The following is a 56475-nucleotide window of genomic DNA, read 5'->3' as shown; positions in this document are numbered from 1 at the left end:
ATGACCAGTATGCTCATGATGATCAGAGGTCTGTGTCTGGAGATGATGATGATGTTTTCAGTCGGTTTGCAAAGAAATGTCAGAAGTCTGACAAGGTTTGGCGGCCATTTTCAAAATCAGTATGCTAAAATGTGCATGAAGGAAAACTGTGCAAACAATTAATGTTCTAACACAATTTCTAAGGATATTGTACATTTGTAATTGAAAGTCTAAATTGGCAAGTAGATTTTCAGATTTAGCAAGTAAAAAAAAGGACCTACATGCTAAAATTTGAAAGTGGTCAAAACAGTTAAATTTTAGCCCTGATTCCACCAAATTTGAGCATGAATGGCCGGAAAAAAGTACTCTTCATAGTTCAAATATGTACAAATAACAGCTTTTTGTGCCTAGGGCAGTCAAGTTATATATTTATTCCATTACTTTTACTCAGTTCAGAGTTGAGTGATCCATTTAAATGTAATACTAGGTGAAAGGTATGCAATATGTGTTTTGTTTAAGAGCTGTTCTCTATTCTCTACACATGGCTACTTTGCAATAATTTGGTACTGTAATGTAGTTAATGCATTGTTATTTGATAACCTATATGAAAAATTTATAGTTTAGTGACAAAACAATACATGTTTTTATGTATAGCCCCACCATTGGGGTCTGCATTATATATTAATATTTTCAAGGATTTTAAATTGTATTTGTAAGGACAAGCGACTTGACAGTCGGCCATTGCAAATTTATGATTAAGTAATTGAAATATGTCAGAACTTACAGAATAACATCTAAAACAAACAGTTTTGTATTTTAGAAAATCAAAAGAATTGTAAAGAAGAGAAGTTGAAGAAGAAAGCTTTAGACAAGGTGAAACTTCAAACAAAGACAAAGATATATGAGGATATTATAACAGAGAGGAGAAAGGTTGGGTAATTTTTGCATTAAAATGAATAAAGTTTTAGAAAGTATTGATGCAGTGCTGTAAAATGTCCCATGTTTGTAGTGCTGACCGATGACCACATCAACTTTTTAGCTCGACTATCTGAAAACAGAACTATTGGACTCGCCTTCACGTTTGCATCTGCATCCTGGTTTGGTTAAGTTCTGTATTAGGCTGGTATTACAGTTATCACTGGTCAGAATGGATTGAAATTATATACTGTATTAAACTGACTTGCACAGGTTCCAGGCTACTTTGCAATAATTTGGTACTGTAATGTAGTTAATGCACATTTACTTTATACAGCAGTTAATGCATTGTTATTTGATAACCTATATGAACAATTTATAGTTTAGTGACGAAACAATACATGTTTTTATGTATAGCCCCACCATTGGGGTCTGCATTATATATTAATATTTTCAAGGATTTTAAGTTGTATTTGTAAGGACAAGCGACTTGACAGTCGGCCATTGCAAATTTATGATTAAGTAATTGAAATATGTCAGAACTTACAGAATAACATCTAAAACAAACAGTTTTGTATTTTAGAAAATCAAAAGAATTGTAAAGAAGAGAAGTTGAAGAAGAAAGCTTTAGACAAGGTGAAACTTCAAACAAAGACAAAGATGTATGAGGATATTATTACAGAGAGGAGAAAGGTTGCCAATACTACAACTAGTGAGCAGCAAGTTTCACTATCCATTAGTGAAACCCCCAATTTGTGTATGGAGCAGCAGTGTAACACAAGTGGAGTAGACCTAGATTCTGAGGCCAGAGTGAATATAGTGGACAATTCTCCAAGACCTATGGAAACCAGTTTCTGGGCTGAATATGGAGAAAGTGTTAATAACCAGCCAACATATAATTATTATTCTTATGTCCAAGATCTTGGGGAAACTAGCATGCAGTGCGAAAGTAGCTATCAGCCCCTGCTTTCGTACCAGTAACTTGTAGAAAAAAACAGAGACCTGGAGGCGGAAAACTATAACCTAATTTAAGGCAACAGGTTAAAGAGCTGAAAGAACAGCTGGATTTGAAAAGAAATCAGCAGAGTCCCCTCCCAGGTAATGTTAGCCAATAAATTTTTTGGTTTATAAATGTTCAACATATTTCCGAATATTTCTTTTTTAAGGTATGGCCATTTTCTGAAAAATAATTTCTGTGGAATTATTAAGCTACCATGGCTTCAAACACTTAATCTTCTGAAAAGGTTCATGTTTTTCCCGGTATCGGTTCTATAGTAGTCGGGATCAGTAATATTGTAAATTCATTAAATTTCGTGGTTTTGGTCAAGACTGCAGTTTTTAGGGGATATGAATTTGTCGATTTTAACTTTTGAACTCAAAATGAATGAGAATTTACTTGTTCGATGAGATTAAATTACATGGCTTGACTCAACCACAAAATCCACGAAAATGAATCCCCCACGAATATTGATGATTTCACAGTATTTAATATAATTGATAACAAGGGATATGGTTTCTTTTATGATCCATTTCAAAATATTTATGTTTTGAATAGTAAAAACTATGTTAACCACAGTTCTAAGAAGCAGTTTTATCTTTCACAGGCAGTCTTCCATTTGAATAGCAAAAATTAGTTGTCTGATTACAGTATTCATACATGAAAAAAGTATACATCTGAAAAACTTCTTGACTCCTCAAATATTTTTTTTTAGATTTAGAAGTTACGCCAAGAAAGATTGAATTTTTCAAAAGTCTGACACGATCATTAGAGGTAAGTTGATTATTTTTAGTTATATAATTTAACTCAACTAAGTCAAAACACAACTGAAAGCCAGACTCGACAAATTATCAAGAATGCCAGTCTGAGTGTCCACTATGTTTTGGTAAATTTTGCATTAAAATGAATAAAGTTTTAGAAAGTATTGATGCAGTGCTGTAAAATTTCCCATGTTTGTAGTGCTGACCGATGACCACATCGACTTTTTAGCTCGACTATCTGAAAACAGAACTATTGGACTCGCCTTCACGTTTGCATCTGCATCCTGATTTGGTTAAGTTCTGTATTAGGCTGGTATTACAGTTATCACTGGTCAGAATGGATTGAAATTATATACTGTATTAAACTGACTTGCACAGGTTCCAGAATTCTATTTTTCTTTTTTACAAAATTATGCCCCGTTTTTAACTAGTCAACTTTGGTTAAGTTTTTGTATGTAAGCCTGTTTTTCAGTAACTACTTATTGAAATGAATAAAACCTGATTTAGGCAAACTTTTGTTCTATCGGCCCAATAATGCAGTAATTTATTCAAGACAATAAAACTGAATCTTTAGTTACTGGACGGCTAGACACAAATTTCCTATTATTTATTGCTCTAAACAGATATCACAACAAGAATCATCTAAGGTGTGGAGCAGAAAACAGCTGTTTAACCGCCCAGCATCAACCTTTCAGCCTCTGAATCACCAGCAGTATCTTTGACTGGAAGAAATGACATCAGTCCATCTCCAGTAATCAGTAAATCTCCAGTTCCTGTAATAAGTCAATCTCCAGTAATCAGTCCATCTCCAGCAGCAAGTACTGAAAAGAGTCCTTCGATGGCAAATCTGGTTTATACCCAAGGCAACATTGAACCACTGGCACCAGAGCACCAAACTGTGCTTTAAATTATGCCAAAATAAGTTTTAAACAAAAATAATCCAAAAACAAACTCAAAAACGCAGATTTATTGATATGCCCCATTCATACTTTGTCTATATTTACACATGGTAATGAAGCTGATTCGCGGTACCACCCGTTTTCATATGCGTATTTTCGACACGCGGCGATAAATGATCACAATATATGTGCAGTTCGACAGAAAAATGATTTATCTTCAAGCTGCAACCAAAAAATTGTTCGACCTTGCCGTTTATATCAGGTAAAAACTTCTTTTTTCCTTGCCGTGACTTTTCTGCTAATTTTCTTTCACAGTAAACTTCCGGTACAACAACAACAATAACAAGGCATTTTGTAACCTGTTATCTGATTGGTCGATATTTTGGGAGTGTGTATAATCCGGCCATCCCCGGCCATCCGGATAGATTTTGACGGAAAATCCGGCCGCCCCTATTTATTTCTTCATTTGTTTACATATATCAATAATTTATACATCATTGTAAAGCTGACGTGATGCAGTTTAAGAATATGTAAAGAAGTTAATAATCCGACCTTAAACGAATTTAAAATATTATTTTGAAATTTAGTTTTTTTTTACTGTAATCAAAATAGAATTCAGAAGGTGATAAAATACGGCCATCCCTACTTTTTTTCTAATTACGTTATATTTTGCAATGAAATATATGTATTTTGAAAGCTGACATTATGCAGATTACAAATATGTAAAGATTTATAGCATCCGACTGCAAATGACTTGTTAATACCGATTTGAAAATAGCTGATTTTTTCCCCGTTGTCACCATCAGTTTCCGTAAGTCGGAAAACACGGCCATCCTTGTTATTTTCCTCATAACTTTAAATTTGACAATTATCTATTCATGATTTGAAAGATTAAATTCTGTAGTTCATGAATATGTAAAGATATGATCTATCATATCTCTAATGCTTTTGTAATACTCATTTAATTTTTTCACAAATGAGTTAGAATGGCAGTATCAATTTCTCACGGCTATGCATAGCCCTATTTTACAACTGCGATTATCATTATATAACTTTCAAACATATGAACCATCTTATATTTTCTTAAGCAGTTTACCAACATTTAAGACTTGTCTGCAGGCCCATTTATGTGTGGCAGTGAATATTGTTCATTGTGCGTCAGTTTAATCGCACGACTTTGTTAAACTAAACTGCGGGCTGTAGGCAATTATAATTTAATGTTTCTGATATGTGTACCTTATGGATTCCTTCGATATGATAGATAGCACTGGATAGTTTTCTATGAGAACTGGCAATGATAAATGGAACAATGTCAAATCAAACTTCAGCAGTGAAGATCAGCAGACAATACGAACAACAGTTAAATTTGATCAATAACATTTATTAAATTGTATTTGAAAATATAACGATAGATAAGCGCTGATTTGTTTCTTGGATATTTCTTTCTACCATCATTAAACCAGACATATTTGTCAACGCGGAGATCTTTAGAATTTGCTAAAGCTGACGTATCAAAAAGACTGAGACACTGCCGACGAACGCACTGAAGCCACTGAAGACTGAGACACTGCCGGTGACCGCTTTACCGACGAACGAACTGAAGGCACTGATGACCGAAGGTAATTGAGATCGTTGACTGAATTCTCTATGTTGCTGGCCAGCGTCTCGTTACCGTCTCTGTTTAGATGTAACCCGTCTCTACCAATAAGCTGTCTGTTCGCTCCTGAAAATATGTATAAACAAACAAATAAACAAATAATTAACAACCAAATAAATAAATGAGCCGTGCCATGAGAAAACCAACATAGGATCAATGCTGGTCGCAAAGACACTATGTTGGTTTTCACATGGCACGGCTCAAATATCGACTGTGAAGCAATATACTCTAAGTGTCCGCGTTCGGATTTTTTTCTTCAATGCCTGTATTGATTATTTTTAAACACTTGTCACAACTTACTATAGAAATTAGGGTGTCGGATTACATACAGACGTTTTATTAAACTTTTCATTTTCTTTATAATTTATTCATTATTCATATCAAATATTAGCTTTACAAGAAAAAAATTATAATTATAATGGAAATAATGTTGTCTGATAACATGTATTCTTGAAGCTCGAATCCCGTCACTGTTCAATAGCAGAAAACATGTACATTTGTTTATCAATTTCATTATTCAAGTACTTTAAACACTTACCGAACATTGTATGGAAATCAGACTGTTTGATAACTTCCAGCCATGGAGTACCGAAAGCCATTTGACGCAGCAGAGTATTAAGTTCACCAGCCTCACGATTCCACATCTCTAAAAATCGTTGACTGAGCTGACATCCAGGAAACCAATTCTGTCCACGCGGCAGAATCTCGGACAGTTGCGCTGAAACGGAAAACGTAATTTGCTTAATATACTAGATACTCTGAAACTGCTTATATAGCATTTATACATGTACTAAACATTGACTCAATAAGTTACGTGTATGTTTTAAATTCAGTTTGTGTAAGATTACTGATACACTGGTGTATCTTTTAAACTGCTAGTTATTTCATTAATTTTCTATAATTGAGTTATGAACTCACGTTTAAAGTCAGAGACCTCGGGAGATAATTACAGGAATCTTATGTCCATATTAACAATTTATGTTTAAAGGAAAATATCTTATGTCAGATGTAACATATATTTTACGAGTTCTAGAATTATTACATACTGGGCTTATTTGGTTAAATCTGTTTATCCAAAATTATCTAGTTTGTCTTACAGTATTATGTTAAGTCATTTTAGGTACACAAATCCTGTTCCAATACGCATGTTTGAATGGATTAAAAATGTTAGAAATATTTGTATAAAATGCGGATTATACAATATATGGGACACAAATGAAAACGAGCAACCTTTAAAAGATGACAAAATCTAAATTTACCAATAGTTGCATGAATTATGCAGTTCCATTATGTTCTATAAATTTAATAAATATTTGCAAAATACATTACTTTTTAACAAGGACAGGTAACATCTGCGGCATAACATGGTGCATAATTCAATTATTTAATCACTAATTTAAAAAAAGAAGAACTTATTTTAAATCCGATCGTTTCATTATACGTAGCTATTATTATGTGACTGGAACAGTATTATGATGTATCATGATTGGTGTGATAATCCAATCAACTAAACACGTGCCGACAGCCGCTCAGTCTGATGGACGGTGATTAATCAACACCTAATCAAGGGTGCTAACAAGTTTATAGGATTTGGGTATTTCATATCAGAAAAAAATAATCAGTTTAACAAATATTAAGAACGGTTTCTTTGATATATCAATGTCAATGTGTTTTATGCTTAACTTTTTTTAACTGATCAATCAGAAAAATATGCGTTGTATCAGTTATTAGATTTCCATCACTTAGTACAAAATAAATTAATATTTTAAATATGACACTTACCGAAAAATACTGTGCCACTTCATATATGTAGTCCTTGACCATGAACTCTTGTGTTTTAGCTCCCGGATACGCAAACACGGAATAAGTCTCTGGCCACAAGTACTCACTCATATACTTGACCTGGCTATGTCCTATCACGAGAGCCATAATAACGTTTATTCAGACAATCACAAACACAATAGCACAAACACAACACAATTCTTTATGAACAATTTTTTTCACGCAATTAATATCAAGGAAATTAGCACTAGCACAATAAATTATATCCAACAAAATATTCGATATCACAATTAATGGCAATAAGCAAAGTTATAGAAGATACATGTATGGAATGAGATACAGGACAGAATTTACAGATTTATATATAAAATATTACCTGATTGTAACAAGTTTTTCTTGTTCAAAAACAAAGTTTTTCACGACGATACCTTTTGATCTTTATTAACAACTGCTTCCGTTTTAAAGCATGTTGTTTGATATATTGATAGTCAGTATGTTAAAGACAGATAATTATACAGAGATAATTGCCGGTATTTCCAAACATCATGTGATAATACTGTATAAGACACAATTAAAAGAGCTTAGATCTATAACAATTATTGTCATGATACTTTTACAAAACACTGTTATTTAAAATGATGTTCAAACTGCGAGTAAAATTACGTTAATTATATACGGTGATTATTGTATTACCTTGATTCTTCTTAGTCTTCTATATATTATTCACATTTTATTTTGTTCTATCTATTATTTACAATACTTCTCAGTTTGTTTCTCCTATTATAAAGAACTACAGCACTTCAAATTTTCAATAAATGAAAACACTACAACAGATTTATTTTTTTAACAGAACATAACTTTATTCATAATAATATGACTTAAATATAAGAAGTTCCTTGTCATCGTAGCTATATACAGCATGCAGTAATAACGCTGGCGGAAAAAACATATATCTTTGAACAAGTATATCTTCTGTTGAAATTGATCGATTTCCACAAACTTAACATTTTTAGAAACTTCGTAACATACTCTTTCACGTGCCATCAAAATAAATAAGGTTTATAAAGAATTAGAAGTTTATAAAGTATGGCCGTATTTTTGTTTTTTGTACTGCGGAATAGAGTCAGTTGTAATATTTATAAAAGTTTGACGTCGCACAACTTAATTAATATTTGCAATACTAACATTCAAATGCCACATATGTAAAGTAAAGAAGGTATTCTTTCAAATGATATTACATTTATTGCGATATATATCTTATTTGGAGAGTTAAATAGGACGGCCGTAGTTTTCATCCTAAAAAAATGAAAGCGTATGGCCAGAAAATGAGTCGATATTGTATGTAATTCTCCGTACTTTCTCAGTATAAAAACTTATTTTAAGTTTTATATCTAGCAAATACATAACCTAAGCTTTCATTTGATACCAATTTTATTAAATTTGATCAATAAATTAAGAAATAAATGGGTACTGCAGCATGGCCGGATTTTTCAATAAATTCTTTACTGGATAGAAAGGACGGCCGGATTTTACACTTTGCCGATATTTTTCCGCATAGTATTTCCCGCAATATGTCAATTTTGTGCAGTCCAATGATGTGTGAAATGTTGACTTTAGAACAAATAACAGCGTTAAATACAGCAAAGGCTGGTCACAGCCTACTTATTTGTGGTCAGGCAGGTACGGGCAAGACTCATCTTGTGAAACAAATTGTGTCTGACTTAAAACATAGCCGGAAGGTGTCTTTGTTGTGCACAACTGGCATGGGGTGTCTTCAATACTCGGACATGGGGGCCACAACAGTACACAGGTAAATATGCTCAAATCATAATCGTGGATGTCTGTACCTATTTTGCCAGCTAATATTGATGAGATAGTTTAAGATCATGATCAATTGATAATATTGATTAGATAACACTGTCAGCATGTGCGGATCCAGGATTTTCCCAGGAGGGCCCAGACCAAGATCTCTTTTGAATGTTGTGTTTTCCATACAAATTGAAAATTCTGTGAAGGGGTTTTGACGTGCCGCTTTTCTTCACATAGATCCACATAAAATAATTATTATCAGGTAAGAATGATTCATTGGCCCAGAACAGCCCCCTTGCACTTTCAGAAGAGGGCTTTGCCATTTGGAAACTGTTTTATAATGTATATGAGCCGTTCCACGAGAAAACGTGTATAAATTACAAGAAATCAAAATTGAGATAACAAAATATTTATAAAGAACATTCTTTTATCTTTCAATTTATATAGTTATCTCTTACTCTTTCAACAGTTACAATGCTTTTAAGTATGTCACCGAAGGCTTTTTGTGACGTGAGGTTAAGAATGTCATGAAAGCTATATGACGTCGGCTTGTATGGCATGTATTTTTATGCCCCCACTTTGGTGGAGGGAGAGGGGGGCATATAGATTTGCCCTTGTCCGTCCGTCCGTCCACCCTTCCGAGAATGTTGTGTCGCTCCTAGCTCAAAAAGTATTTGACGTAGAGTCACAAAACTTTACAGGAATGTTGGTCCACATGTGTAGTTGTGCACCTGAGGTTTCACATCCGGATTCATTCAGTCGTGTAGGAGTTATGGCCCATGTAAAAATTGGTCAATTTAGTGTTGTGTTGCGCCTAGCTCAAAAAGTCTTTTAGTGTTGTGTTGCACCTAGCTCAAAAAGTATTTGACGTAGAGTCACAAAACTTTACAGGAATGTTGGTCAGCATGCGAAGTTGTGCACCTGGGGTTTTGCGTCCAGATTCATTCAGTCATGTAGAAGTTATGGCCCCTGACTTTGTAAAAATTTGTCATTTTAGTGTTGTGTCGCGCCTAGCTCCAAAAGTTTATGACATAGAGTCACATAACTTTACAGGAATGTTGGTCAGCATGTGTAGTTGTGTACCTGGGGTTTCGTGTCCAGATTCATCCAGTCATGTAGGAGTTATGGCCCCTGACTTAGTAAAAAAAAATAGTCATTTTAATGTTGTGTCGCGCATAGCTCCAAAAGTATTTGACCTAGAGTCACCAAAGTTTACAGGAATGTTGGTCAGCATGTGCAGTTGTGCACCTGGGGTTATGCGACCTGATTCATTCAGTTGTGTAGGAGTTATGGCTGATGACTTTGTAAAAATTGGTCATTTTAGTGTTGTGTCAAGCCTAGCTCCAAAAGTATTTGATGTAGAGTCACAAAACTTTACAGGAATGTTGGTCAGCATGTGCAGTTGCGCACCTAGGGTTTCGCATATCAGATTCATTCAGTCGTGTAGGAGTTATTGGCCCTGATTTAGTAAAAAATTGGTCGTTTTAATATTGTGTCACGCGTAGCTCTGAAAGTATTTGACCTAGAGTCACCAAAGTTTACAGGAATGTTGGTCAGCGTGTGCAGGTGTCCTTTGTCATGTAGTGGGGGCATCTGTGTTCGATGGACACATTTCTAGTTTAAGTCATAAATACAACAATATATATGTATCACTTCTAGACATGTTTAATTAACATCTAAAACGTCAATTTGTAAATACTAGTATGTGAAAAATAAATTTATTTTCAGTTTTGCTGGATTACAAGATGGGAGATTTGATTCTTTGAGCCTTGAGAACCTTGTCAGATATGATGAAAAATACCACAAAGTGAGAGACAATGTAACATTTGTGACACGCTAATCATAGATGAAATTTCGATGTTGTCAATGAAAGATTTTGAACAGTCAGAACTGGTTTGTAGGGTAGTTCGAAACAGCAACAAAGGTTTTGGAGGTATCCAGGTAATATTATGTGGTGATTTCTACCAACTACCACCAGTGGCTAGTCCACTTCATAATGATAATGGACAGTATTGTTTTGAAAGTGCAATTTTTAAAAAATGTATACCTCACAGACTAGTACTTACAAAGGTGATGCGTCAGTCAGAAGAAATTTTTGTGAGAGCTGTTAGAGAAACAGCAGTAGGTTGTGTATCTGATGAAGTTGATGCTTTTTTGAGAAGTCTGGAAAGACCACTTGAGGGTGACCAACAAAATGTGAAGCATCTGTTTCCCAGAAACTATGATTCAGCTGTGTTTAATAATTCTTGTTTAGCTCAACTTGAAACAGATGGTAAAATATACAAAGCACTGAAAAACAGTGGGGATCAGAAGTGCCTCAGGAAAATTCTGGCACCACATTATCTACATTTAAAACTTTCATGTCCAGTGGTTTTGTTATGCAACTTAGGTGGGAAATTGGTAAATGGATTGTCTGGTATTGTGAAAAAGTTAGAGGAAGATTATGTTTATGTTTATTTTGAAGAGATAAAGGAAACACATAGATTTGGGCGTCATAAATTTACACAGTACAGTACTAATAAAAAATGGGTTGTCGCTGAGCGGGAGCAGTTTCCATTACATTTAGGCTACGGGTTGTCCATTCATAAGTCCCAAGGAATGACACTGCCATCAGTTGTAGTTCACTGCCATGGAATATTTGAAGCAGGACAGCTGTCTGTGGCAGTAGGTCGAGCAGTTTCATCAAAAGGCTTGTCCTTAATTGGTTACAGAAAAGGACTGTGCCTTCAGCCAAAACCTGTAATAACATCATTTTATGGAGCCCCATCTTCTCCATTGTCAGATGACTTATCTTGTTGCAGAGCATTGGAAATTACTCCTATTTCAAATACTGACTTAGAAACGCTTGTTATTGATTCCGACGGTGATAGCTCAGATTTCAATGATGAAGACTTAATTCAAATAGACAATGCCATTCAGGACTACAATTCAAACTTAGCTATTATTGAGGAGTTACAGTCCATGGAAGAACTGCCTGAGTACATAAATGCTGATGATTTAAAAATGCACTGTTTTATGAAGACACCTGCAACCCAGACTCATGTAAAAATTAATGACATTTGTACTGGCCTAGACTTAAACAGGTTAAAATATTTTTGTCAGATTCAGTTGAAAAGAATAAAAGAATTAACATCTGATCTAACCTTTGAAAATAAATGTACTCCTAAGCAGTGGACCTCTGTTCTTGGAACAAATCACAAATATTGTGAAACCGCTGAATACACATCATCGGTGAAGGCATTATTTTGTGTCACTGGGGACATCTGTAAGGAACATAAACTTGTTGCCTCAAGTATCATTACAGAAATATTAAAGGCGGAAATTCACCATAGGTGTAGTGCTAGACTTCAGGGTTCAGGGGCAGAAACATCAGGTTTCAGTGCTGATATGTCAGATGCAGGAAAAGCAAAAGTGCGGTATGTTGCAGGAATGTGTGTTGCAAAGTTAAAAAACCATTACATGAATATTGTGATATCAAACCAAAACAATCCTGACAAGTCAGTGCAAAATAATGTTAAAAGCTCAAATGATAAAGTTGAAGTGTTGAAACAAATGGTTGGTGATGAAAATTTGGATTATGAACATGACAAAACCTTACAAGAAATTGAACGAAGACAAAATGCTAGAAGAGGATTAACTTATGTGAATGAGTTATCTTTCCAGTTCTTCTTAAATTTATTGAGCAAAATTTGTAGTACACTTAATACAGAGAACTTCAGGCAACAGGGAGGGGATATTTTTGAATGGTCTTATTCTTTGCTAATAAATGATGATGATCTTCAGATGTTATTTTCAGAAATAAGTAAATGTGAAAATCCTGAAATTACTAACTCTGTTTTTAAAGAACTAGTTCACAAATTTCTCATGGTTTGTCACAAGCAGTTTTTGAAAGACACTAAAGATAGGTTAAATGTAATTAAACAAGCAAATTCGATGAATTGGAATCCCCCGCCGAAAGGGTCAGAGTTGAGGAACGGCAAAAAAATATATCCAGCAAAAAGTTAAGAATGTTACCAAGAAGCAAACAATTTCATTAGTCAAAATCAAATTAAAAGAAAATGAATGGTTTGTTTGGGGGGGGCTGGGGGGGGGGGGGTGGGTGGGGTGAGGATACAACAGTTTACATGTTGATTATAAATATTGATAGAAAATGAAAAATGAAAAAATAAAAAAAAAAATGGGGGGGGGGGACCAAGGTAAGGTGGTGACCAGGCGTAGGTACACAACATCACATGTTTATAATAAATGTTCATGGAAAAGAATGAAAGAAGTTTAATGAAATTCTTCCAATTGGTTGGTTTGTTATGTACAGATCTGTGGATTTTTAAACAATTAAAGGGCAATAACTAAGGAAAATTGACCAATCGAAAAAAAACTTGAAGGGCATCGTCGCAGTATCTTGGTTCATGTCTGTTTCAAGTTTGATGAAATTCTACCTGCTAGTTACTGAGAAATGGCTGCAGACGGACATTTTTCATTAAATCAAGGGCAATAACTCTGACGGAAATTGACCTATCAAAAAAAAAACTTGACGGGCATCAGCACAGTATCTTGGTTCATGTCTATTTCAAATTTGATGAAATTCTACCTGTTAGTTACTGAGAAATGGTTGCAGACGGACATTTTTTATTAAATCAAGGGCAATAACTCTGAGGGAAATTGACCAATCAAAAAAAAAACTTGACGGGCATCATCGCAGTATGTTGGTTCATGTTTATTTCAAGTTTCATGAAATTCTACCAAGTAGTTACTGAGAAATGGCTGCGGACGGACGGACGGACTGACTGACGGACGGACAACGCCATTTCAATACCCCCCTCCCGATTTCATCGGCGGGGGATAAAAAAAGGCACATAGAGAAGAAATAAGTAGGAAAGCTGAGAAAAGAAAATCAGAAGTGCAAATATCAATGAAAGACATAGTCAGTGATAAATCTGAAGAACGAGAAACGTCTCACATGAAGTTAAAGTTAAATTGTTTAGGAAATGAAAGTTACTTGTGTGGTAGAGAATTCACAAAAGCAAAATTGATGGAGTTATGTGGAGCATATGGGGTTCACTGTACTACTAGCATGAAGAAGCAGGAAATAGCTATGATTTTGAATAAGGAAATAATTAAGTCTGACAAAATGTTGAACCCTGAGGCATTATCAGGTGAAGTGCTACCATTAGCAACATCGTCACAAACTGCAGGAGCATCGAAGCGCCAGAAGAAACCAGGAAAGGGAAGGGTAGGGGTAAAGGGAAAAAGAAAGCGGACACTAAATATATTTGGCAGGGTGTGTAAAGAGGAGTATCTTGAAGGGGAAGAGTGGATCCAGTGTGATGACTGTAATGCTTGGCTTCACAGAACATGTGAAAATGTCATTGATGAAGAATGGGAAGTGCTGCAGGAGGAGGAGATTCCATGGTCATGCTCCCTGTGTTCCCAGGAGTAATACCAGCTAGATTTGATACCATTTGGTAAGATCATATTTTACATACTGAAGATTGAACCTATAATTGTGTCGATGTGACGTTAACCTCTCCCCTGCAAAAAAAAAATAATAAAAAAGTATTTCCAAGGGTTTAGAATTCACAGGCAACTAGGGTCGTGAAAATTACGAAAATAAAGCTCTCCTGAAAATTTTCTCAATAAACATTACTTTAAATTACTTTATATTCAGGAGGAGACTATATGTATCGATGCTAAAAATGAGCCACGCCATGAGAAAACCAACTTAGTGTATTTGCAACTCACATAGATCCAGACCAGCCTACGCATTGTGCAGTCTGGTCAGGATCCGTGATGTTTGCTTTCAAAGCCTATTTCAATTAGAGAAACTGTTAGCGAACAGCATGGATCCTGAAAAGATTGTGCAGATGTGCAGGCTGGTATTGGATACACACTATGTTGGTCTTCTCATGGAAACGGCTGAAATGTAAAATTGCAGACTTTGTATATTTGTTGTAATGGGTTTTTTGAACATAATACATGTGTGTACATTCATGAACCACATTGAAGATTAACAACATGGTTTTCCCTCATGGCAACAGCTCAAATCTAAAATTGCAGGCTTCTATATTTGTGTCTGTTTATGAGCAGTAATGGTAATCACAACACCACTGATGCCCCTATATGTATCGATGCTAAAAATGAGCCACGTCATGAGAAACCAAACATAGTGTATTTGCAACCCACATAGTGGTAATTGTGGTAAAAACATAGAGCTAGTCTGTGATACCTACAGTGTTCACAATGGTTTTTTCTGAGAATTGCCTTGTGCATTAAGCTTTTTACTGGACATCATCCAGAGTGAAAATGGACCCTCTAGTGTTACATAATATATACAGTAAATGATTGGTCATAAGTAATTAGACAAGTTTATTAAATAGTCAAATCTTTACTTTTTGCTAAATTATTGCACAAAATTACTTTACTAATGGGTTTCTTGAACATAACGCATGTGTGTACATACATAAACCACATTGAAGTACACAATCATGTATATTAAAAACAGATGATTACCAAAACAGTACATTTATTTTCAAAAGAAAGATGTAAATAGTATAAAAAGAATTCAGCAAGTTATTTTAACCCATACATTTCTATTACCCTTTAGCAAATTGAATGGATAACATCAGGGATGAGCTATTTAAGTTGATACAATTTGTTTCACCAATCATCACCTAAAATAAATATATAAAACTATTTTGCCACATTTATCTGTACTTATTTTAAACTTCTGTGCTTTAATCAAAGCATGATAACTCTGGTCAGTTCAAATAAACTCTCATAATCTAATGCATTTCTTCTTGTTAAGTGGTGCTGATAATAACAATGTTAAAAGGCTGCACAGACTTTCTTTTATTATAAGCATTGCTTTTCTTTGAAACAGCATTTTGTCCAAGTATGGTGCATTAATACCGTATTTATACTGGTGAACAGTAGGATTGTTATTGGATCCATTACATAATGTCCTCTGCTGGCAGAAGAAATTCTCAATAACGTCACTGTTAAGACCAGCAGGAACTACACTTCTGTGATGAATTTCAATTCTGCGTTTGCATATTTCAGTGAAACCTCTGCACATACTTGATATATCACTATACGTTTCCCTGCTGATAAACTTTTTGTTTCTTTCAGATGCGGTTTTGTCAGTTACATTGTTTACATTCTCCGCCCACTGATCAAGCCATACTTCTAGTTCAGGACAGACACTCTAGCCTAGGATCAGACATTTCAGATATTGGACGTCGGTCTCTAAACAGTTCTATAACTTTACTGGTAAGTTGAAGCAACTCAATAGTTTTGTCTAAGTGTGAACCATCACTAGAGACTGCTGGTATTGTTGCATTAAATACAGCATGTCACTATTTAAGGCATCTTCAGCTAAGTGATTGCGCATTTTTGGCAGCTTTTGACAAAAACAAATGGTCATTTGTTAATTTAGGATGCACACGGACAGGATTGTTCAGTTTATCCCAATGGAATGCCTTAATCCAGTGGTCCCAAAATATATTTTTGCCATCTATTTCAAGATGCTTTTACAGCCTACCACATCACTTGTACCACTGGGAAAATATATTGTTTCTGAGCTTTTTAATATTGTGTGAATAGTCCATTATGAAGGTCACAGTAGATGATGCTCCCCTAAGGATTTGTAGCACTATAATTTTTCAGTTTTGCATCTTCTTTGTCATCAAAGTGCATCATTTGCAGTGACCTATTATTTGATGCACCATCAATACAGACATAGTCAATTTCAAAATCATAACCAAGTAGTTTTGAAATAGCTTCCCAAACAGTTAATATAATTCAGGGCATTTGCACCTACTGAAGGAAAATATGCAAAAGGGAACCTGAAGCCATCATATGATAAAAACATGAATTGAAGAACATGAGTGGCAAGTTTAATTTCATTTTGTTTGGTGTTAAGGAAATTCATATCCTGTGCTAACTGTCCCAAATCTACAAGTCCATCAACCAAATTTTTACCCTCAGAAAAAGACATTTTAAGTCATCCTGTACAGCCATTTCATCTAATATGAGGCCACCTCTTTTATCGATTTTCATTCTTTCTGCCTCTTTACACATCCACATCAAAAATATTATCATTTAGTCCTGGACTTTGGCTGTGACAGTTTTTATATCTCTGTAACAAATTTGGTGATGGTAGGTACACAAGCCCGCTATCCCCGCAAAGATGAGTAAGTTTGGGGACTTCTATTCCACAGGGACAAACAGACTTGTATTATCTCATTGTCCCAGCGCCGGCTCCTAGGATCTTTGTTTGAATTAGTACTTTTGCATATGTCACTCTGGGCCTTAAGGATTTTAAGTGTTAGTTCACTGGCCCCAGGAAAGAAACTTTCAAAAATCTGGTCAGGGTCAAGGTCACAAGTGTCGGGTAGCGCAACATTATCACCAGGGACTGCTTGGTTTTTACACATATTACATACACTAGAGTAACTTGTAAAAAAAGCAACACCTTCACATTTCTTTGCAGTAACTCTAAGTTGTACATTTTCATCACCAGGGACTATCCACTCTTGAACCAAACTATATTTTGTGGTGTTAAGTTTTGATTCCACAGGCTTTCCACAGCACACTTTACTCTGTTAACTGTATTAAAGACAATTCGAGCATCAACAGCAGTTTTTATTGTTATGTTATCTAAGCATATGTTATTTGTAGACACATTTCTACCATCCAGTGATATTTCTAAACCTTGTTTCTGTATCTATAGTCACAGTTTTTCATGTGATCATGTTTATTGACAGTATATCCCGAGTAACAAGAATATGTAATACTAGAATTTGTCTCTTTCATTTTATGAAGCCGTAAGTTTTGCCAGGTCTGTCATTTCATCAATATGTATTTCTTTATTGTTGTCAAAGCTAGGACGGAGACCCTTGTATCTGCTAGGGCCATTTACATGGACTACTTTTACTTTGTCAAACAGTAATGGTACAATTTGTCCCACAGACTTCTTAGAAAGTAATTCTGTATCTGGATGAGTTAATGCATATTTATCATACAGACCTTTTGATGAAACACACACAGAGCCAGGAACAGCAATGTATGACCTCTGTACCCTAAAATATTTAAGAGTTTCAGATTATATCTTACAGCCAAGGTTTTTGAAGTGTCCTTAGGAGGTGGCGGGATATTTAGGTTTTAATTAAACATGTTTTGTTAGTTAAGCTTGTTAAACAATTTTAGCACTAGTTAACTGCCAAAATGCCAGTCATTTCTGAAAAATGACAAAGATACTTCTAGCTTAATTTCATAAATTTTAGTAATACATCACCAAAATGAAGGAAGGAAATTGGCTTATAATATTATATAGTTAAAATGGCTATTCATTTCAGTAATCATTAATTCTATACACTATAATAGTATTTCAAACATTTCAACAATATTTTGCCAATGCTTTGAATTGCTTTCCTGAAGGCAGACTTTCTAGTAGAAAATAGAGGTACTGGCAAAAATTGCAAGTGCTGATACAAGTAAAATTTAAATCCTTTCATTATTTGAGTTTTTGTATTTTTTGTCAATTTTGTGATCATGTGGCCAACATCCTTCCCATTTTCATCAAGAAAAAGGCATGAATTATATGCCCATAATACTTGCTTCTTTGGTTTTTGCTACTTTCAATGTGTCTGTCAACACAATAAAGTTTGATTAAGCTTTTTTTATTATTTGGACAGCAAACCCTTGAATACTATAAATGAAACCTTTTAACAATATCTATAAAGACTGTCTCAATAGATCTTGATAAACTAACCTTACTTTATGCATTTACAAAGCATGCATGGATCCAGGAGGGATGTTTTTTTAATTTGTGTGGTAAAAGCTTTAAATATCAAATGAACCTTTTTGTGTGGATGCCCAATACCAACCCCAAGACATCCCACCTTTTCCAGTCCAAGGTGGGAAATATGAATTATCAAGAGGTATATTTGGAAATGTTATACATATAATGCAGCATTTTTTTAAGATCTGAAAATATGTGAAAAATGTAGTTCATTTTAAAGATGTTTAAAACCCTGGAACACTCCCTCTTAAAATTTGGAAGTCTGCACCCCAGAAAAAATCCTGGATCCACCCATGGAAAATATATATCAAGCATGATGTGGTGTATTCTAGCAATAGAATATGTCATTCATTGCTTTAACAGCCAACAGGTCTAGTTCATTTATAAAAGAAACATTTTATTCATGTACAAACATACTGTAAGCATGTTTCTGGATTTGGTGGAAATGTCACATGAAAATAAAGATAACTAATGCACAGAAATGAGTACCATTGTACAAATTGTGATGTCTGACCAATTTGAGAAATTGTTTTATTCATGACTTCATGAAACAACAGCTGACAGATACAGTGTGAAAAAAAATATTTCTTCGCTAATTTGACATTTAAATTTCCCTCCAGGTAAACAGCTGGAAATGAGCAGCCAATCAGATCGACCGTTACAAACTACCACAACAACCGGAAGTTGACAGTGACAGATTTTCCGATAATTCTGACAGATCGAGAAACCTAATGAAAATTGAAAGCTTTGGTGAGTAGTAGTCTTCTCCAAGAGTAACATGTTTGGTTGCAGCTTGAAGATAAATCATTTTTCTGTCGAACTGCACATATATTGTGATCATTTATCGCCGCGTGTCGAAAATACGCATATGAAAACGAGTGGTACCGCGAATCAGCTTCATTACCATGTGTAAATATAGACAAAGTATGAATGGGGCATATCAATAAATCTGCGTTTTTGAGTTTGTTTTTGGATTATTTTTGTTTAAAACTTATTTTGGCATAATTTAAAGCACAGTTTGGTGCTCTGGTGCCAGTGCATTGAACAGTCATATCACTGGGAAGATAATGTCACAGTAATATTTTATTCTTATTTAATTAGTTATTTTACTTTGTGTATATCCAACAAAGAACAAGGATTGTAAGTAGAAGACATCAAGACTTTTATTTAATGAAGGCGGTTAGAGAAGATAGTAGTAAAACTCAACAAACCATGATTTAAATCTTCAATTAAATGTTGCTACTATGCCTGAGATCACACCTCACAGAACTGATATCTCCTACAAATATCTGCTTCAGTTGTTTTAGTTAAAAAAAGAATAAGTTTATGTTGCTTTTGCTGTCAAACAGGGCTTCCTTTCATCTTACATCAAAGGCCAAATGCCGATTCGCATCTTTCCTTTGAACTTAGCCGACAAGTGCCTGTGTATTTTTCAAGATGTTTATGCAATTTTGTCACCAAATGTGTTGGATAAAACTGGGATTTAAAAGTTAAATCATGTTTGCAAGGAAAGGAAAATTAGGATTTATAAAAAAATCAAGGTATGTGGCTTTATTACGTGTTCGAACAAGGTCTCAATTAATGCATAAAAATGTGAATAGTTATCATTCAAGTTGCCGATTATTCTGGTGCATGATCAAAAATTCAGATGTCTGTTCAATTTATAAACTTTTAAATGTGGAAACTAATCAACAGAAAATCAGAATATATTTTTAGACTGTTGTCATGATGACTGACTCATTGGTCAGGTCCGTGGCGTCGTGTCAGACGACATTGTTTATTGGAAAATTGTTTACCAAATATACATAGGTCACCGTAAAATCATGCGAGAAAGACTAAGTAAAGATGTCTGAGCGACTTTCTCACTCGGATCGGAACTTGTGACTTCCGAAACATGCACGAAGACATGTACACTAAACGTTGAATGATCTGCTGTATATTAAAATACGAAAAGGAAAACTTCTGCTAAAAATGCATTTTGCATCAGAAAGGATCAAAACATATAAAAAACAAGAGCTGTCACTAATGGTGACAAATTGCCCCCGCAGCGCCTTGACCTTTGACCACCTGGTGACCCCAAAGTCAATAGGGGTCGTGCACTCAATAAGTACTATCAGCATGTGATGTTTGAAGGTCCTGGGTGCAGTGGTTCGCGAGTAAAGAGCCTTCATGCAAAATGTTAACATTGGCCCCTGTGACCTTGACCTTTGACCTGGTGACCCCAAAGTCAGTAGGGGTCGTGTACTCAATAAGTACTACCAGCATGTTAAGTTTGAAGGTCCTGGGTGCAGTGGTTCGCGAGTAAAGAGTCTTCATGCAAAATGTTAACATTGGCCCCTGTGACCTTGACCTTTGACCGGGTGACCTCAAAGTCAGAAGGGGTCGTGTACTCAATAAGTACTACCAGCACGGTAAGTTTGAAGGTCCTGGGTGCAGTGGTTCGCGAATAAAGTGCCTTCATGCAAAAAGTTAACATTGGCCCCTGTGACCTTGACCTTTGACCTCGTGAGCCCAAAGTCAGTAAGGGTCGTGTACTCAATAAGTACTACCAGCTCGTGAAGTTTGAAGGTCCTGGTTGCGGTGGTTCGCGAGTAAAGAGCCTTCAGGCAAGAAGTTAACATTGGCCCCTGTGACCTTGACCTTTGACCCGGTGACCCCAAAGTCAGAAGGGATCGTGTACTCAATAAGTACTACCAGCACGTGAAGTTTGAAGGTCCTGGGTGCAGTGGTTCGCGAGTAAAGTGCCTTCATGCAAAAAGTTAACACTGGTGTGACGGACGGACATTGGTGTGCAAACGGACGGACATTTGAAAACTAATATGCCTCCCTTTGGGGAAATAAGAATTTTGCCCCCCTGAACTGCCTTAAAAAAATTTTGGCCTTAATGAGGATGATAGAAGTAAGAAAAAGAAAAACGCTTGTGCTACAACTTCAGTAATAGTGGATGGATCAGACTCCGGGCCTGATAAAGATGAACTAGACCAACTGATTTCTGAGTAGGAGTCAGAGAACGATGATGTGAATCTGGACTTAGTTGCAGATTTAGGTAAGCTTTTTTGAGCCAACGGCAGTTTTAGGATAATTTGGCAGAAGTCCTCAACAAGGCCCTTCGTTTGACATCAAAGGAAGAACAGTTTTCAAAGCTGTTGGAAGACATCTTCACCTGGAAAATATGACTAATCTGCAGACCCCCAAGGCTGATGGAACTATCTGGAATGGGCCATCACCTGACATCAGAAAAACCTCGATCAGGTTACATTTCATCTTTCATCTTTTATTGCAGGTTGGCTGAATTTTGAAGGAGTTCAGGGATAGAAAGATACATGAAAGAGAGCCAAATTAGATGTGTTATACTTCGATCGAAACCACTTCAATATATTATTGTATTCAAATATTTCAAGCAGAAACTGTTTGTTAAATTTTCAGGAGAAATTGGAGAGGACTAAGGAGGCCCCAGAAGAGAGTTCTTCAGGTAATTAGCCGAAATAACTGGGACCATACAACACGTACAAGACAGAGAGACATGGGAGAAGTTGTCTCCAAAAATTGGTCTTAGTAACTTAATTCTCTCATTTTCCATCTGAGGGAGAAGTGGTTTTAAATAGAATATATAATTTGGCTTCATCGTGAGATTTCCAACATACTAGTAGTGGTCATAATGACGTCATGCAGAAATCGCACATCAAATGACGTCAAAATGGCAATTAAGTAATGACGTTCTAGTGTATATGCAGTTAAATTATACTTCAGGGCAGCCATTTTGTTTGTGACGTCATGCTGAAGCCGAGAATTTGATAATGCAGTAATTCCGACAGGTTCGTCAGACATCGGTAGCTATTCGGTAAGCTCCGAATTATTTACGAAACTGCACGCATAGATCTATATATTTTTGTAACGTAAACAATAGATCGTCATCAAATCAAACTGATGTAATCTAGCTATCATGTGTACTGCCAATTACTGGGCGTAATTTTTTGACATGTGACAGAATTAGCTGGCATATCTAGATCTACCATAAAACATGATTTATATTTCAATAATTTTTAAGAGAAAGAAATCTAGATCTATTTGGAAACCAAAAAATAAAAACTGAAAAAAAAAACTGAAAAATTAATATCTAGATCTACGGTAGAGATAACGGGCAAACAGAAGTTTTCAAAATAAAAAAAAATCGAAAAATCACAGACAGCATAATAAACATAACTAGGGCAGATTTACCAGTACCCCAGACCCCGCCCCCCTTTCCAAGGCCCAACACACACGTGTGTACACTTGCCGTTGAAGATCAATGATACTGTTCATACTGATGATCATGAATTAAATATATGGATTGAATTTGATTACATATTTATATTTTGGGAGTTGTTTATATGATGCTGTTCAATGGTTTTTGTTGCATTTGGCCAAATGCTAGACCCGGTGAGTGGACAGAATCGTAGCTGGTGGTCCTAACCGCAAATACATGTGCACCCCCCCCCCCCCCCCACCCCTCAAACCCTCAGTCTTAACAGCACAGGCCAATCAGCCACCAAGTATTGGTTAGGAATGGTTCTGCTGGTCAGCTGACTCATTAATTGTAACACATTTAGAGATCGTGGAGATCATGTTAGTTTTAATGTTTATAAAGATTATTTTATTTTATACTTACAGGTACATGCAGAAGTTTCAGTAAACATACAAGACAATGAAGATCTCTTCGCAGCATTTGAACTTCAGTGACGGAATTATGAGGATATGAGAGCTACTGAAGAATATGAACAGATTGAAGTTACCGATGAAACTGATGGAATATTTGAAGAAGTGTTTAGTTTTGATTCTTCTGATAGTCAAGAAAAGGAAGAGGAATCCATGTTATATCCTGGAGCAAAAGTGAACATTGGAGCTTTCATGCTCTTAATTGCTCTATACATAACAAAACATAACATTGGGGGTGATGCTGTACAACAACTGCTTAATATATTTAGATTCATATTACCAGATGGAAACTTAGTGCCAACAAACATGTATTCCTTAAAATCCTACTTCAAGTCTTTAAAAAATCCATTGAAGAAACACTACTTTTGCCCTAACTGTTTAAACTACGTCCAGAATACTTCAGCTACACGGTGTAACATTTTGTTTTGTGTTAAAGAATTTCCAACAAAGTTACCTTATTTTCTTGAGATTCCTGTGATTGATCAGTTGAGACGTTTCAAGAGACATGTACAGTACTGTAGAGACATTTATGATGGAATTATTTATCAAAGACTGTTTCAGAACAATGGCCCTTTAAGTAAACAAGAGAATATTTCTTTCGTACTAAATACAGATGGAGCACCAGTCTTTAAAAGCAGCAGTGTGTCAATTTGGCCGTTGTTTCTAACTGTAAATGAATTAGATATTAAACAGAGAATGGTACCAGAAAACATGATTTTAGCAGGACTATGGTTTGGATCTATAAATAAAATCTGGAAAGTAGATCCCTCGGAAGCACCATGTGTACATTTTTAAAACAATTTGTTTCTGCAATGAAACTAATGCAGGAAGGATTTGAACGTTTTTCGACAGAAAGAGGCATATTTGTTTGCAAGGCCTTCCTATTGCTGCAACTGCTGATTTACCTGCAAAAGATCTACTTTGTAATTGTGTTCAGTACAACGGGTCATTTGGCTGTTGGCACTGTCTGCAAAAAAGAATCACAGCACCTCGTGGGAAGGGCCAAGTTATGTTTTCCCATTCATACAGGAGAATCCCAAAGGCCCTGTAAGATCTATTAAGGGCATATTAGAAGATGCTCAGAAAGAAATCGATTCTGGTCAAGCCAACATCAATATAAATGGTGTGAAAGGGCCATCTTGGCTGTCATTTAGTCCTAAATTTGATATGGTAAATGGTATGGCTATCGATTACATGCACGGTGTACTCTTGGGTGTCCAAAAGCTACTTATTCGTCTTTGGTTTTCGAAAGAATTTTCTTCTCAAGGTTACAGTTTTCATTCAGAAGATGACAATGTTGACAAATATTTGACAAATATATACAGTCCACTCTAGATATTTCTAGAATCCCTAGATCAATAAAAGATGAGCTCAAACACTGGAAGGCTTCAGAATTTAAACACTTCCTTTTGATTTATGACACCTATGCTTAGGAATATACTTGACACACATAGATTTTTACACTATTCTTTGTTAGTAAATGCAATCTTCATACTTCTTCAGTCTCTACAGAGCAGGACATAACAAGGGCAGAGCTTATGTTGATTAATTTCTGCTTGAATTTTAGTAAATAAATTATATGATCAGTGTTATATGACATTAAATTTACACCAGTTGGTACACTTATGCCACCATGTAAGAAACTTGGGACCTCTTTACACGCACAGTTGTTTTCCTTTTGAAAACAAAAATGGCATTCGTTTGAAAATGATAAAAGGAACTCAAAATATAGATCAACAAAGAGCAACTGGGGTATCCAGAAAGTGCCAGAATTAAAACAAAACTTTGTTCAAAAGGATTCTGATTTGGAATCACTGTGCCATATGATACAATTTGCTCATATTTTGAAACGTGGCAAAGAGTTAGGTAGCAATATTTATGTGCTTGGTGCTATCTCGTTAAGGCAGTTGTCAGAGGAAGAGTTTGCATCATTATGCCTCTATCTAAGAAATGCTCCATTACAAGACACATTTGAAACATTTAACCGCCTAGAAATGAATGGCAGTATATTTTATGGAAAACAGTACTCAAGAATGTTAAAAATGAATAATTCGTTTATTCAGTATTTTGAATGCACATTGATCAAATTTGGACAGATATTGTATTTTGTATTTCTTAATTCAACAGGTGAAACCATTGCATTAGTAGACTGTTATGAAAATGTTGAAAATGAAATGCAAGTTAATCACATAACACAGGTTGAAAAAACAGGAGAGATTACATTTGTTCCAATCAGTAAAATTATTGCTCTTTCTTTAGCAGTAGATTTGAAGGATAAAGGGCTGTATGTTTGTCAGTTTCAAAACAGGTTCAACTTTGATATGTAAGTTTGGATACTAGGTGTGATAATTATATTGTGATATGGATCAAACATGTGTATCCATATTCAATGCCATCTATGTTGAAAGATACAAGAAATCTATTTATAGACTTGTTAGTATTATGTTGTAAGAGACATTATGGAACTGGAAAAACCAGTTTTGTTGTATTTATTTATAGACAGGTGAATATTATTACGTTTCAGGAGGTCTATATTGCATTTTATTACATACCCGGTACTTGTTTCTATTCCCCTGTTCAGTTACAATGGAAAAGGAAACGTCAATATTTTTCCATACACTGACGCTTTAATTTCATATGGGTGCATGACTTAGTTTAATATGTGTTGTATTAATTCTTTTATATAGCTCTTTATTGTCAATCTTGTTCAGACTATTTAACAAATTTATGATATTTACATTGCATAAATACATGTAGATATGTATGTAATTAACAGGTTATCGTCTTTGCACCAGTATGGATTCCATGAGAATTTTTCACACAGGCATGATTATTTGTCTGCTGCAAGTCAAACTAGTTTAAACAGTGGCAACTACAACAGCTTTTCTACAAAAATGGCCTTGCGACACATGTTACATGAAGTTATTAACAGTGAACTTATGGACAGGGATGTATTTAGGGAGACAGATACAGTAAGAGATACACTTTCAGTTTCTCTTCCTGCGGATATATTTGGTACTTTTCTAAAACACCAATTGCAGTCATTTATAATAATATTAATGTTTACAGACACTCAGCTGCAAATCGCAATGCAGCTTATAAAGGAAGGGTGTGGAGAATTTCTCCTTGATGCAATGGGGACAATTGTGGACAATGTACCAGATCAACCATAGAAAGTGTATTATCACCCTGTGTTTACAACAACTGCTATATTATTGAATGATGACCATGTTTTGACCTAATGATTGTCGACAATGAAATGTACATCAATGGTCATGTAGAAAATTTGTGACCATGATATATCCATACTGTGACCATGTTTAAACCATGTCAATATTAGTGATCATAAGGTCAAAACATTGTCAAGTGGAAAAAATCAAACCCTCTTAAAAGACTTAGGGTCAAAACCTGAAAAATCATTTGAAAGGAAGGTATACATATACAATTTTGAATTTTGCATTTGTAGGACTTTGAGAGACTATAGGACATGTCAGCTTATAAGCATGTTTTGGGTGACTTTAAACAAAATGTAATCCCAGAAGAATAAGATAATTAAAGATAATATCTTCTTTTTTCTAGCGGCAGCACCATAATAGAATAATTCAGAAATAACATATAGGAGTATTTTAATGTAAAAATAATGTAGACTTTATGCCACTTAAGTTAGAAATTCTTTGGTTAAAGATTTTGATAAAGTTTTTTATTACTAAATGGATTTAATTCAAAGTTTTTGACTTGAAACTTAAAATAGTTATACCATCAAAGTCTACACCAGGAGAAACAAACCCCATAACTCTGACTTGAATTTTGACAGTTATGTCCCTTTTTAACTTTTTTGGTTAAAGTTTTAGGAAGTTTTTATTAGCAAAGCTGAAGAGTCAAGCACTGAGAAAAGTCGAGAGTGCTGTCTTACAGACAGCTCTAGTTGTCATATTTCTGAAATGCATTTCAGTAGAAGTTTAGAAAAAATCGGTCATCTGATGTATCCTGAATTTACTTCTTAGACTTATCAGGAAATTTCAGTAGAAGTTCAGAAAAATCATCTTCCGAAACTCAGAAAAATCATCTTCTGAAAGTATCTGAATTCATTTCTGAATCTTTCAGATACAATTCAGTACAAATTCAGAAAATTCAGAAATGTTCAGAACATAAACTCCCTGTTCAGAAAGATTCAGACTGCTACAAGTTGTTCAGACAATGTTCAGACAACAAAGGATATGCCTTTGTCAATCACTAAACATCCAAGTCTGTTTCATAAACCAAAGACACCGCCACTGGGGTCTTAGGCAAACATATAGTTGTACTTGAGAATGAGGCAGGAGAAATGCCTTTGCTTGTAAAACGTGAAGGCATTGTTCAGAAGTTTGTCATTATGAAACCAGAAAGAGCTGGCTACTTTCTCATGGCAAAATTTCCCAATTTTGTAGAAAAGGGTTAAACTTTAGTAGCAGTGTTATATAGAATAACGGGTCTTGGAATAAAAGTGTTATCAGGCAAGGCTGCTATGGGGATGAATGGGCATGCTCTGCTGAGCCCAATGAACCACGTATCGTTCGAGCCTGATAACACTTAATTTACAAGACACTAACCACTAAATTTAATTATATTTATCATGCACCTTATCATTCAGTTTTTAATAAACATAATTGGGGTAATCCCTTCAGCAGGACCCAAATGGCAACCACCGTGCATAATCAACAAGGATCGTTGTCTCAACAGCTTATCAAGTCTATATTATATAGACACATACAGAAAAAAAAATAGCACAATGGCTAAATTGTCCATATCAAATTAAGAAAGGTAATCCATGAAACAGCGGGCAGAGTTAACTGTTATCAAGTGGGTGTCTGATACACAAAACCATTGTCACCCCACCTGGTTTGGGAAGTTTAACATAGGGGTGCATGATAAACCTATGTTCTGACTGGTCCTTGCTATAATATTCTTCTTCTTCGTTCGCGCTTGATATAATATTAAAGTTTTTAAAAATCAGTCACAGTTAAAATCTTCCAAGCGCATATGAAATAACAGAATTTAACACGAGCTGTCACAGGAGACAGAGCCTTCGACTATTTCGAGGCAGGATAGTGAAACTGGGCACATCTTTGGAAGCTGGAGCTGTTACTGGAGTGTTCAATGACTCCAGTGGTGGATGAAGATATTGCATAATTGCTTGAGTCTGAGTCAAAATTATGAAGTTCTAAGAGAGATAAAGATAAAGTGTATCAAAACACTAAATAAGTATAATTCTAAGCAAAAAGCATAATTCATAAAATACTGGTGCAAGAGTTATACACCTTGTGTCATATGAATGTGGGTGATGATGTGGAACAACTACTTCAAGTTTGAATCAAATCCATTTAGTAATTACTAAGATATAATGAAAATGCATCAAAATTAACCTTAAATTCTAAGTCAAAGGGGGCATAATTCATGAACAAGAAGCTGTGTTCAATAAACGTTTGATGCCCCCGGTGGCATCCTTGTCGATAGATTTTCCAAAACGAGGTCAAGGTCAAACTGAGGTAAGGTGAAGATGAGGAATGGTCACAGGTTACATCTGCATTAGTATCAATTAATTCTTGTAAGCAGTATTGATGCTAGACGAAACGGTCCCATTTGGTTAACCAAGAGATGGCTCATACAAAGCAACCTTAGTCCAAAACGAGGTCAATGTGACTGAGGTCAGGTGATATCTGAAGATGAGGAATGATCACAGGTTACATCTGCAGTATGTATCAAGTATTCGTAATTCATAAAATATTGATGCAAGAGTTATACACCTTGTGTCATATAATGTGGGTGATGATGTGGAACAACTACTTCCAAGTTTGTATCAAATCCATTTAGTAATTTCTAAAAAAAAACCCTAAAGTCTAAGTAAAAGGGGGCATTATCTATGAAAAATTTGTGCCAGAGTTATGCCTCTTGTGTCATATCATGTGGGTGAAAAGGCGGAACAACTATTTAAAGTTTGAATTAAATCCATTTAGTAATAACTGAGATAGAGTGAAAGTGCACCAAAACATTAACCTGAAATTCTAGGTAATGAGGGGTGATAATTCATCAAATACTGGTGCAAAAATTATGGCTCTTGTGACATATGATGTGAGTGATGATGTTAAATAACAACCAGTAAAATCCCTCATTAATGTATAATGTTCTATGGCTTCTGGTCAACTACTTATAATTCAAACAAATTTTGCTGGTCCTGTCGGTTTGAGTGAATGAAGTTTTACTGAATAAGGAATATCTACAAAAGCAAGAGGTGTCAAACTGAGCTACAAGCTGACCATCCTTCCACAACTGATGATTCAGACATACTCATTGTACATCACCATAAATCTGCATTTGTTTGTAAAAAAACTCTGCATTTGATACTAATACATGTTAACATTAGAAACAGAAGTGCCAAACTGTCACAAAATACGTCGCTCTAATGAAAACTGTTTGACTTGGAGAGCAGATAAGACTAATTTGCAGTTTTTCAAGTAATTCAAGGGCCATAATCCATAAGTGTCTGGGGCGATTTCACTGGTTATCGAACATGGCCGAGATATTATGCCATAAAACATTGTCAGCAAGTTTAGTGAAGATCGTATAGAGCAGACAAGGCTAAATTCGCAGATATTAGTGTAATTCAAGGGCCATAATCCATCCAAGAGTGCCTGGGGCGATTTGGCTGGTTATCAAACCTGGCCGAGATATTATGCATAGAAACATTGTCAGCAACTTTGGTAATGATCGGATGAAAACTGCAGTTTATTCAAGTAATTCAAGGGCAATTATCCAAGAGTGCCTGGGGTGGTTTCGCTGGTTATCGAACTTGGCCAAGATATTATACCCACAAACATTGTCATCAAGTTTTGTGAAGATCAGATGAAAGCTGTTTAACTTGAGCTTTGGACACCAACCACCCGCCTGCCACGGGTGTTCACATACGCCCCGCTCTTTCAGAGACGGATATATTAAAACATAAGTCCATGCCAGTTGTATTTGATAAGAATAATAGAAAAACAAGAGCACCGCCTTGCGGGTGCTGACGCTCATCTGATTTTTTTTGTATAATAGAAAATATTGTCCTACCCATGATTTTCTAAGTCTAAAAAGGGCCATCACTCTTGCAAAAAGCTAAGGATAGAGTTATGTTTCTTGATGTACAGTGTCCACTTATGATGGTGAAAAACTGTTGCAAGTTTTAAAGCAATAGCTTTGATAGTTTATGAGAAAAGTTGACTTAAACATAATATTCAACCAAGAAAATGATTTTTCTAAGTCCAAAAGGGGCAATAATTATTGCAAAAGCAGGATGGAGTTATGTTGCTTGCTGTACAGGGTAAGCTTATGATGGTGAACAAGAGCTGCAAGTTTTAAAGCAATAGCTTTGATAGTTTAAGAGAAAAAGTTGACCTAAACATAAAACTTAACCAAGAAATCTGATATTTTCTAAGTCCAAAAGGGGCCATAAATCTTGCAAAAAGCAGGATGGAGTTATGTTTCTTGCTGTACAGGGTCAGCTTATGATGGTGAACAAGTGTTGCAAGTTTTAAAGGAATAGCTTTGATAGTTTAGGAGAAAAGCTGACCTAAACATAAAACTTAGCCAAGAAAACTGATTTTCTAAGTCCAAAAGGGGCAATAATTCTTGCAAAAAGCAAAATGGAGTTATGTTTCTTGATGTTCAGGGTCTGCTTATGATGGTGAACAAGTATTCCAAGTTTCAAAGCAATAGCTTTGATAGTTTAGGAGAAAATTTGACCTAAACATAAAACTTAACCAAGAAATCTGATATTTTCTAAGTACAAAAGGGGCCATAAATCTTGCAAAAAGCAAGATGGAGTTATGTTTCTTGCTATACAGGGTCAGCTTATGATGGTGAACAAGTATTCCAAGTTTCAAAGCAATAGCTTTGATAGTTTAGGAGAAAAGCTGACCTAAACATAAAACTTAACCAGGCAACGCCGACGCCGACGCCGACGCCGACACCGACGCCGACGCCGACAACCGCTCAAGTGATGACAATAACTCATCATTTTCTTTCAAAAAATCAGATGAGCTAAAAATGACCACTCATGATGGACTATCCATTTACACTATTAGCTCATCCTGGACAAAGTTCAGGTGAGCTTAAATTGTAGGAAGACTTGCAAAGAGACTGGGGAAAATTAAAATTCACAATCACAAACATTGAAACTGGTAACAATTATGCATTATGGGTATCATTAGCAAATTACTGTTGAGAATGCCCCTTTTTGCCAGTTGCCATTATCATTTCATAACACTGTGGGTCTTAGCAGAAAAGTGTAATATATATGTGAGAATCCAGAAGAAGGCAATTTAAGACCTGTGCGCTCCAGGAAAAGACAAAAATGCCCAGATTTGTGGCTGTCACCAACCCTGAAACAAGTAATTAGTGCTACGTGACATGCCAGTTGTATAACCACTTACACAAAACACAAATCTGCACAAACGATATGTATGCTGTAATGTTAAGACACTTCTGTTTGCATTTATAAAGGAGATGAATGTCACATCTGCACGATAACAGATTGTATGACGATTTTCCAGCATTTTAAGGTGAAAGAAGACCCCCCAGGAGCCTCTCAGAACACTATTTCACCATGGGTGAACACCTTGGTAGAACCAATGACCTTTCCTTAAACCAGTTGGATGGTCACATAAAGCAATTCTACCATGTAAGGTTTCGAACCCACAGCAGTGAGAGGCAAAAGATTTTATGCTAACAACACAACCCGTTCCTTTTGAGAACTTAAAAAATCAAAAGTTTACACCCATTAATTAAAGTAATGGTGTAAAGGTCTATGCTAGTCATGGTTGTGCTTATTGCTTTACTTTTTATGTACCATCAAACGTATATGTTACATGGTATACTTTCAATACTACCATGGTTAATGTGCTTATTGCTTTATATTCAGGATATTATCAAATGGAATATTATACCATTATACATCCTACAGTATCAGCCATGGTTGTCCTTATTGCTTTACATTCAGGATATTATCAAATGGAAATGTTATACCATATACCTCCTACATACAACATGGCTGTGCTTCCTGCTTTACATTCAGGATATTATCAAATGGAAATGTTATACAATAAACCTCCTACATACAACATGGTTGTCCTTATTGCTTTACATTCAGGATATTATCAAGTGTAAATGTTATACAATATACCTCCTACATACAATATGGTTGTGCTTCCTGCTTTATATTCAGGATATTATCAAATGGAAATGTTATACCATATATCTCCTACATACAACATGGTTGTGCTTACTGCTTTATATTCAGGATATCATCATATGTAAATATTATACCATATACCGCCTACATAAAACATGGTTGTGCTTACTGCTTTACATTCAGGATATTATCAAATGCAAATATTATACCATTATACTTCCTACATAAAACATGGTTGTCCTTATTGCTTTACATTCTGGATATTATCAAATGTAAATATTATACCATTATACCTCCTACATAAAACATTCAGGATATTATCAATTGTAAGTCTTATACTATAAAACATGGTTGTGCTTATTGCTTTACATTTTAAGTTACCACCAAATGGTCATGTTACACTGAATTCCACTATCCACACTTCCCTCAGGCACTATCAAATACAACCACAATGTGTGGTCTCAACATGTTATTAGGTATATAAAAAGCACTTTTTCTTACTAAGATAAATGTACTCTAATTTCCATAGTAACAGAACTATCATTATTGTAAGTTTATCCTAAATCTCTGGAACCTTTCTTACATCTGTTTCCAAAAACTGCAGAATATTAAAACACCCGATGTCCAAGTTAATTTAACCTTTAGCCTGCTGGTGGCAAGTTATTATGCCTTGCGACCAGTGCAGACCAAGAGTAGGCTGAGTATTAGAATTTGTAAATTTGACAACTCAGTGAGCAGAGGCATTATTCAATTACAACTTAGATGATGACAGTGTTGCTTTACGGATGTGCAGGATGGTCTGCACTGTTCGCTATTCTGTCAGTAAATTTTTGGTGAACACCCCTTCGAATAATGAATGGTACTGCCTAAATTTAATGACTGACCAGTCCATTTTAGAAATTTAGCAGGGGAAAAGTTAAAGCAACACATCACCTAAGTTGTAATTGAATAATGCCTCTGCTCACTGAGTTATCAAATTTACAAAGGCTAATACTCAGCCTACTTATAAACCAAACTTGAAAATAACAATGAAAATACAGATGAAACTCCGTATCTTGAATTCTAAGTGATCAAGCATTTTGCTTTGAGATAAATGAAATTCGACTTAAAATAATATTTTGTGCACATGTTTTCAGAACAGGAGTTGAAAATGTCTTGGAGATAGCAAGCCAATTTGTGATATTGAGTTTCAACTGTACTTAACAACTGTATCATGTGTATGACTATTACTATCTACTACCTGTCACTGAACACCTGAATTCATAATACAAAAAAAGATCATACTGATCAAAAATACATAAAACTATGGTTTAATAATAACTAACTTAAAATACTTTTATACAGTAAAACCTGTTGTAAAAACAACAATAATAGTAAGCTTGGTACTGAGAAATAATATAATTTTGTGGACTTTAAATTTCATTGTTTACGCCAAACATGGCTGTTTGCTGGGGTTATGAATTTCATGGACTTCAAATGTTTGAATATAAAATGAACTGAAATTTTACTTGTTTGTTTCAATGAAATTTCAGGGTTCAAAATTAGTCCCCAGCAAAATATAAATGATTTCACAGTGTATTTTCTTCTACTGAAAAGACATAAAATATAATATAAATCTGTGTTTCACATGATTTTTCAATCACAGACAGCAAACAACAGATTGCATATTTTCAGAAAATGCTATCAAACAGGTGTTCATTTGATGCAACATATTTTGATCATTACCTTCAAAAGAAGAAAGTACTCCCTATATTGATCATGTATATATCTACTAACTTACCACTTTTAAAAGACCGAAGAATCCCAACTGCAATGTGTCTCCTGTAATACATTTTTAACACTTACTCCTTTTTCTCCCGATTCCAATCTTTCAAAAATGAAGGTCGTTTCAAGAAGACTGTTGAAAAATGCAATACCATAAAATGTCAAATTTCCTGTCTCTCATGAAGATTTTCACTCCTGATGAAAAATAGGTAAACGGTTTTTCAAACAATATAATTTCTCTTTAAGTTTCTTGCACCTTCATGTTAACACAATATTCAATTCAGGCAGAAAAATCCTGTGATGTAAATAACACATTTTTAGAAATCCATTGTAAGCGGTGGCTTGATGTTGTTTATTAATTTCACATTTTATCAGCATAAGATTGTGCCTGTTTATGACCATCAGACATTTTGACAACTTTTTTTAAGTCTACTCTAAAAATAAGCATGTAAGCATGAACTTAGTTCCACATTTAATTTCTTCTTAATGTCCTTGACCTTTATTTCTATGACCAAGACCTCCTGCACAACTATGCCTTTTTCTGCATTCATCTGCAGTCTTAAACATTGTCGTTCGAAGCTGAACATTTCATCTATAAAGTTTTGTTCCTATGCTGCTGCTGCAGGTATAAAACAAACCTAGCGAAACTACATGTTCAAAATTTTGAATTATTATTAAGGCATTGATCCTGTGTTTGTTTTATAAAGTCAACAACTATATCGTTGTTATTTACTTTTTTTTTAATTGATTAGTGTTTCAAAATATACTCTTTTTCCAATGTGTTTTGCGACTGTTTTCTTCCAATTGTCTATGTTGAGAACAGACTCCACAAAGTGTCTGGACTTTCCAATGCAAGGATACATGATGATCTAATTTCATATTCCTGTGCTGGTGAATAGTATAGTTTATATTGTATAGTTTAGAGTTCAAGAATCTTCTGACCATATCTACAGTCTGTCAGACCCACTTTCTCTTCTGTATGTTTTACATGTTTTATAACCTGAACCCATTGACTGTCCTCTGCAATTAAATCTGAATGGTATATTCCACAGACATTTTCATTAATCTGAGTTACAGTTTCAAAATCACTCTACCAGAATTTCATCAAATTTATCCGATACACCTTCCCCAATGTTTTTTGTCATCTCTATTTCCTTCCATACTTTCCACTGCTTAATTATTTTTACAGCTGCTTCAACTTTTACATTTGCATGGTCTAATGCCAGAACTTTTTCTTTTCCTGAAGTTATATTTTCAAAACTTGTTGCAAATATTGATTTGGTAAGAACTGATACCAACTGGCCAACACAGTTACTGGTGAAAACAATTAATTGTTTACAGTTTTACATTTTGGTTTACAACTCTATCAGAGCTTCACCAAACCAAGGTTTACGTTTCCAAATTGTTGTCTATACTTCATGCACAATGATACAACTCTGGCATGTGAGTAACTTCTGAGACATCAACACGATGCCCAAGTTCACCAAAAAGGAATAAATAGACATTTCTCCAACCTGCAATAGAAAACAGAGACTTTAAGGTCAACTTATGTGTATGGGTATAGAACACAGATAGTAGGTATCCACTCACTACAGAAAAAGCATACAAAGTGAACTAATCAAGAGCTATTAGTATATGTGATTAGTACCCCCAGACATGCTTTTGATAAAGGAAACATATAAAACTGTTGTGATCATGACTTTCAACCTTCAAGTGGGACTTTTATCTTGGACTTATTTACTGGGTTATTCACCCTGCATGTAGTCTGGATGAGATTAACGATACAGGTTCCATCTAAGAGTTTTCAATTTATTTCATTGTGTAGCAATTTTTCAAGGGTGTTGTTCCAGGCAAGGTTTTATACTATGTGTAATTCTGTTACTCCTAACATAAAAATATTGAAATGCTAATGTCAGTTTTGATAGACTTTTGACAGATTTGATGATATTAGCAACAAAAATTATTTTTACAACAATTAGGAATATTCATGTAACTAAACTGAAGAGATATGAAAACGCAACAAACATGCCTGAATATATTTTTTACAACAAAAAGCATCACCTTGAAATGTTTAACACATACATACCTCGATACTCTTTACCCATTGTGTTAATTTTACTGTCTGTTGTGCTGATTAAATTTGAACACAAGGGGTATAGAACATCGAGGTGTGTATGTGTTGAACATTTGACTATTCCTTACCATGGAAGACTTAAATAACATTTAAAACCAATCTCATTAGATGTTGCTAAGGTATATTCATTTACATAAAATAAAGGGAGGTAATTTGTCATAAATTCAGTCAAAAGTCATCTACCCTGATTGTCCGAGTCCATCTGATGGCATAAATGACATTTCAAATCAGTATCTTCATTGGTTACTGAGATACACCCATTTTAATTTGAAACAAAGGGAGGTAATTTGATATAAAATCAGCCCATAGTTATCTACAAAAAATAGAAATTTCTTACCGTAGAAGACAAATAACGTTTCAAACCAATCTCATTAGAAGCTGCTAGGTATATTCATTTACATAAACAAGAGATCACAGAGTGATCTTGGCGCCCACCAAGTGCCATTTTTGAGTGTTCCAAATTTCAAGACTTACTGACTAGCTCAAGGTCAAATTTCATTTCCGTACACAACACTGTGCATGTGGTCCAAATTCGAAAGCTGTAGCTCGAGAAATGTGAAAGTAGGTCACTAGATCAATCTTAAGGTCAAAGTTTAATTCGGTACACAAAACTATGCAAGTGGTCCGAATTTGAAGGCTTAGCTTGAGAAATGTGTAAGTAGGTCACTAGGTCAAAATCAAGGGTCAAATTTCACTTCAGAACACAAATCTATGCATGTGGTCCAAATCTGAAGCCTGTACCTTCAAAAATGTTAAAGTAGGTCACTAGGTCAATGTCAAGGTCAAAGTTTGTTTCGGTACACAATCCTATGCAAGTGGTCTAAATTTGAGGCCTGTAGCTACAGAAATGTGAAAGTAGGTCACTAGGTCAATCTTAAGGTCAAAGTTCATTTCGGTACACAAAACTATGCATGTGGTCCAAATTTGAAGGCTGTAGCTTGAGAAATGTGAAAGTAGGTCACTAGGTCAAAATCAAGGTCAAGTTTTATTTCAGAATACAGAACTATGCATGTGGTCCAAATTTGAAGCTTGTACCTTCAAAAATGTGAAAGTAGGTCACTAGGTCAATGCAAAGGTCAAAGTTTGTTTCGGTACCTAAAACCATGCATGTGGTCCAAATTTGAAGGCTGTAGCTTGAACAAGAGATCACAGAGTGATCTTGGCGCCCACCAATGTGCCATTTTTGAGTGTTCCAAATTTCAAGACTTATTGACTACCTCAAGGTCAAATTTCATTTCCCTACACAACACTGTGCATGTGATCCAAATTCAAAAGCTGTAGCTTGAGAAATGTGAAAGTAGGTCACTAGGTCAATGTCAAGGTCAAAGTTTGTTTCAGTTCACAATCCTATGCATGTGGTCTAAATTTGAAGCCTGTAGCTACAGAAATGTGAAAGTAGGTCACTAGGTCAATGTAAAGGTCAAGGTTCATTTTGATACACAAAACTATGCATGTGGTCCAAATTTGAAGGCTATAGCTTGAGAAATGTAAAAGTAGGTCACTAGGTCAAAATCAAGGTCAAATTCTATTTCAGAATACAAAACTATGCATGTGGTCCAAATTTGAAGCCTGTACCTAAAAAATGTGAAAATAGGTCACTAGGTCAATGTAAAGGTCAAAGTTCATTTCGGAACACAAAACTTTGCAAGTGGTCCAAATTTGAAGGCTGTAGCTTGAGAAATGTAAAAGCAGGTCACTAGGTCAAAATCAAGGTCAACTCATGTCAAGGTTCATCTTGCCACTCAAAAATATACAAGTGGTCCAAATTTGAAGGCTGTAGCTACAGAAATGTGAAAGTAGGTCACTAGGTCAAAATCAAGGTCAACTCGTGTCAAGGTTCATCTTGCCACTCAAAAATATACATGTGGTCCAAATTTGAATGTTTTAGTTATTGACAAGAACATTTTAAAAGCTTTTCCCTATATAAGTCTATATGAACCACGTGACCCCCAGGGCAGGGCCATTTTTGACCCTAGGGCGATAATTTGAACAAACTTGGTAGAGAACCACTAGATGATGCTACATTACAAGTATCAAAGCCTTAGGCTTTGTGGTTTGGACAAGAAGATTTTCAAAGTTTTTCCTTATGTAAGTCTATGTAAACCATATGACCCCAAGGGCGGGGCCATATTTGACCCTAGGGGTATAATATGAACAATCTTAGTTGAAGACCACTAGATGATGTCACATACAAAATATCAAAGCCCTAGGCCCTGTGGTTTTGGACAAGGGGTTATTCAAAGTTTTTCCCTATATAAGTCATTATAAACTATGTGACCCCCAGGGCGGGGCCATATTTGACCCCAGAGAAATAATTTAAATCATCTTGGTAGAGGACCACTAGATGATGCTTCAAACCAAATATCAAAGCCCTAGGCTCTGTGGTTTTGGATAAAAAGGTTTTCAAAGTTTTTCACTATATAAATCTATGTAAAATATAGAAATAAACAAAGGGCCATAACTCACTCATAAATTGTTGAACCAGTCTGATTTTCAGGGGGACACAACTACGGTACCAATACATCATTCTGACAAAGTTTGGTCAAAATCCCCCCAGGAGTTTCTGAGGAGATGCGATAACGAAGTATTGTTAACGGACGGACGGACGGACGGACGGAATGACGGACGGACGGACCATGGACGCAGAGTGATTTTAATAGCCCACCATCTGATGATGGTGGGCTAAAAATGAGAAAGTAGGTCACTGGGTCAAAATCAAGGTCAAATTTAATTTCGGAACACAAAACTATGCGTGTGGTCCAAATTTGAAGACTGTACCTTCAAAAATGTGAAAGTAGGTCACTAGGTCAAAACCAATGTCAAATTTCATTTTGAAACACGGAACTATGCATATGGTCCAAATTTGATACCTGTACCTTCAAGAATGTGAGAGTAGGTCACTAGGTCAAAATCAAGGTCAAAGTTTTTTCAAGTGCACAAAACTATGCATGTGGTCCAAATTTGAAGGCTGTAGCTACAGAAATGTGAAAGTAGGTCACTAGGTCAAAATCAAGGTCAACTCATGTCAAGTTTCATCTTGCCACTCAAAAATATACATATGGTCCAAATTTGAATGTTTTAGTTATTGACAAGAAGATTTTAAAAGCTTTTCCCTATATAAGTCTATATGAACCATGTGACCCACGGGGCTGGGCCATATTTGACCCTAGGGGGATAATTTGAACAAACTTGGTAGAGAACCACTAGATGATGCTACATTACAAGTATCAAAGCCCTAGGCTTTGTGGTTTGGACAAGAAGATTTTCAAAGTTTTTCCCTATATAAGGCCCTAGACCCCCAGGGCGGGGTCATATTTGACCCTAGGGGTATAATTTGAACGATCTTAGTTGAAGACCACTAGATGATGTCACATACAAAATATCAAAGCCCTAGGCCCTGTGGTTTTGGACAAGAGGTTTTCAAAGTTTTTCCCTATATAAGTCTATTTAAACCATGTGACCCCCAGGGCGGGGCCATATTTGACCCCAGAGAAATAATTTGAATCATCTTGGTAGAGGACCACTAGATAATGCTTCATACCAAATATCAAAGCCCTAGGCTCTGTGGTTTTGGACAAGAAGGTTTTCAAAGTTTTTCCCTATATAAATCTATGTAAATTATAGAAATAAACAAAGGGCCATAACTCACTCATAAATTGTTGAACCAGTCTGATTTTCAGGGGGACTCAACTAGGGTACCAATACATCATTCTGACAAAGTTTGGTCAAAATCCCCCCAATAGTTTCTGAGGAGATGCGATAACGAGAAATTGCTAACGGACGGACAGATGGACGGACGGACGGAATGACAGACGGACGGACCACAGACGCAGAGTGATTTTAATAGCCCACCATCTGATGATGGTGGGCTAAAAATAAAGGGAGGTAATTTGTCATAAATTCAGTCAATATTTATCTTCACTGACTGTCCAAGTCAATGAAATTTCAGGTCTTCATTAATTCTCCCGCATTGAACATACACACTCGTTGAATGGTGCTCTATAAACCTAGGTTAAACTATATTATACACTCAGTGCATGCGTAAATCAATTAGTTGGGAATTAATATGGATGGTACAGTAACTAGCGTATTTTAAAGCGGTGTCAATTTAAAATATCAACTTCCAGTGCAGAGTAAAACCAATACCAATAATGCAAAATATGTGAAAACAAGATGCAAAATGGTCATAATTACGCCCAAAAGGTTTATAAGATGAAAGACAATAACACAAATCCAAGATCTTTGTAGCCACATTTTCAATAACTGTGGCAGTATTTTGCGATAAATCATCACTGAATTTTTCACTTGTGATAATCATTGTAGTATAAGACAAATTTATAAATGACTAATCGCAGAAATTCGCAACATGTATTGAAACTGAAACTGCATAGATCTTCATTCTTTGTGATTGTCTTCTGTCTCATTAACCATTTGAATGGGATAGCAATTATTTTACATTTAATATACACATATGTTAAACAACTGTTATTGGTTTAATAGCTATTTCTAGCTATATATAGCTAGATTTAGTTATATAGCTAATTTGTGACTTTTCTGGGACCTGCTCAAGTAAATAATATTAAAACCATATAAAATCATTACTTATTCATTAGGAAATATATTACCGGACGGCTAGAAAATCCTGAGGATTTGCTAGTCGTCCGGTAACCGAACGGCTAGAACGCAGTCTAAGTCGTCCGGCTACCAGACGGCTAGACACTTCCTTCCTCAAATCTGCAAAATGTCCATTCTACAGATAGAGGAGCAACTCCAATTTAAAGATGTCGGCACAGTTAAACTTTTTGTACTTTTTGGTATTATTATTTTGCTTTCAAAATGAAGGAGGCATGTTTTATACTGTCTAAAATCGCACTGAAATGTCCACTAGAGATAACTAATTTTCGAAATCAGACGTTAAACACATGCACATTAGGTCAAAAATCTATGTCGACGACCTAGGGTTAAATTAAATTTCATGGTACTGAAATTTAAATATCGGGACAATTACTAAACTGTTATGCTCAAATGATTAGTTAATGATATATATCTTGAATAAAATCAGTGCCGTAGCCAGACACAGATTTTAACCAAGGCAAACTAGGGGCGTCCAGGGGCATGCCAGCCGTTCGAAGCCCCGCCTAAATTTCCCCCCAGGACATCTCTGGTGCGTTCTGGAGCACTCTCAGACTGTGTAATATCACAGTAAAAATCGTCCTTTTAGCCCTATTTCTCACAGTCACTTTCACACTTTCATATTTTAAGAAAAATAATATATTGATAACAAGAAAACCATCAGTAAAGACAGACAGCAACATGCTATTTATCAGGTTACTAGTAGTTCAATAGTTTATTAGTTTATAACCCGAGAGGGCGTAGGTATAGGAGGGTTGCTCTGTCCGTGATGGGGTGGGGGAGAGGGGTCGAGGTCAGGGGTCTCCCACTAAAACGTTTTGAAATATAGGCATGACATGATCTCTGTTGTTTTTTGTTGTTGTTTTTTTTTTGGGGTGGGGTTGGGGGGGAGAAGTTGTCGTTGTTGCTTTTAATTTTGAGGTACTGAAGGGGAGAACCTCTTCATTTTAGGGCGGTCATGGGGCTCTAATTTTTTTTGAAATTTTGAACTAAGATATGAAATGATGGCCTATGGTGCATTTTCGGTCCTAATGTTTAGGTATTTTAGGAAGAACCACCTCAATTTAGGGGGCCAGGGGATTAATACAGGTATGAAACATGACCTCTGGTACTTTGGTTGGTCTAAATTTTAAGGTGTGGGAGGGGGAACCCCTGGATTTTTCTCCCTCTGAAAAATTTTGAAATACAAGTATGAAATCGTGGCCTATGATGCATATTTTGGTCTAAATTTTGAGGTACTGTAGGGGAAAACCCTCATTTTAGGAGAGTCAGGAGGCTCTCCCCATGGAAGTTTTTGAAATACAGGTATGAAATGGTGGCCTCTGGTGCATGTTTTGGTCTAAATTTTAAGTTGTTGGAGGGGGTTTCCCCCATATTTTAATGGGGTCAGTGGGCTTTCTTCCTGGAAAAAAATTTGAAGTACAGATATGAAATGGTGGCCTTTGTATGGTGCAATTTTTGGTCTAAATTTTGAGGTACTGTAGAGGCAACCCCTCATTCTAGTGTGTCTGGGGGCACTCCCCCTGGAAAAATTTGAATTACATGCATGAAATGGTGGTCTCTGGTGCATTTCTCAGCCAACTTGTGGAAGGGGGAGGGGCAAGGGCCTACTTGGCCCGGCCCTGGATCTGGGCCTGGCCAGGCTATCAATAGGACTGCTAGGATTTCTGTCTCACCTTGCCTCAATGATGTCATGAGGCAAATGATATTCTGATATATTCTAATGGTGTTAATATACTTTTTTGAACTTTTATAACTGAATTTTCATGAGTGTGACAGGCCTGCTTTTACTCCTTTTTTATTTTTGGCTCCTCAAATTTTAACCAAGGCAACTGCCTCGGTTTGCCTCAGTGTGGCTACGGCGCTGAAAATATCGCCTTTTTCAATATGTGTCAATCATGTGTATATTGATCGCATACATTTTATGTGGACAATTTGGACAACAGATACGTTACAACATCTATTCACTTCAAATACTCAGGTGCGTAATGCATGTTCCGGAACGACTAATGACAGTTTCAATGTTTAATGATATGATTATCAAAATAACATTTATTTATTAACGAAATAAACATATTGTAGAAAATAGAATAAGATGATGTTCAACTGCCACTGTGTTTCAATTTGTTTTTAACAGATATGTTACGAAGTGTTTCATTCAGCATACATTTATATTGCATTTATCTAGAAATGTTACTGGACAGTGTAGTAGAACATGTGTTTAACTTTGAGTTAAAGTATTTATCTTTTAGTCAAGATTTCATATTTTTTCACTTGAGAAAACATATTAAAAACAAATACGTTGCAAACAACAGATACGTTATACGACTGTGCTATAAAAGTGTAAAAATGTTTGAATTGTTTGAATAAATCATCACCTTAACTTAAAGTTTTAGAATATAACTGATTACGATTTTATTATTTATATCTGGAGTTTATATCTGGAGTTAATAAGACAACATAAATATTGAATAAAACAGATACGTTACGATTTCTATTTTGTATGTTAGATGTTCAAATTAAAGTTTTTCTATACAAAACATGAACATTTTATGTTATATTTCTTTATTTTCAAATAGAATCATATCAAAATATATGAAATATAAAGCAAATGTAACGCCAATTAAGCAATTTAAAAATGCGACAGATACGTTTATTCGAAATAGGTAGACTATTTTCACCAAAAAGACTGTATTTTCGGATATATCTAAGAACCAATAGTTATATTGTTCATACAGTACGTTTCCCTCATCAGTTCTAGTACGTTAACATGCATGATGATACAGATCTTATTTCATAATCCAATATGAAGTGCGTTTTATAACAACTGATATTTGTGTAAATTACGTTTGTTTTTCCATGCAATTTGATTTATTTCTTTGATCATAATATATAGGGGTGGGTGATATACCGCGGTAGACCGGTTATTGCGATGTTTTTTCCATCGATACGATATTACGATATGATTTTCGAATACCGGTTATTTATAACATTAAGTAACACTAACGTAAACCAAGAAGATTCACACAAAAAAAACATCCTTTTCTTGCCAGCACGATTCAACTTAGTTTTCATTTTTCTCCTTTCATTTCCAGTGCAAGTAGCAGACTGGTTTACAGCTATTTTACGGACCCAATTCCACATCATAAAACCAATAAGAAAATTTAGATAAATATAATTTCCTATTTGTCCGTGACTCATTAGTAATTTTTCTATCAACTAGAATTTATTATTCATACAACAGCGATACCACTTTCCTCGTTTATAATCGGTGAATTGAGCAACTTTCGCTTTTGAATATCCGGTAATCGGCATTAATTTTTTGTTTACTTATATTTTTATTTATCGAGAAGGTCGAGCAAACACTCGTGTTGTTGATACTAGTCATTTTACTCATTTTTAATTGAATAAATTTGAAAAAAAAAAACAGTATGATTCGTCATGTATTTGTTCATTAAATAACTGTTACAATATATTGTAGTATATTGCAATATCCACATACAATATTGCAATATATCGCAATACCAATTTTCGTGGCAATACCCACCCCTAATAATATATAAATAACTTCATTTCTTATAAAACTATAAAGAGTATTTTGTCTGAACATGTAAATAACGGACACAAATATTGTTATGTGTTATATTTAAATATTTTTTGTATGAAAATTCGCACTGTAACGTATCTGTCGCTCATCTGTAGAATGGACGATATAGCGCGAAAGTAGCAATATATGCATCCCCTTTAATTATATATACATTTCGATCTAAATGGTTACTTGGAAACATAGACTCTTCGTAAATCTTAATAACATAAAACAATCGGCAGCCAAACAATCAACAACTATAACTTACTCCATGGGGCCACAAAGTTGGCCTGAAATTAATAACCCACGTTTTGAAGGGCACTGTTCAGCAAATGGCGAAGTCACAACAAAGGGAATCAACTTTTGAAAACGTTTGGGCGAAACGCGGAGGACGGAGTCTAGTAAAATTTTCACTAACAAAGCTGGTTTTGTTTTGTTTGTTTTGGGTTTAACGCCGTTTTTCAACAGTATTTCAGTCATGTAACGGCGGGCAGTTAACCTAACCAATATTCCTGGATTCTGTACCAGTACAAACCTGTTTTCCGCAAGTAACTGCCAACTTCCCCACATGAATCAGAGGTGGAGGACTAATGATTTTAGACACAATGTCGTTTATCAAATAATCACGGAGAACATACGCCCCGCCCGAGGATCGAACTCGCGACCCCGAGATCCGTAGACCAACGCTCTTACCTACTGAGCTAAGCAGGCGGGCAACAAAACTGGTATCAGCAGTAAAAGAATGCTATCAAGGTTTCATTAAAATTGCAAATTGACTCATTTGTTTTAATTTTTAGAATCTCTTGTTTTAGATCTACATGGTGATTCTTAATATAATACTGAAATTAGGCGCTGCCTATCTGACGGGAAAGCCTAGTCATACGAATTCTTCCTGCAGAAATTGTTCTTTCTGATATTTTCAGTTTCTGCTTCTGCTTCTGCTTCTGCCGTTTCGCGTCCACAATCAACATATTGATTACATTGACGTTTTGGGAGTAGCTATAGTGTCTATGCGCAGAAAAAGTTCAGAGTTAAAAGATACACTATATACAGAGGAAAGTTAAAAACAAGAATAACTTACAGAGATTAGGCAAAGTACTTGGACACCTGGAACTTGAAAGATTCCAGGGTCCCCACTAACAATATGTCCGGAGGTAACCCATTCCATTCCCTGATCGTCCTTGGGGAGTAGTATTCTTTACGATAATCGTTGTTACAGTGTGGGATTTGATACGAGTGTTCTTGCATACCTCTTGTTTGTCGAGTTGGTGGAATTAGACGATTACTTTTATCGATGGTTACAATATCATTTACAATTTTGTACACCATATTAAGTCTTGACTCCCGTCTGCGGTCTTGTAGTGATTGCCGATCAAGGTGGTCTTAACATTTCGGTCACACTAGATCGATTTCCGTGTCTATGCAATACGTATCTTGCCGCACTCCTCTGAACTTGTTCGAGTTTAGATATATCTTGCTGAAAGAAGGGATCCCATACTGTTGCGGCATATTCGATATTCGAACGAACCAGACTTTTATATGCTTGCTCTTTCACTTTTGTAGATGAAATGTTTAAATTTCTCTTTAAAAATCCAAGAGTTCCATTAGCTTTATAGCACAGATTTTTGCGATATGCTCAGTCCATTTAAGCTCAGATGTGATATAGACTCGGAGATGCTTAACAACTTGCACTGATTCCAACGGTGTGGCCATGTAATTTGTAGTTGTACTTAATTGGATGATGTTTACGAGAAATTATTATCACATTGCATTTTTCCGGATGAAATGACATTTTCCATCGGTTTTCCCAGATAGCGAGAGTATCAAGATCTTTCTGTAGAGTATGGGCATCTGATTTTGATGACACTGCTAGATATGATATTGTATCGTCAGCAAACAAACGGACGTTGGATGTTATGCCCTGGGGCATGTCGTTTATATAGTATAAAAATAAGCTTGGTTCCAGGACCGGGCCCTGAGGGACGCCAGATTCAACACTGATACTTTCAGATGTTACCCCTTCTACGACCACGGATTGTGACCTGCCACTAAGGAAACTTTGTATCCAACGATTAATCTTGCCATCAATACCATAATGTTCTAGTTTTTTAATCAGTAGGCTGTGGCTAACTTTGTCGAATGCCTTCTAGGACATCAGTTTGCTTACCAGAATCCATATTTTTTGTTACGTCGTCAATAAATTCAATGAGTTGCGTTTCACAAGAGCGCCCCCGCCTAAAACCTTGTTGCAAAGGATGCAAGGTGTTATCTATATCAGCATGTCCCATGATGTGACTTGTAACACAGTGTTCTAAAAGTTTACAACACACGCACGTTAATGAGACTGGTCTGTAGTTCTCAGCTTTATATTTTTGCCCTTTCTTAAAAATTGGTGTCACATGGGCTTTATTCCAGGCGGTAGGAATGTCTCCAGTTTCAAGGGAGAGATTGAAAATTAACACTAGGATAGGTGCAATTTCACTAGAAAGTTCTTTTAGCAACCTTGGTTAAATATTGTCTGGGCCTGGTGCCTTAAATTCATTCAAGTCTTTGAGGAGTTTTTCAATTCCCTTCGTTGTTATTACAAGTTCATTAATTTTTGGGTGTGATCCAGTCATGTTACATCTTGCTTTAAATTCACTGTCTGTTAAGGGTTCGCTATTAGAAAAAGCCGATTTGAATGTTGTTTGGTTATTGAACGAAATCTTCACAGTTTATTGATATTTAAATGGAACTAAGTGAAGTATTTTATGTGCGCTTTCCATAAAACTGTGTCAGGTCATGCATATTAATGAAAGTAGTCTGGCAGCATACAATACGGAAGGTACAATACGGAACTTAAAAGGTACAATACGGATTGTTTTCTGCCTGTTCATATAATAATTTAATTGTGAAATACAAGCCACTTTTTTAAAGAATTTATATTATATAGGTATATAATAAACGTTGGTATTTTCGGATTGCATCGCGGTTAGCCACTATCCGACACTACGAGCGGAAACGGGCTTTTTTCTACATGTGAGTTTTGATATGACTTAAAAGAACATTTATTGGGTATTTTACAAATCTAACTGGGTATTTACGCAGATACTCAGCCTATCTGTTGCTCTGTCAGACAGTGGGGAAATTAATATCTGATGTCATGTAAAAGGTCTGGCAGTCAATAGTCAAACTATTGTCAACAGTTTTCCTGTTCCCGTTTCCTTTCTTTCTTTTTAATTAACTGTTAAAGTTGAAAGTGACATTTTATTGTTACTTTTTCGATTGTTTAAAATGGAGTATAATCACATCTATTTGACTGTAAATGTGAGAGTTAAACTATATTTCGGAAGAAAAAGAAAAGAAGGGTTACCATCTCAAAAAAGAATCATATCTAAATGTCTCTTATGTTTGATTGAGACCTTTTGAGAAGTAATTGAAATTCTAGCCTTTTACTTGTCGTATCATGGTTTTCTATATATGTTGTCTTCTGTAAGCTGTTGGTAATCTGTTTTTTTCATTTAGTTTTCAATATTTAAACAAGAAATCTTGACTTCTTTCTTGTCAGTTTGAAATCCTGTGGTTTAGTTCAGAAAATAAAAGCATATTGTAGAAGTGAAGATAAGTCAGCCCAATCATATGTATAAAAAAACAAGAACTTAATTTCATGTAACACAGCAGCAAAATACCACTTTCTTATGACATGCTACTGTTATATGTCTACGTAGGTATTGGACATTAGGCGTAAAAAATTGTTTGTTTCCGGTATCCCGACCTACCCTAATTTTTTGCCCGACCCTAAATGTTTTTATGGTCTTGGAGAATTTTTTTTTCAACTTTTTAGCAAAACTGCACCTTTTATGCTTTAAACATGGCCAGTGATGTTAGAAATCAACTTACTGATGCTCTAAAGACATAACCCCCTTATCTGTATTCATTTTTTGACACAAAAATAATTTCTGATAAGTCTCCCTTAATAACAAAAATTCCAAAAAAAAAAGATTTTTCCGACCTACCTACCCTATTTTTTTTTAGCATGTTACCGGAAACAAAGAATTACTTTTAGGCCTTAGTCAATATGGCAAGGTATATGATGTAAAAATCGAATCGGATCAGACGCTAATTAAACATTCGATATTACTAATAAACTTTGATAATGTGGCAGCTCACCTCAATACAATCGACACTGTTTATTTTCCAATACAGGTAAATCCAATATTTGCTTTACAATAGATCTATGACGGATTATCTTTGAACACCCCCTGGACTTATTGGACTCAGCTGCCACATTATCAAAGTTTATTAGTACCTATTGATATTTTGTTTATATTTTGGAGCATGCTTTCATATAAACATACAATATGCAACAACATTTTACATGCAATTTTACATGCAATGATAAAAACATGGTGCATAGGAGGTTACTTTTGGTATTCTAACCCTTGATGAAATAATAATTTTTGTGTGTTTCGTGATATGCTTGTTTGCTAAACTAACATATAAACAAGTGACAAAGCCTATTCATTATTGAGAATGTTACTGAATACATAAAATATAGATGCATATTGACGTTTCTATATTCTTGTTTTCTGCGCAAGCCTCAATAGCTAAGGGTTTCTCTTGTTCGTGGACCTAGCTAAGTCATGGGTCTAAGACTTGTTTGCTTCGTCTGTTTTTCAAATTTAGTTGTTGCAAAACCTAAAATAGGCAAATACGGACACATTAAAGTGATGAAAAAAACACCCTAAAATGAGTCAGTGTGCAGCTGAACACAACTTCCACAGATAATATTGTGACAAAATATTATATTGTATATATTTCTACTCGTTCTGTTACCTTTTTCATTGAACTAAGTAAGAAACATGAAGTCATTTTCAATAGATACAATTATGATAAAACATTATTTTAATACAGAGAGTTCTATTCTACGATATTTTAGTAATAAAATGCACATGTTCTTGCAGCTTCGCTTACTTACTTTGCTTTTTAACGAATATAAGTATTCTTCTGGCACCAGTCAGTGTAATTTGTCTATTAGCTCTGTACTTTAAGCTGAACACTTCAGCTTTGATTGACTCGTGTCCCAGTTACCAAGGAACTATTTAGTTTAGAATTTAGTACCAAAATAGCTATTGTTTCAACTTTAAAATAAAATTTGGTACACTGATATATTTTCGAGCGATTTCACTTTTCAACCATTTAATAATAGAAAGATGTTAATACACGGTTCGGGTGAGACTTCTGGTAATTATGAAACGAGTGAATTATCATGACTTGGGTCCAGCTGTTCGAAACCTTAACCCACTGTTAAACTAAACATCGGTTAACTTTTGATTCAAAATAATTATTAGACTTGATGGGAAACACCATTTTAATACTTTGTTTATACTGTAAAGATTTTTCCAGCGTCCACAATCCTTAACTCATACATTTGTTTTACTAAGGCTTGTAAAAAGTTAATCAACCGTTAGCTTAATCATCTGTTAAAATTTGTGTCCAGAAGACACAAGCAAGTTAAATAATAATATAATTTTACCAAATTACAGCCATATCATGGCATACAGAAAAAAATGTGTTCTAACGATTTCTGAAATAGGACATGGCGTAAAGTTTTCAGAATCGTTTTGGTCGTTTTAAAAGTCACGCCGACATAGTTTTATGTAACATGTGACATTCCAGCTTTTTGGTATTTTGAAACAGCCAGGGTGACCAGTCGCTGGTTATTTCATACAAAGGTGGGCACCTGGGTAGAATCATCTACTTTCCATAATCTAATTGGAATGCTTCCTCATATTCAATGAATCTTTTTTCAAAACAAGACTGAAACCCGTAGTGTCGAGGAGAAAGAGATTCGATGTAAGCCCTTTAACAACTCGACTAGGAAGACCCTCAGTGTTCAGAGTACACGGCAAGTGCATCACCTTCTTTTTCTTAGCTACAGTTTAATTGATTTCATGTAAAATCACCTTTGAACTTTTTATTAGACATAATTGAACGAACCAATCACAGCTCAATAGTAAGTCATTTAACAGTGGATGTTGTACCGACAAAATGCTTAAATAATTGACTATACAATATGCATCCGTAGAAGCCTACTCTTTACTAGTACTTAATAAACACGTTGCATTTCCCATTTCTCCGCAAATAAGGAGGCGTAATAACTAAACCACTTAGCTACTGGGGTCACATTCTCCCCATCCACCATATCTACGACTTTCTGCGATTGATGCAGGTATACCGTTCAATCCAGGATTAATATTGACTAAACCACAGTGTCCCCAGTAAATTTATGGTTTGTTAGGCCAAACAAAGTAGAATTGTTATATGATACTGTTATCAGTTCTGCAGCAGGTCAGTGGGCAGGACCGATTCAGTTTTGATTATAACCGCTTTCACTTTTTATCTTTGAAAGCGCTATAGTCGCGCATAAACAAAATAAACGAAGTCAACAGTAACACCACAATAAATTTATTTAATAGGACAAAATATGATACTTGCAATATAGAATATTTTCGAAAATTAACAATCAATTTCGTACTACATTTGAAAAGCACTTCCAAGTATATAATTGAGCCGCACCATGAGAAAATCAACACAGTGCATTTGCGACCAGCATGGATCCAGACCAGCATGCGCATCCGCGCAGTCTGGTCAGGATCCATGCTGTTCGCTAAGGGTTTCTTTAATTGCAATAGGCTTTGAAAGCGAACAGCATTGATCCAGACCAGACTGCGCGGATGCGCAGGCTGGTCTGGATCCATGCTGATCGCAAATGCACTTTGTTGGTTTTCTCATGGTGCGGCTCATATACCGTCTTTGTATAAAACTGTGATGAAACAAAACTTATGAAGCTTCTAAAACATTTTACAACGCCATTAAAATATAACCAAGGTGTAAAAGCCATTTCATAAACACCAAGTATGGACACCATTTGACACACTTTACCTATGAATGTAATAACACAATTACGGTAGATTATCATTTCACGTTTATACTTGTACTTCATTTGTCATCAAATGTTACACAGTGTTTAGGCGTACATTGTATTAGATATGGCGCCCCCAACATTCTTTATATGTTTTTTTATTTGACAAATAAAGTTTATGCTTATTATCACCTTACGGTTTTAAATCATTTACAGTTTTATATCAGTAATGCATATTTAGTCTCTATGTCCATTCTTGATTACGAAATGCATTATTTTTCAATTAATAATTTGTCGCGTGAATTGTGTTTAAAAAAATAGATTTTATTGTGGTAGCAATTATGCTTGCATGGCTATTCGAATGTTTCTTTATTATGGAAGCAATTATGCTAGCATGGCTATTCGATTCTTTCTTTATTATGGAAGCAACTTTGCTAGCATGGGCTATTCGAATCTTTCTTTATTATCGAAGCAATTATGCTGGCATGGCTACTCGAATGTTTCTTTGCTATGGAAGAAATCATGCTAGTATGGCTGTACGAATGTTTCTTAATTATCGAAGAAATTATGCTAGCATGGCTACTCGAATGTTTCTTTATTTTGGAAGAAAATATGCTAGTATGGCTGTTCGAACGTTTCTTTATTATGGAAACAATAATGCTAGCATGGCTGTTCAAATGTTTCTTTATTATGGAGCAATTATACTAGCATGGCTATTCGAAGGTTTCTTTATTACGGAAGCAACTTTGCTAGCATGGGCTATTCGAATCGAATGTTTCTTTATTATGGAAGCAATTACGCTAGCATGAGCTATTCGAATGTTTATTACGGAAGCAACTTTGCTAGCATGGGCTATTCGAATCGAATGTTTCTTTATTATGGAAGCAATTACGCTAGCATGAGCTATTCGAATGTTTATTACGGAAGCAACTTTGCTAGCATGGGCTATTCGAATCTTTCTTTATCATCGAAGCAATTATGCTAGCATGGCTATTTGAATGTTTCTTTATTATGGGAGCAATTATGCTAGCAACTTAGCAATGCTACTCGAATGTTTCTTTACTATGGAAGAAACTATGCTAGTATGGCTGTTCGAATGTTTCTTTGTTATGGAAGCAATTATGCTAGCATGGCTGTTCGAATGTTTCTTTATTATTGAAACTATTATGCTAGCATGGCTATTCGAATGTTTCTTATTATTAGCGGCTATTCGAGTGACTAATTATTATGGTAGCAATTATGGTAGCATGGCTATTCGGATGTTTCTTTATTCCTGTCCCGTTAAAAACAAAAATACACTAAATATACAACATTGACTTAATACAACACACACAACGTTGATGTCAAAATTAGAAACAATTTCTCATGAAAGTACTTTTCACGTTCAGTTTACATGTAATTTGATCTATTATACATAGACACTGAAAAATATGTAATTACTCGGACGGTTTGTTTGCAGTCTTTTTCTCCAGTTAAGCGGTATAGTATATAAACAACAATTTCCAAAAATATTCTACGTAGATAAATAGCCTTTAATTCAAACTTTCGGAGTCAGGTATTAATGCATCACGTTTCCGTCCATTTTTATAGTTGAATTTACTTACAAGATTGCGTCTCATACGATGTCACCATATCTTAGACTTTTAAGTTTTTTGTAATTAATATATCGCAAAAAGCAGAACCTCGACCAATATCGCAAACGGTAGAACCTCGACCAATATCGCAAACGCTAGAATCTCGACCAAAATCGCAAAAGGCACCTCTTGACCAATATTGCAAGATGTGGATGGACGTCATTTGGTTGATGTCTACGAATAACGTTTTCTGACAATGCTTTCGACTTAAGGTATTGGACCCCTAATAGTAATGTCTAAAAAATGGCATGTGCTAGGTATATTTATAAAGTTGACTGTGTTTTGCATTGTGTTGCAAATTTTAAACAACTTTTACCGTTTTACCGTTCCGTTTTTTATATAAATTTTGTGTGTAATTTATGGAATTCCCTCGAGCTGATGTAGAGACAAATTGCAAAGTGCAAATGGCTACTGTCTAAAATGTTTGCAGATAATTCATTATACCATTAATTTTAATAAAAGAAACACCAAACTATTGGTAAACAACAATAAACCACAAAATAAAACTGCCAATATCAGTTTTACTAGGGTGCCTCAAGTAAACGGATTTAATAAGACAGAATTCTAACTCCAACACTGAAAAGTTATGGTCGAGTCCTGTGGGACTGTCTTAAATTTTGCTCACTTCATTCAAAAATAATCTTGAGGCAGAAATAAAATCTACCTACATTTCTTACACAATATGTAATCTAAAGAGTAAAGGCAAAATAGAGAACTTTTACCGCATGTATTTTTAAAGATGTCTAACTCTGCCCCTTGTGTTTCACAGGTAAATTCACTTTGAACAGCAAGAAATTGCTTATCAAATGAAAAATGTCCACGTTTGTACAATAAATCAATAATAAGACTTGAAAATAGTAAAAACTTACTAGGAAAAAAGGAAATTAAATAAGGAGAGAAAAATGTGTCCCAGTAGGGCTTGAACCTACGCACCCCCCCCCCCCACCCCCCAAAACCCCCGCTGCAAAATTTCAGTGAAAGTAGGTTTATTGTAGGAATTGAATACTCTTCAAAAAGGAGGTACTCTATTACGGGTCCAATACCTGCATCTATGTGTCAAGTGTATCAAAATGGATGTAAACCTTTGTTTAGAAATTCGATAACAAATTAACTAATAGGAAACCGAGGCATTTGCGGACAGATTGGAACACAGCTGATAGGAAACTAAAGTAATGACGTTGAGATTTGAATACAGCTGAAAGGAAACTTAAGCAATGGCGGCAGACTGGAATACGTCTTGATAGAAAACTGAAGTAATGACGATAAGATTCGAATGAAGCTGAAAGGAAACTTAAGCATCGGCGGACAGACTGGAATACAGCTGTAAAGACGTTGAGATCTGAATACAGCTGAAAGGAAACTTAAGCATTGACGGACAGACTGGAATACAGCAGTAACGACGTTGAGATTTAAGGTGGTTCGCGGGGTTCATACGAAAATTTCGAAGTTTGAGATATAAGACTGATATTAGGTCTGTATGTACTAACATCTCCTGTCTTTCATTTGGAGAAAAAAGAAAATCGTTCCGAGTCCATATTTCCTTTGAAGAGCGCCACCTGGCGGCATATGTATTTTTCAAGGGAAATCGCCGTTTTACTGCAATAATCTCATTAAAATTAATGTTATTACATTTTTTTTTTAACTCAGGAATATAGCTAAATTCAATATTTTTGTTTACATGTTGCGTTTTGTAAATTATTTTATTTGGAAAATGCTTAGATAAAGAGATATCCGTAGTAGGGGTGGGGAAAAATAGCGAAAATATTCAATGTATTTCATGGCCGTTTAGCTGAAATAAAATAAAACGGAACGGTCAAAGTTCTTGATTTTCAAATATATTCTTCTTTAATCATTTCTAAACAAGAAAATAAAATAAAAATAGGGGGTCTTCACGGCAGATTTTTTGCAAATTTACTTTTTATTTGTTTTGGTAATGTAAATTTTGTGACGTTGATACACAATGACGGCGTTAACGTCGCGCTAACGCTGATTTCATTATGTCTTTCATTGATATAAACAGGACCTTTAGAGTTCACAAAAATCTTTAAAATCTTTTTTATTTGAATATATTCACATCATGTACATTGTTGCGTATTTTGCAGTCAATATTTATCTATTATCTAATGATATATATCAGTTAAAGCTACTTGCCCACAGTTTCGGTGAAATTTTTCAACATGTTCATGTTCACCAAGTTTGGCACAAAATGTGAATATGACTCGCGCTAAAACATGAACTATAACTACTGAATATGGTATAAGTGGGTGATCTTTTTATGAAAATGTTAAATCTTACATAACTCGCGTATCCGGCTCCGTATGTAAGGGTTAGTAAAGTGCTGGGGGATTGGGTTGGAGTGTAGAAAAAATCTTATCAGTTTATCCGCTATGAATTAAAACGGAGCTGTCAAAATTCTTTATTTTCAAACATAGGTTTCTTTAATTATTCCCCGACAAGAAAATAGAAAAAAAGAGTGATTTGCAAATTTACATTGAGCCGCGCCATGTGAAAATCAACATAGTGGCTTTGCGACCAGCATGGATCCAGACGAGACTGCGCATCCGCTTTCAAAGCCTATTGCAATTAGAGAAACTGTTAGCGAACTGCATGGAATCCAGACTGCGCGGATGCAAAACCATTATGTTGGTTTTCTCATGGCGCGGCTCATTTTACCTTTTATATGAAATGTTTAAGTGCGAAACTGAACGACATTCCTTATTGTTTTTCAATATTTCAAGTGACTAGCTAACAACGAAGATACAAGATACGAAATGTGGTGAAACTGTTCTCCAGACAAAAATGAAATACATTTTTAACGAAAAGGAACATTTTGAAGGGTGGCTAAAACATCAATATGTTTCTTTTTTTGTTATGATATGTAACTTTATTTAGAGGTTTTGATTTTCCTTATAATTCTAATTGTGTATTATATTTATTGCTTTTTAAACCTATATTGAATATTTTCAATAAATAAAATCATGGAATCTTAAGCAGATGATGGATAAATGAGATAATGCCTCTTACGGTAAAAATGTTCTTCAGTCTGTGAACTTGAAACCGTTACTTGAATAAAGCTCATTTTGGTGCCGCTTAGTGCATTAAATTTATAACGTCAACTTGAATGCACAATGCAAACCGTGTTGAGGGAAAACTTGCTTCGAAATGACAGAACAATAATAAAACTCTAACTCGTTTCGCTTCAAAACATTCAAAAAATAATATAAAACAGATACAGTCGACGCAGACGATATTTTAGGAAGGAAAGATGGAAGAAGGGTGGTTTAACTGAGGCTGCTCTTGCGAAAGGTTTAGAGGCATGCGTT

General features: G+C 35.3%; 1 long non-coding RNA gene across 1 annotated transcript; it reads right to left on the bottom strand.

Annotated features, from left to right (window-relative positions):
* Positions 1-25329: 25329 nt before the first annotated feature.
* On the bottom strand, positions 25330-44952 carry LOC128549725 (uncharacterized). The gene is made up of 2 exons (XR_008367896.1): positions 44883-44952; positions 25330-35776 (listed from the first exon to the last, which is right to left on the bottom strand). It is a non-coding gene; the product is annotated as an uncharacterized LOC128549725 (long non-coding RNA).
* Positions 44953-56475: the final 11523 nt, after the last annotated feature.

This window comes from Mercenaria mercenaria, chromosome 16 (genome assembly GCF_021730395.1).
Source record: "Mercenaria mercenaria strain notata chromosome 16, MADL_Memer_1, whole genome shotgun sequence".
NCBI lineage: Eukaryota > Metazoa > Mollusca > Bivalvia > Venerida > Veneridae > Mercenaria > Mercenaria mercenaria.
Note: the sequence above shows the minus strand (reverse complement) of the source record. Positions and strands in the feature narration are given on the sequence as shown.